Here is a 72,089-nt window from a genome sequence, read left to right on the forward strand (position 1 = left end):
AACTTATACTTATTAATGCAATGGTTGTTTGTACTTTGATTACTATATTGCATGTGTTGTGATACTTACCTGAAGTCCTCCGCCTCCGAACGTTTCCGTCGTTCTGGTTTGGGGGTGTGTAACTTCTAAATTAAACAGCAAGTTGTGCTTTCCAAAGGAACTACCGAACTCTGATCCGATCAGACATTGGTTATAAGATAAGTGATCAAATATTCATTCGTTCTGCAAGATATCGTATGGACGTGAGACATGGATCATAATCAATCTCTTAGTCCAAGATTCTGTTTCCTGATTTCCGATTTATGACGACTAGATTCAGACTACTAATGGAACACATCAATTCAGTCTGGGCAAGGCCTTGCACATGAATGTCAACATCAAATCATCGAGGGGCCCAAAGATATCGCTTTTCCCATTAGGAAAAAAGGAACGAATAAATTTCGACTCATATGCTTGTATCTTTTACTCACCAAACCATGCATGATAGTACGTTTTATAACATCACGTTACTGATGCGTTTACGTAACACCAATGCACAACCGACTATTAAATTACAACTCATATATCTTCATTTCAAGAATATAAGATATTATCGTCTCAGAATTACTCGTGATAGAATCCATGAAGTAATTCCTCGAGCGTGGGTTTATCCAATACTCTAAATCCCCATTTACTAAGTATTCATGAACATTGTAGAAATCTTATTACAATGTCTAATCTCCATAGACAATCTACAATTCAATTCATAATAGTATTAATCAAATTATTTAGGAAGTAAAACATGCAAAGTGAAACACAATAATAAACTAATTAACTATGGTCTCAAACCTATTGAATATAACTAATCTCTATTAATTAATCACCATAATAATTACGACTTTATTCATTATATAATTTTTCGAGCAATCAACTAACCACTTGAATTAAATAACATCAGTCATGCCATGTTAAGGACATGCATACCATGTCTCTCTATGGTCCTTCCTTTGTGAACAGATCGTCTGGACACTATTTCAATGATGCTCCTTTCACAATTCCAAATTATTGTCATTGTCTAAAATGTATTGAAATTCCAACCTTACATGCATTAACCTTCTATGATGTTGAGGCTTCAAAGTCACAGAGACTGAGCTAACTATATTACAAAAATGTTCCATTGAAACTTTTTTATTAGAAACAATTCCATGGTAATGAAGTTTCAAATTCAAGGTACACTCCTTGAACACTTCTCTTCCATTAAATTTTCCTGTTTACATGTAGACTTAGCAATCAGCTCTCATTATGGAAACATTTCCATATGACCATATGACCATCAACTTTGACTAAGAATCATATCAATCTAAGACATGTCACTATGGTCCTCCCAAACAATATCATACTTCCAACTGTCCACAAGCAACCAATCTTCAGTAAACCTTAGATTGTTCTTGCCAGTTGTTTAACAACTCCAGTCACACAAATTTTTTTAATCCTTTTTCCTTTCAATGTGGAAATATCAGAATAAGTAAATATTATAACATATGTAATCGATCCTATATCTGAAACATATGGGACTCGATTCATTAAATATGTTATATGTTCAATCTCTTGCTATAATATTTCCATATATGGAATTTCCTATGTTGAACCATTTCAAGATGATATTCACATATGTCTATGACTAAGTTCTATTAAACCATACGATCTAATCCTTTAGATTCGAAACAAAGTATGAGTGCCCTTTCTCTTAAGTCCATCATAGCGAAACAATCCCAAACTTTAAAGTTTGCAAATTGAGAACTTTGTTCCCTACGAACAGTATTGTCAACATGCAATACTAGCATAACAGTTATACGCCCACTAGCTCTGAAATATACTCAAAAGTCAACTGGAGTTCTAGAAATCAGTACTCTTGACTTTCTTACCGAAGTACAAATTTATGTTATGCGATGCTTCGATAAGTCTCCAACTAGACTTCTTAAGCTTATACACTTTCGTTGGATAGCATATGTTTGTGTTTAAACCCTTTCATAACTTATAACTATAAGTCTTTGAAAGTTTAACCAATTCCTTGCCATTTATCACAATTCGAAATATGAAGAAGGATGTTGTAATCATAATGTGAATTTGAGAATGCAATTAATACAAGCAATATCCACACTGATATTTATTAGATCTTTAAAATCTACTAGCGAAAGTGTTTCCTCATAATCATTCTCATGAATTAGAGCGAAAAATTTTGCTACCTAGATTTTATGGTGCATACGTTCCCATCCATGGGAATCTATCATTCCCAACCTACAACTATAAGACAAGGTTTAGGACGAAACCAAATCTAAATTTAGCTTTCCTTTCATGGACTGAACATCGTTTATTCTAAATTTCTTGCCCTCTAGTAGCACAAGGGCCTACCAGTGCTTCTGTGTTGTTAAACAGCTTACCAATATTGATCAATGTACTTGCACTAACCAACGTGCTTTGCTTTTGTAGTTAAATGAAAAACATAGAACTCATAAGCATTTCCAACTCAACTAGAGGGTGCACAGAAATAAGAATGTGTCAATCAGACACAACTGGTTATCAACCCCAGGTCGCGTGCTAGTTATAACTAAAAGGTTTATTGTCGGTTGACTCTTGAAACTCTCAAGATCAATATGACCCCCATTGACTTCTTAACGTATGAGTTTTCTCTCAAATAACATTCCTTTGATGAGCTAAAATAAATATTCAAAAGTTCATGTGGATTCCCGACAAGAAAACACTTCATAGAATTGGACTCATTTTGTTTTGACGAAAACATCACAATTCCAAATCTAAATGTGCTAAAGTAAGAAAACATTATTGCTCCATATTTCACAAGGTGTTATAAACCTTCTTAGTTTGAAATGAGTTTCTAGATACGATTTGTAGTGACTAGAGTATGGCTCTAAAACTTGATTGGAAACGAAGTATGACTCATATCTTAATTGAACCATTTCAACAACACCCAATTCCTCTTCTTAGTTATACAATTGTACTAAGATATTCTTCGAGGATCAACTGCGATATAGTTACACAATCATAAAGATGATCATAAAACATGATGCTAAAGTACTCTCCTTTCCTTTCACAGATTAGAGAAACTTTTATCTTTCTACATAATAGATTCTTCTATTCTCTGAAAACATTTTCAAAAGTAGTAGAATTCTGTTCAATCTTATGAACAAATACATATTTACTGAAACATCATAAAATCATGACAAATAGAGTTATCGTCCTTTGTGGTAGATCTGGAGAATCCATATCAATATGTACTAGATCCATTAGTCCTTTACTTGACTCACATAAATATGTGATCAATGAATTAGTCAAAATTTTCCAATGAACAAGATTCTCATACACTATACAATCTGAATTGTACAACACCAAGTATCTGTCCAGATGGCGATGAGATTTCTTTTCACTTGGTTAATTATGAAAATACCACAAACGATATTATAAGAATCAAGTCCATAATTAATATTGCTAATATTAGAAACATAACCCACACTTTCATAAATGCCATTGCAAGGAAATAATAATAAGGCAACCAGATAAACCAAAATTTCACTTTTATTGAAAATAAACGAAAAATTGGAACTTTTCCTTATAATGCATAAAATGAAAAAACCATGTTTCTAGACATCTCCTAAGAGTAATAGCAATCTATTAAATTATCCTAACTCCTAAGTAGTAGCTCCAAATTCTGATCATCGAACCATGTGACTAAAGTCCATCTCTCACGATCAGATTTAGCTCAGTTTACTTAAACTTCCTTCTTTCTCTTAGATCCTGAAATAACATCAAAATGGGGTGAATTACGCGAATGGTCCCTATGGTTTAGGGTAACTTGTGCGTTTGGTCCCTAACTTATTTTTCTAACTCGAAAGGTCCCTACTGTTTGTTTTTATTACACGTTTGGTCCCTGTCCTACATAAAAATTCTATTTTCCCTTGATTTTTTAATTTATTTAAATAAACACACCCCCAACCCCACCCCCTCACCTTACCTTACCTATAATACCCTTTTTTCCCTATTTAAATAATTGTCTTTTTACGTAAGATAGGGACCAAACGCATAACAAAAACAAACAATAGGAACCAAGCGTGTAGCAATAACAAACAGTAGGGACCTTCGGAGTTAAAAAAATAAGTTAGGGACCAAGCGTGCAAATTACCCCAAACCATGGGGACCATTCGTGTAATTTACTCATCAAAATGTGATCATCACATTATGTATTAAGAGTCTATGAATAGGAACTTATTAAAACAATGGAGTTAGATAATGGATGTACCTAAAGCAGAGTCACACAATTTGATTTCACTATCTCTGAGATCTCTCAGGTGTTTTGGGCAGCTTCGCAACCAATGTCCCTTCAATTGGAAATAGAAACAAATGGAATCTTTGGGGTTAACACATGTAACTATCTCAGAACTAGCCTTTCTCTTTACCATACGATCAAACTGTTTGACCTTGGCCGACTCCTTTCCATTGGGAAAAGAAATATTTTCTGAACCACCATTGTCACTATTGTCAATGTCCATGGAAACTTTCGAATCAGGCCCTTTAAGCACCTTTGCTTCAGATGTACTCTTAAGCATTTCTGCTTCAGTACAATCAATATTTAGGTCAGATCAATTAGGGTCACGTCGATGTTCATCATACGAAAGTTCCCAATGAACTGTTCATATGACTTTGGAAGCGAAAGAAGAACCAAATTAATGCCTGCTCACTTTGGAAAATGACACCCATTCTATCCAACTTGTCAATGTACAATTTCATTTCCAGAACATGCGCACACACAAAATTTCCATCTTGGTGTCTACATGCCAATAGGGCTTGAGTAGTTTCGTATCTTTCAACTTGTGGAAAAAGCGATGTAGGGAGAGTCACTGGAGGAGGTGGTGGAAGAGTTGAAGAAGCAGGATGTCTAGTTCCAACATTTCTCGAAGAAGAGAATACATTTTCACCTTGATTAGAAAATGGAAGATTATCTTCAGAAGAAAAAGGAAAACTGCTTCCAAAGGAATGAGGAAGATCATTATTGTCTTGACTTGACATCTATAATGGGAGAAAAGAGAAATAAAGTTAGCTTATTTTAATCCACTCTTGTATTTTAATCCTTAATTATTAACCCATAAATTTTAAATTAAGGCTATGATCCATATTTTTGATTCGAACTTTGAAGAGGGATGTCGTAGTCATATTCAAATCTATTTTTGGTAGGTAAGGCTTTTACCAATTTCAATCTTATTAAACTCCTAGATCTTTTGAGATTCATTGATTCTTATCAATGGCATGCTTAATATCGGATTATGCTCTCACTTTTGTGACTGGGATGATGAGGATCACAAACAAGATGTGAATAACCATGCAAACCCGCTTGACAACCTTGATGTCTTTTACCATCTCACATTGATGTGCATGTTAACCACACACGCTCCATCAACAATGATAATTATCAAGATGTCCATCATAACTCTTTATAGTCCCTATTAGTGTGCCGCTTAACCACACACGCTCCACTAACGACATATAAAGCATAATGTGTGATTTCATGGATTAGCATACATTTCACGTTTTCCTAAAGTAGCTAGATTGGGATTTTAAAAATAGTTTAGTTACTTTATATCATTATACTTATTAATGAGATTATCTTCTATTGAACCCGTTCTGCTATCGACCCTCCACCAAACAAGGGAGCGTTGGGTGAGAGTGGACACTCATTCAACGACCATTTTATAGGTTGTTTCCTTATACCCCCCTTATAATTTAGCTACGTGAATGAGACATACTAACGATTCGACTGGCTTGTCTTATACATATAGTAATTTATCTTATAACATATATATATATATATATATATATATATATATAAATGTGTATTTTAAAATATTTCGAAATACAAGGTTAAATCTTTCAATCATACAAACTAAACTTTTTAAATTAATTAAATTTAAACCAATTTATGGATTTCATATTTATCTTTTAATTAAACATTTAATTAAATCAATATTAAGATCCATAAGGATAATATTAATTAATCCTATAATTAATCATTATAAAGTCTAAGGATATCTCCTAACATTTAGGGTTTTAATTAATTATCTAATATATGCAAAAATCGGATTATGGCAGATATTGAAACAGATAATTACTAATTAACAACCACATAAATCATATTAGCCAAGAGAATCCGAAAAACTAGATCTGGCAGATATCACGTCGTGAGAAACGGATGCTCACGACGTGAGAAACGGTTTTTCTCAAAAAACGATTTTGATCAGTTCATTTAATGTACAAGCAATGTTAGACACACCAAGGTTCTGATACCACTGATGGGTTTTACAGATTACAATGACAATGTTCTTGTGGAATTTCACTTAATAATTTAAGGGCACATGCAACCTAAAGGATCTATGTCTTAACACTTTAAATGTAACATGCTATGAACAACAAAATAACTCGAACCCTAATGAATCCCTAGTGTAATCAAATAGAATAATTAGGGTTACATACCTTTGATTTGTTGTAGTAAACAAATCACTTCAATCTCCTTCTTCAAAAACTTGGAAAGCAAGCACTAGAAATCTTGTTCCTCTAATGGGTCACACCCCAAACCTAGAAACCCTAGAATGAAGAGGAGAGAGAGAAGAGAGGTATAATATTCGTTCCTAAGCCTTATGTGGAGTGCATGAATGAAATTGAGGCTAAAAGGTGTCCTATTATAGTTTAGGTAACTTAGGGACAAAACAAGATTTGAATAATTAAATAATAGATTGAATCCATATTCAAATCATTTCCTTATCTACATCCATGAGGCTTCTGGAAACCCTAAGGAGGCTCCCAAAACCGTCCACCCCTCGGATGATTCTAGAATTGCTTCTTTTGTTCAGCTATTGAACAATTACAATTAACCCCTTGCACCTTTAATCAATTCCAATTAATCTCAGATTATTTATGATTAATAGTTAATTAATTCTAATTGACTCGTATATATGGATCTCTCTATGTAGTGGTCGGCCTTCTAGAAGCTTCGCCAGAAGCGACTAGTCGCTTCCCGGATGCCCCTTTCCTTGCTTTCTTATTAATTTATTAATCATATAAATTAACAAATCAATTATATAACAATTTATCTCATGTTAATTTATTAATTACATAATAAATTAACATATCAATTATCTATTTCCAATTAATATATTAATCATATAATATATTAACAGATTATTTATCTCTCTTGCTCCTAATATCATTTCTAGCTATTTCTGGTTATGAGGGCAACCCAAAATGAACTTTGCTAATAATTCAATATTATACTAATTTAGTTATTGGCTTAGACACCCAATCCAACATAGATAACATCATATAATAATATTAAAAGTATCATTGCTAAGACGATAAAGAATAATAATACCTAATGCTCTGTAGGGATTATAAATACACTAGAATTAGGTTAGTGTCACCCAATAATAGATTTGGTATTAAGGTTAGTTACAAACACTGTAATCTAATCTATGGATAAACTTAGACTCATGGAAGATACCTAGCTCAATTAAGTTTGATATTAGGTAGTCTCATTAGGAGAATGTGTGTAGCCTAAAAACAGAGAGTAAAGTTCTGTTCTATGACACTATCAGGTGTTGATGTACGGTAGCTCTGTATGGGATGAACAGAAATGGTGGGTCTCGATCAGGAAACTGTTAGCGGTATGTCTGGTCACCCCCACAAAGTAGGTGACAACACTTGATCATTCTAAACGGTCTTGTGAATTACGTTGCTAGTGTGAGCTCATTACTCACAGACGTAGATGAAATGGAAAACCATATTCATCAAATACTCTGACGACCCATAAGCCTTTGTGACTTACAACGGCAAAGGAAGCCCTAGCTGTGTAGTTAATCTAAACGATTCATCAGGCGAGATAACTTCTCTCTGATAATCACTATTTAGGATATGTGAGGATCGATAGAAATGGGTAGTCTAGGATCTGTGAGGATCGATAAAAAGGGATAGTCTAGGATCTATGAGGACCGGTAGGAATATATATGTAGGAATGTAAGTCTATATGGTTATTGTATGGTAATGATTGGTTTGCAGGTCTGATAATTATGGAATATTATCATATCAATATTGTGGGATTGAAATCCCTATGCATTTCACCAGGTTTCTGCAACCTAACCCACTCAATTTAAAGGCATATCAGGTATCAAGACTTAAGCCACTGGAACTTGATTAGGATTCTGAGTGATTAAGAGATAGCCTGCAATAGTATTCAGGACCATCAAATTTTTATATTGTAACTTATGTATATGTATTAATTATGATATCTTTAAGGTTTTAACAATTTGGAAACAAACATTTGTAATCAAAATGATCTTTTGTACTGTGATTTTCCGCAAATATAAATAAATGATTTTAAAAGCGTAAAGAAAAGTTTTAATTTTTTCTGAAAAATAGGGGATGTCACAGTGTGTTGGGCGGGGCCCATCGCATGTTACGGACAGATCTGTACTGGGCGAGGCCCGATGGATGTCAGGTGAGACCCATTGTATGTATGTTATGTAGTATTTTAGGGAAACTCACTAAGCTTTATGCTTACGATTTAAGTTTATGTTTCAGGTACTTCCAGCTCAAAGGGGAAGGACCCGACTTGATCATAGCGCATCCACCAATGTTTAGCATATTTAAGATTTTAGGATTGTACTCTGATAACTATTTTCACATTGGCATACATTTTTATGGTTGATATGAATATTTGATGGATTTTGGTTGACTTAAAAATGAAAATTTTTATTCATGATTTTTGGGATGTTACAATCTATGTTGACGACGTCATAATCGTTGGAAACGACTTGAAAAATATTGAAGACACCAAGTCAAAACTTGATGATAGTTTCAACATTAAGGATCTTGGGAATTTGAAGTACTTCTTGGGAATCGAAGTAGCATGTACGAAGGAGGGATTGGTTCTAAGTTAGAGAAAATACACAATTGACATCTTGGAGGATGTTGGTTTACTTGGTTATTGACCCAGTCGGTTCCATATGGAACAAAACCTAAAGCTAGATAAAAGAAAAGAAGAAGAGCGAGTCGATGTTGCCATGTATAGACGTCTGGTTGGTAGACTTCTGTATCTTCAGGCAACCAGACCTGACATTACTTACGGTACTTATAGAGTGAATACTTCTACCCAAGAAATGAGGGAGTGATTTAATGGCCTATAGTGACTCAGATTGGTTGGGATGTTCATTCTCAAGAAGATCACTGACTGGATACTTGTTGATTTTAAGGGGTGCTCCAATTTCCTGGAAGTCCAAGAAGCAGTCAGTTTTTTCAAAATCCTCGGCAGAAGCTGAGTACCGGGTGATGGCTACCACGGTTAGTGAAGTACTCTGGACGACATGGTTGTTGACAAAGTTTGATATTAAAATGGACAAGACAACACCTCTTTTGTGTGACAATGAGTCGACTCGTCACATTGCTCATAATATTGTATTTCATGAGCGCACGAAGCACGTGGAAATGGACTATTACTTCGTAAGACAAAGGGTAGAGTCAAAGGAGATAGCTCCGATAAGAATCCATACAGAAGATTAGTTGGCCGACTTAATAAGTAAGTCACTGGGTTCAGAACGTATCAAGTTACTATCAAGCAAGTTGGGCATTCGTAATCTTCATGCTCCAACTTGAGGGGGGGGGGTAAAGGAACCGATATTATCATATTAGGATAATCATAAGAAGTTTTATCTGTCATTATCTTGCTGTTACATTTATCTATTGTCATATAGGATAATTGCTAATTTGAATTGTTGGTTCAAGTCCATATATAAAAGGCACCGTACGAATACTCTGTATTGAGTTTTTTTTTCAATTAATAAAAAAATGTTTTCTAGTTATCTAAATTCGTTAAAACTATATTATTGAATCACCAACATTTAAAAGAAATTTGAATCATGTTGTTGTTAAATAATGTAGTCTTTTTAATGATGAATTTTGACAATGACTATAATCAATGTGTTATGGTCTTCCTTAACAAATGATATTTAGTTTTCTTCGACATGATTTTGCTTAAGATTCTATAAAGATCGTGGTGCCATTTGTATATTGGAACCACTCTTATCTACCTCTCTAATAAATGAAACCTAAAAATGACACGTGTCAGTTTTTCAGAATGTCTCTTTGACACGTGACATTTTTCTATGATTTTTATTATTTCCTTTTTTTGGTAATAAATCTAATTCAATTCAAAATTTGAAAATACAAAATAATATCCTAATAACATTATTATGTTTATTTCGCTTAACAAATTAATTCATAATTACTTACAATCGACAATATCTTGGTTTTTTTACATTTATTATTTTTTTATCTATATAAAATTTTTAAATATACCGACCGTGGTTTCCACGGGTTATAACCTAGTTTATATATACAAGATTAAAATGATCATTAAACTCTAATAATATCATACTTATTAAACTCTAATAATATCATACTTATGACATCTAACTAAAACCTAATAAATATATATGCAGTCAGTGGCGAGTCTAGAACGTAAAACCATATGGTTCACTATTTAAATTAAACCAATATAAAATGAAAAAAATCAACAATACTAGTTGTGGATTCGGATTGGGTCGAGTCGTATAAACCAAAAAAAGATTTAAAGTTCTTACAATTGTACCCGATGATGAGTGTTGTGCCTAATGGTGATCGTCGATTATGAAGACAAAAGTTGGAATAGAGGAGTGAAGACGAAACGTTGTCCCCTAATGCCTCCTTCCGTTCACATGACTTTGGCTTCTTTTTTTTTTCTTTTCTTTTAAGCTGTATTGGGCTACGTTTGCCAAAAATATTAGGGTAGTTCACTCAAAATATTTAGGGTAGGTCACCAATTTTAATTCTATGTACATTATTATAAAAACTAAAAAAATAGGTGGGTCAAGTGACCCACCAAAGACATACTTACCCTCGCCACTGTATTATGCAGTGTCTTAAGTATATGCTTATTGCCTACATTAATGGTTAGTAATTTCTAATAAAAGACCTTTATAATTAAAACTTTTAATAATCTTCCACTTGGGGCTACATATGTTTGGAACTATTTTGCAAAATTAATTAGATGTATTATTATTCATTTTCATTTTATACTTTTAAAAGAATCATCCATCTTATATATAAATATAGAACCAACACAGTTTGAATATTATTTTTTTAAATGATAACTAAATCACCATGATATACATATACACTCATTAACATGGATCAAATATAGACGAAAATGACGTGCAATCCAACATTATGTATGTCAATTTCCAATCTGTCCAACTATAGTCTTTAGGATTTAATTTTGGTTGTTTATTCAACATATATATTGCAAGTTCTTGAATTCAAGGAAGAGAAATATGATCATGTTTATTTTAAAGAATATCGTAGCACAATAGAATACATATAGTACATAAGTATTCATATAACCAATATATTATCTAAAATAACACCATACAAGTAGCGTGCTGATCAAACACCTTATGTGTTAAACCTGTAGGTAGTGGATATACTCGCAGTAAATTAGTTCATATGTGTTATATATAATTTTTAATCATAAACTCTTTTATTGACAATCAGAAACTTGATGTTGATAAATTCCAAATTATTTTAGCTACTTTTGTTATGGGATAAAGTAGCTCAATTATTGTCACGAGAATTCTGTAATGGTTTGTCAACGCCATCTACTACTCTTAATTTAGTGACAAAAATTTACTGAAATACCTCAAAACAAGCTATGAACTCAACTAACATGTTTGACATGGTTATAAGTTTCTATTTAGCATATACTTCCATGATATAACTTTTGTATCCAACATATCATGATGTTGATGATGTTGAGTGTTTGTTGTCTTTGTATCCAATAAAGCTTAGATTTAGAAAAAAACAAGGACCTTCAAAAGTCTATAATTTATGATAAGTGAGCATATAGCAAGTATTTTGTTCTTCGCATCATATCTTTTTCCACCATCTAGTTTTTTATATATATGAATTATGCAAGTATCTACTGATAACTCTCATTATGAATGCAGTTTCAGGATGACTATATACTCGAGTATACATAAGGCTTCATGCTACTGATATACAAGGTATCTTTTGTGTCTAATTCATTTCACACCGGTGCTCGTTTTGCTCGGCTCTCCTTTACACCGTGGCAAAGGGGGCCCGCATAAATCAAGATTTCCGGCATAGCTGTCGGCTTTAATATTCGGACCAAAATTCGGGACCGGGCCCGACAAGAGATTATTTGAAACATTGAATTCCTTAATCCGACTGAGCCCGCCCAATTCATACGGGATCCGACCCGTGAACCGGTTGTTATCGAGTTTAAGAACATTAAGAAACGAAATATTTGAAATGCTGACCGGGATTTCTCCCGATAAATTGTTTGATGATAAATCGAGAGTTGTGAGAAAGTGAACGATATCTGTCATGTTCGTGGGGAGGGGCCCGTTTAGGCGGTTGTTGGAAAGATCTAATCCGGTCATTGAGGTACAGTTCTTGAGTCCAATCGGGAACCCACCAATCAACCCCATCTCAGAAAGGTAGATATTTAGGACTTTGCTTTCATCAGGATGCCAACATTCGATTCCTGCAAATCTGCAAATGAATCCTTCGGTGCTGTCATTGAAATCCCATGATGATAACAGGTTTTCGGGATCTCTGAGTGATGCTTTAACGGATTTTAGGCAATTGATGTCACTTTCAACCGCATTGCTGCAAGTGATGGATATAAGAATGTCGAGACACACACTGATTACTGTTATGCGATTCCATTCCGTTGTCATTGTACAAGAAACCTGTGGGTTTAGGAATCGGAAACCTCGGTTCCCAAGAAACATACCTAGAAAGAAAGATAGCAAAACAAACAATATATGTTCAGATGTTTTCTTTTTGACTTTCAGCACTAATATATGTGTATTTTCTTTAGATTGTGCAAAGTAAATAGTAACAAAATATTCTGCTTACAAATTTTGTCTAAAATCGTTCGTCCTTGATAACCCATATGAATTCTAAATTACAAGATGGATTACAAGAATAACCAATTTGGGACAAATCGTACAAATGTAAATGCCAACCTAAAAGTTCTGCTTCACGATTTCTTCTAAAGTCGTTCAGTCATGTAAAGTGATAATAAAGTCAACTACGAGTTTTTGAAAAGTCGATCACTCCAAAACAACAGATAGCAAAAAAGAACAAATATCATCGATCTTCATCGCCTAAACCTCAAATTCGTCAAAGGAGCAGTGCCCTTACTCGATACTTCAACGAATTACAATAATATACTCGCCCAATTGAGATATCATAAACCCTAATCATAGAACACATAAATCAAAACTACAAGATCACTATATTCCCACAAAATTAGCGACACAGCCGGAAAGCAAAACAATATCATCTACCAACAAAATGAAAACCCATATGAATTCCATCAAATTTAGCATAAATTTAATAACTAGAGCAACTAAAACGAAACGAAATGACAAAGATGAAAAGTTTACACAGTGGAATTCAAGATCTTGAGTAGGAGGAGCTTTCTCTAACATGTATTGATGATAAGAGCGGAATGATTCAATGGGTGTAGTATAAACTTGGAGCTAATCAGGTCAAAGAGGAATTGGGAGTAATTTGGACGGGGCCGGCAACTCTCCGTACGACCCGTGGACCCGCAACAACACCAAATAAATGGGTTTGGGTTGAGTTTTTCAACCCGCCAACATGTTTATGAAACGGGTCATATATTAGTTTCTTAAAAAATAAACGGGTTGACCTGTCAACCCGTTTATATTTTTAATAAAAAAATATTTTTAAATGTATTTATGTATCAAGTATTAATATTTAATAAGTAGTATATAATATATACCATTGATTCATAGACCATTTGACTGTTTTGACATTTTGACTCGTGGTGGATGGTCTAAGATCGTAAGTCGTAACCTGTAAGGCTAAGTCTGTAACCATTTTGTCAATTTGCCCTAAATAATAATCTCAAAATCAAATCGCGTATGAGCGTATCTCCCTCTTCCAGACTTCCAGTCTCCCACAGTCCCACTCTCCCCTCTGTTACTCTATGATCGAAATTAGGTATCAAAATGGTGTTGGAGAATTGACTTTGTTTTTTGGGAGAAAAAAAATAGGAATTATGACAATTACTTTAGCACTTGAATTATCTATGTTTGTATTAATGTTTAGTTTAAACATGTTTCTATGAATGTTTTTAATTTTCATTTGGATGTTTAAGACTTAAGTGTCTAAAATTCAGATATGTTTGCATCAACCATCAAGAATTTATTCATGTTTAATTGTCAAATTTATTTATGGAATTTGACCCACGAACCCAAATCTGACCCACGAACCCGCCAACCTGTGAACCCGTATAAATAAATGGGTTGGCGGGTCATATATGGGTTTATGTTCCAAACCCGCCAACCCGTGACCTGTATATTTAAATGGGTCGTGTTTGGGTTGACATATTTTGACCCGTCAACCCGCGACACGCCAACCCGAACACGACACGATTGTCAGGCCTAAATTTGGACCCAAATTTGCAATTGATGGTGTGGTTTAGGTTAATTTATGGCTAATGGCTAAAATATCTAAACGGAATATATTATAATCACTGGTTTCGATTTTTTTTTTGTTTTTTTTGGTAAAGAAAGAAACATTCAACGAAATCTTTAATTATCTCATGTTTTGCAACGCATTGAGTTTTTACACTCCTTACAAATTACAAATCCCATAATCTCATCTCTTGTATCACATTTGGCTTTAAAAAAAAGAACACTCATGTGAATCTAGTGAACTTGTCGACTATCACTAGTGTGTATTTTTTTTCCAGCTAAACTAACAACATGAACCGGCATAAACAAATCAATGCACCGAGTTGTGATTGAAAAATCTTTATTTGAAGTAAAAGATGTTTTATGTTGTTTCCCCGTTTAGCAAAATAAAAATCACAGATCAAAACCATATTATTGAATCACCAACATTTAAAAGAAATTCCAATCATGATATGTTGTTAAATAATGTCGTCTTTTGGATGATGAATTTTGACAACGACTATAATCAATGTGTTACTGTATTCCTTAACAAATGATATTTACATTTGTATATTGGGAACCACTTGCAATAAATATACTTATGAAATTTAAATAAAACCTAATATATATATATATATATATATATATATATATATATATATATATATATATATATAGAGAGAGAGAGAGAGAGAGGTTCATTTGTTTAAAGTAAGTATTGTGTTATTGTATGCATAAATATGAGCAAATCATTTCAAAAGGGTAAATATGTAATCTTACATTTAATTAATTATGGTAAATATATAAATCAATTAATATCTCTTTAATTTAGGAATATCAGTTTTAAAACCTAATATATATCCTCACGTCCGCCTCTTCTCTCTTCTCTTCTATTCATCGTCGCCCCCAACCTTTTCCCTCTCATCTCCCTCTTGTACACCATCAGTAACCATCGAGAAACCTTCATCAGATTTATCATCTTCTTCCTTTAAACACCACCGATTTCAGAATCGGGAAAAACTATTTACCCAATCGAGGTCTTTTAGATCCAGATTATTGCCCATCATAACTCTATGTTTTACCAAAAGAAACACCATTGTCATCTCCAGAACCAATCGCAACTCTTATTTCCCCAATTTTATGGCAGGTCTGTGATCATCAATTAAAAAATTTTATCTGCCTGAAACTTTTATGCAGGAAATTTAGGGTGGATTCATTCTGTTGCAGCTAAACAATCTGGATTACACAGGTGGATTGAAGAAGATGTTGACACAGTTGGGCGGAGGCACATGAGGGCTAGGGCAAGCCCAGGCCCACCCTCAAAATTAATTTTCAATTTTTTTACTAGCCCAGGTTCCAGACCTACCCTCTTTCATACTTCAAACCCGTTGAATTAGGAAGTCGGAAACCCAAAGTAGAAGTCAGCGTTGCGTATGTAAGAGAAGAAAAACAACAACGTCAAATCAGAAGGTAGATTCGGAAGTTTGATTTTTGCTTTTGTTTCTTCGTCGATCGTTCCAACGATGGAGTAATGCTCGCCGGAATGATGAGATTTCTTCCTGTGGTGAATCGGAAACGAGCAATTCAGCGCCAAATCAATGTTCCTGACTTGTAGAAGCATCTCCAGTCCCCTTCGTGTTAGGTTTGATTCTATATTTTTTTATCTCAACTTTTAAGAGGTTGTACTTTTTCGTGGTTGTTAGGTGTAGAGTATTGCTCTATATGGAACAAAAACAGTTTTTCTACTTGCAAACTATATGACGATCAACTCTCCTACACTATTGCTCTCTTGTTCTTGTAAGGTTTGTTAATCAAGAATCACTACTCTAGATACAAACTAATTGTATAAATCAATTGTTAAGTGTATTTGTTTATCAACAGGTGACAGGTCACGCGTGATGCTAATGGAACTACTTAAGGATCAGGCTTTATTGCATTTTCCACTTCTGAGAAAGCTTCTAGAACAGTAAGCAGATATTTGCATTTACTATTTTTATTATATTCGAATAGTATATGTAAAAAGTTAAAATTTTGTATCTAATTTTATAGTTGAATGAGATGAATGGAAAGATGGTTGCTAGCAAGCCTCTTTATGTTGCGTTTTCTCAACACAAAGAAATCAGAAGGGCAAGATTGCAGGTTTGACTGCTTTTTTTTTGTATACTGGATTTGTTGCATATATAGAAAAACTGAAAAAATATTTTAGCAGTTAAATTTGATTGCTTGCAAGCCTTTTTATGTTGCACTTTTAGTTATTTCTTGTTATGAATTCCAACAAGCTATAAAAACAAAAGTTTTTAATAGTTAAATCACATAGAAAAACTAAAAAAGTATTTGAGTGCTTAAATATGAACATTCATCCTGTTGCATTCTAATAGAACTTTTGGTGCTATTGGAACTAGTAAACTCAATTCATAGTTTTTGGGTATGCCAAAAGGACTTGGATTTTGCAGACCAACTTCAAGAATTGGACCTAGTAGTTACAGTTTAAGAACAACATTTATTTATTATTCTTTTAAGAAAAGTTAGTTTCCTTTATTAGGTTCAAAACATGAAAACATTTCTTTATTATTCTTTTAAGAAAAGTTAGTTTTCTTTATTAGGTTCAAAACATGAAAATGGAACTGTCCCATTTATTTTTGAAAAATTCAATGTCAAATTGAAACCTTTTTAAGTTGGATGTTTTTGTGTTATTTACTGTGTTTTTTTGTAATGATGACAGTAGAACTGTAAGTAAGGTTTTGAAAACCAACATTCTTAAAGAATATGAACTTGGTAAAGATTCTAATATGAACTATTATGCAATAATGTAACATTGTTATTTTTTATATCAGTATATTCTGTCAAAATTACTATAATTTGTTTTATTATTTGTCATATTAAATCATTCTCACAGATTTTTATTCTACATAATTCGATTTGCAGTTATTCTCATAGAATGTGTGAAGGGAATGTGATGATCAAAGGCTTCAAGAAGTTTTTTTAATCAAAATATGTATAATTGTATTAAAATATATAAGACTATTATTCTGTAAGAATATGTATGAATCAAATTTCTGTAAGAATATGTATGAATCAAATTTCTGATGTTGGTGAATATATAAGGATCTTGTTATTTTTCAACTATGGTTCAAGATTGTTGTCTTTTTTTAAGAAGTTTGTTTAATAAATATATGTATTATGTCAGAAATGTGTATCCTAGCGTTCTTATAAAATATTATTCTAACAAAATATCATTCTAACAGAATAAAATCGGATAGAATTAAAAAATACGTTAGAATTAAAATTGAATTAATTAAAAAATCTGGTAATTTGTAAAATCGGATTTTCAAAATTAATAGAATATATGATCCCTTAAAATATGCAAATTTCCTTTATTAAATCTATATTAATTGACTAAAATACACTTCTAGTTAAATTAGATGTTATTTTTCAATTATATTTAATTCAATAATATGTATTAATCACTTTCTTAAAATATGTAAAATGATTGGCCCATATTTATGCATACAATAACACAATAATTACTTTGAATAATATGTATTAATCAATTTTCTTAAAATATGTAAAATGATTGGCCCATATTTATGCATACAATAACACAATAATTACTTTGAATAACCTAAGCCTATATATATATATATATATATATATATATATATATATATATATATATATATATATATATATATATATATATATATATATAGACTAAACTACACAAATGGTCCCTGTAGTTTGCTTAAAGTTGTCACTTTGGTCCAAAAAGGTTTGGACTAGCACCAGAGGTCCAAAGTTTTCATTTTGTTGCTTGTTTGGTCCAATCTGTTTTGATTTTTTTTCAAAATGACGAATTTGACCCTGTTAATATGATTTTCTTTTTTTCTTATTTTTTTCTGATTTTTAGATTTAAAAAAATAAAGAATAAAAATAAAATCTCTCTCTCTCTCTTATTTATTTTTCTCTCTCTTATTTATTTTTCTGATCAGATTTAAAAAAAAAAATAAATAAATAAAAATAAATCTCTCTCTCTCTCTCTCTACACATACCACCATCATCTTCTTCAATCTCAGATCTTCAGGTCACACCCTTTCTTGCCCGCATCTTGATATTCTCTCTACAAACTTAATGAAACGAATTTCTCTCAGGATCTTCTCCTTTCTCTGTGTTTTGAGTTGGGTAAAAAAAACCAAATCGGGTTCATCCAGAAATCATAAGGAGAAAAATCCATATCTTCGATTTCCATGAAAAAGAGCTGGAAACAGACGAGCAAACCTATTTGCTAAATATGTTCACCTGATGCTCTGATGTGTGCCTCCACTCTCAAAGAGAAGTGATTTGAAGAGACGAAATCAACCTCGATTTGAAGAGCTAGAGAAGTGATTCCCAGAAGATTCCCACAGAAATACATAGAGAGAAGGAGATTGTACTCGTCGGTTTTACCTGATTAAGTTTGTTTTGGTGTTGTATCACATCTTTAATTTGGGGATTCCTGAGAAGCCAATGCTCTTCAGTTGGTTATTGGTGTTTGGGTACCAACAACAGGAGAGTGGAGGAGGGAATGGAGGCGATAGAGATGTGAATAGGTTGGGGGAAGGAGAAGAACGAAGCAACAAAGAGTCTTGTTGACTGCTACAGTTAAGGGACTGCTCCAGCGGCCTATTAACTGTTCCTGTTATGATCTGGAAGAAAACACAAACGCAAAGGGAAAGGGTAAGGCAGATCGGAGATAGAACAACAATAGGTTGGGGCATTTGGGTTGCTATGAAGTCGGCGATAAGCACAAGGAAAACGGGAGGAGGTTGTTGCCCTCTTGACAGCCGAAAAACCCCACCTACGGTGGAGGTTTTCTCGATTAAAACCGAAGAAGAAAAAGGGAGGCAGTAACAACAAGTATGGGGGTGTTTAGGTTGCTTGTCATCAAGAAAGAAGAAGAAAACATGGTTGGAACAGAGGGTAGCAGCCTCCTTTTTGTGCTTGGGTTTTCCAGAGAGAGAGAGAGAAAGAGAGAGAGAGAGAGAGAGATAGAGAGAGAAAGGGAGAGAGAGAGAGAGAAAGAGAGAGGGAGAGAGATTTATTTTTATTTTATTTTTTTTTTAAATCTGAAAATCAGAAAAATAAATAAGAGAGAGAGAGAAAGAAAGAGAGAGATTTTATTTTATTTTTATTTTTATTTTTTATTTTTTTAAATCTATAAATTAGAAAAAAATAAGAAAAAAAGAAAATAATATTAAAAGGGGGCAAATTCATCATTTTGAAAAAAAATCAAAACAGATTGGACCAAACAAGCAACAAAATGAAAACTTTGGACCTGTGATGCTAGTCCAAACCTTTTTGGACCAAAGTGGCAATTTTGAGCAAACCACAAGGATTATTTGTGCAGTTTAGTCACATATATATATATATATAAAGAGAGAGAGAGAGTTATGTTCAAATGCGAACATTTTTTACAATGAGAACAATTGAGAACAAATTTAAACCACTCTATTTTCTTGTCTGCACCTCCCTCCGACTCACTCGTCCCCTCATCGGAAACCACTTTCATAATCTCCAAACTTTCCATCCTCGTATTCTCGTTTCTCCTCTCATAACCACCATTTCTTCTTTGGAAGACGGTCCCCTCGCCAAACAAACAATTGATTTGATTTCTGAATTGTGTTGGTCAAGTGATTCTTCAATATACAACGAGTTTTTTGCTAGGGTTTCAGATCTCGATTATCTTTTGGTTCCTTATTTTGGAGCAGGCATCGAATATATTTGGTAATTGTCCTCTATTCCTTACACATATTTGTTCTTATGAGTTCTGAATGACGTCAAATACATACTTGCTGAATGATTAGTGATTCTTGTTCTTATTGTTGCTTCATTACTCTTTCATTTGAGGTAATTAACTTCTATCTTGTTTCATATAATCTCATAGACATTGTGACAGCTTACAGATTTTTTATGAACACCAAGTGTTCGATGAAATGCCTCAATGAAAAAACCTCCACAAATAAATCAAGAATAAGGTGGTGTATTTATTGTTGCAGTCTGTAGGTGCTTGTTGATGGTTTTTTTGCTGAAACAACATCATTTTGATGTCTCTGTTTAATTTGCCTTTGTTTTTTTTACTGGACTTCATTTCCCCAAAGTGACATTTTATTTGAAAATCCTTAACTTTGAACCCTCATTAAGCCAAACATTAAGGCCCTTAGGTTAAATTGAATTGTACATCTCTATAGCCTAATAAGTAACCAAAAATGATTCCTTAATAGAACACCAAAAATGATTTAGAAGATATTATGATCAATTTTTCCAAATCTGTCCTCCAACTTCTAAAATCCGTGCAAGTCAATACGAACATCTAAAAATGATGAGACTTAGTTTTCTGGAAATCTTAGTGTGTCTACTTTATTCTAACTTTGAATCACATTTCGAAATTCCAACTCCTTGAGGGGTAAAATTGGCAATCTTCTCAGGGTGGTCCATGTTGTCACATATTTCATGCACTGCCTTCAACAAATCATAATAAATTCATCAGAACTCCAAATGCCAAAATTCCAAAGCCTATAGTTAGATATGGATGTATAGTTTGCAACATATAAAGGGACTGATGTAATTCTTATTAGATTGATACAGTTTATTCCAAGAGTGTTGAGTGGTCCAGAAAGTGACAGCTAAAAGTTACCAACTTGTAAATTTAATATAAAATAAGCCAAAAATCATAATAATGAGATCTTTATATTTCTGAAAAGATAAAAGGGGGAAATTTACCAATATAATTTTATTAGAATTTAATAATGGGTTGTAAGGTAAGAAAAAATATCCCAAACAGAGGACTACAATCAAAGAGAAAATAAGAAAATATGTACATAAGTTTTATAAGATTAATATAACAAACACAAGCTAAATAATGTTATAATTTTTGTGTAGGTTCTCGGAAAGAAAAAGATCCATCTTGCTCATTCTAGCTAATTTTCAAGATCAAGGAGGTGAGTACTAACTCTCATATTATGTAGGCATTACGTGTTTTATGTTATTGTTCACAGATACCCTAATAACATGTGATTATGTGTATCTAATCACATATGATTTATGTGGCTAACATTCTTTTTCGCGTTCTCGATTCAATAATTGTTTTTTTCACTTTAATCATATGTGATTAAATACATTTAATCAGATGTGATTATATGTTTCTAATCACATATGATTTTATCTGGAAAAAAAATCTTGTCTATTTAAATCATATGTGATTAGATACATACAATCACATGTAATTATATACACGATAACAAATATTGAACCAAAAACGCGAAAACAAATCTTTATCCAAATTAATCATATATGATTAAATACATATAATCACATGTGATTATATGAATCTAATTACATATGATTTATGTGGACATAATTCATTTTTGCTTTGTCGATTCAATAGTTGTTCTCATGTATTTTATAACATGTGATTATATGTATAATCGTATGTGATTAAGTACATGAGCACAACTATTGAATCGAGAAGGAAAAAATAAATCTTGTCCACCTCAAATCATATGTGATTATATACATATAATCACATGTGATTAATTACACAAAAGCAATTATTCAGTCGAAACCGCAAAAATAAATATTGTGTACATAAATCATATCTGATTAAATACATAAAATCACATGTGATTATATGTATGCAATCATATATGATTTATGTGGATGAGATTCATTGTCACATTCTCGATTCAATAATTATTCTTTGTCCACTGTAATCATATGTGATTAAATACATATAATCATATGTGATTATATGTATATAGTCACATATGATTCATACGGACAAAAAATAATGATGTCTATATAAATCATATGTGATTAGATACATATAATCATATATGATTATATACACAAGAACAACTATTGAATTGAGAACACAAAGATAAATATTTTCCACACATATCATATGTGTGACATCCCCAAAATCACGGCCAGAAAAAGACAGGTTTCATTTATGCTTTTAAAATAATTTCAGAGTAAATCCATTGATTTAAAAGAGTTGCGGAATTTGTCCCCAAAAACATTACATGATAAATAAGGTTTATCAAAGCATTTCTTAAAGAAATGTATTTTCATTATATATCAAAACTCGGGATGTCATGTTCCGATACAGACACAAAAGCATAAACAATAAAACATAGACCTTACACAGTTATATATAACTACTGATCTATAAACAAAAACATCTTCACAAGTTCTCCAACTTATGCTCTCACACCACTACCTGTAATACAAAGAAACTGAGTGGGTCAGACTTGGGAGCCTGGTGAGCATATTCGGTTTTCAACCCACAATAAATAATTATATTTAATTTCACCAACCAACAATAACCCGATTACCCATTCCCGTTATCCTCACTTTACGTCCCTAAAACAACAACTATCACAAGGGACCTAATCTAGGATTTTCATCGGGACGGACAACACTGCAAAGGGGTTTCCTCAGCAATGAATGTCCTAGGGCAACCATGAGGGGGATAGAATACAACAAATGAACAACCAAGTTCACCAACACCTACAGGTTATAAGCCTGTCAGCGTTCCACAGGACAGTCTAGAAAGAGTCTGTGGTCGTCATCCATATTCTGCTGAATGACTAGATCACAATCACATCGAGGCCTCTCATCAGTTTATCACACATCAACTATCTACCCAAGTTCTACCCAACATTTTTGTAGATAACAACATACATATGCATTCATATGCAACTTAAAAACTGATAAGATACTCATTCAATACTTTAAACAGATAACATATATATACACGTATATTTATGCACACATAACACATATTCTAAAGTAGATACTTCATATCTATGTGTTAGAAGAAAGGGAATATACACTCACATAGAACGTATACTTAATACATTCAACAGTACTTGTATTAAATCGTGTTTATGAAAGAGACTATGCACTCACTTGATCAGAAGATGATCGGACAGCACTACGGCTCTAAAAGTAGAAGCTTTTCGGTGAAACTAGAAGGTCTTCACACACCGGGCTACTCGCAAGCAAAGCTTCGGCTCAGAAACTCTTTTATTCTCGGGATCTTCGGTGCTTTGGGACTTGATTCGGGTCTCGGGATGATACCGGGGCTTCGGGGACTTAAAATAGGGCTTAGAGAGGGTATCGGGAGTGAAAGAGTAAGGGAGGAGCAACCAAAATCGGCTGACCCTTGATTTCTATTTATAGGGCGAATTTTCTGGGTTCACGTCGTGAGTTTCAACTGCTCACGTCGTGGGGCTTGATCGTCACTGCATGCGTCATCACAAGTGGGGTCTGACAGAGTCTAGGTGACGTTTTTCTGAGTTCACGTCGTGAACACAGTGTTCACGTCGTGAGTTCTGACACAGGATCGGATTTCGTGCCCCGAACTTCAGAAATTCATATCTTTCGCATACGAGCTCCGTTTTTGACGTTCTTTATATGAACGCGTAGGTGAGATTATGCTCTACAACTCTCGTTTAGACTTCGTCGGGTAGTTTTGAATTTATTTTTATTATATTATTTTTACTAGGTCGGGACAGGAAAACTCCGTTAGAAATCCATAACTTCTTCGTCTGACATCCGTTTTCGTCTGTCTTTTTACCGTTGGACTACTATCGATGAGATCTTCAATTCTCATTTAGAAAGTTTCTTCTAGAAACCACTCGATCTCAAATTCGAGTATTCGGGCTGCATACTGCTAAGCTGAAACTTCGAAAAATCATAACTTCCTCATACGAAGTCAGATTTAGACGTTCTTTTTATGCACGCTCTCGGTTTAACGAACTCTACGACTTTCGTTTAGATTACTAAGGCTAGATATCGCTCTATCTTAAATTCATATTTTACGTCATTCAGCGTCGTGCCGGTTCTATCGCGAAACTTCGACAGGTCATAACTTCTTCGTTATAACTCAGATTTCGGCGTTCTTTATATGTACGAAATCCTTGTAACATATACTACAACTTAGTTAAGATTAATCCTTCTAAATAATCTTCCATCAAAAAGTCATTTTTGATGCTTATCGTCTCTAAATTGACTAGCCCGGATCTACGGGCGTTACAATATGTGATTAAATGCATATAATCACATGTGATTATATGTATCTAATCACATAGAATTTATGTGAAAAATATTTATTTTCGCGTTCTCGATTAAGTTGTTGTTCTTGTGTGCTTAATTACATGAGATTATATGTATCTAATTAGATATGATTTATATGGACAATATTCATTTTCACATTCTTGTTCAATTGTTGTTCTTGTACATTTAGTCACATATGATTTCTGTACACAAGATTCATTTTTGCGTTTTTGATTAAATAATTTTTTCTTTTTCCACATTAATCATATGAGATTAATACATACAATCACATATGATTAAATACATAAGAAAAAATATTGAATCATGAATATTATCAATATTTAATCATATGTGATTAAATACATATAATCATATGTGATTATATGTATATAGTCACATATGATTTATACGGACAAAAAATAATGATGTCTATATAGATCATATGTGATTAGATACATATAATCACGTATGATTATATACACAAGAACAACTATTGAATCGAGAACACAAAGATAAATATTTTCCACATATATCATATGTGATTAAATGCATATAATCATATGTGATTATATGTATCTAATCACATAGAATTTATGTGGAAAATATTTATTTTCGCGTTCTCGATTCAGTTGTTGTTCTTGTGTGCTTAATTACATGAGATTATATGTATCTAATTAGATATGATTTATATGGACAATATTCATTTTCACATTCTTGTTCAATAGTTGTTCTTGTACATTTAGTCACATATGATTTTTGTACACAAGATTCATTTTTGTGTTTTTGATTAAATAATTTTTCTTTTTCCACATTAATCATATGAGATTAATACATACAATCACATATGATTAAATACATAAGAAAAAATATTGAATCATGAATATTATCAATATAAATCATATGCGATTTGATACATATAATCACATGTGATTAAGTACATGAGTACAACTATTGAATTGAGAAAGAAATAATGAATCTTGTCCACATCAATCACATGTGATTAAATACATATAATCACATGTGATTAAATATATTAGAACAATTATTGAATCGACGCAGGAATAAATATTTTACATACGAATCATATGTGATTAAATAAATATAATCACATGTAATTAAATACACAAGAACAACTATTGAATCAACACGTGAAAATAAATATTGTCCATGTAAATCATATGTGATTAAATACATATAATCACATGTGATTAAATAAAAATAATCACATGTGATTTAATACACAATGCCAATTATCAAATCGAAAACACGAAAATAAATACGGCCTACGTAAAATAATATTTTATTAAATACATATAATCACGTGTAATTATATGTATCTAATCACATATGATTTACGTTGACAATATTCATTTTTGCATTCTCGATTCACTAGTTTTTCACGTGTGTTTAATCACATGTGATTATATGTATTTAATAACATATAAATCATATATGATTCGATACATATAATCACATGTGACTCGATACATATAATCACATGTGATTATATACATAAGAAAAACTAATGAATCAAAAACACAATAACAAATATTTGTAGGTGGGGGTGGTGGCCGCGGGTGGTGGAGGCAGGGTGTTGGTGATGGGTGGTGGTGGTGTGTGGTGATGGGTGGTGGTGGATGGGTGGGTGGTTGCAAGTGATAGTGATAGTGATGGGTGGTGGTTTTGGTGGGTGGTGGGTGGGTGTGGGCGGTGGGTGGTGGTGGCGGGTGGTGCTGGTTGGGTGGTGATGATGGTGGGTTGTGATGGTACTGGCGGGTGGTGGTTGGTGGTGGTGGTGGGTGGGTGTTGGGTGGTGGTGATGGCGGTGATGGGTGGTGGTGGGTGGTGGTGGGTGGTGGGTGGCGGGTGGTGGTTGGTGGTTGTGGTGGGTGGGTGGGTGGGTGGTGGGTGGGGGCGGGTAATGATGGGTGATGGGTGGTGGTGGGTAGTGATGTGTGGTAGTGGCGGGTGGTGTGGTGATGGGTGGTAGGTAGTGGTTGTTGGTGGTGGTGACGGGCAGCGGTGATGGTGGTGGAGGTGGGTGATGGTGGCGGGTGGTGGTGGTTGGGTGGTGATAGTGGTGGGTGGTGGGTGGTAGTGGTGGTGGCGGGTGGTGGTGGTGGGTGGTGGGTAGTGATGGGTGGTGGGTGGTGGTTGGTGGTGGTGGTTAGTGATGGGTGGTGGTGGCGGGTGGTGGTGGTGGGTGGTGGTTGGTGGTGGTGGGTAGTGATGGGTGGTGGTGACGGATGGTAGGTAGTGGTTGTGGGTGGTGGTGGGAGGCGGTGGTGATGGGTGGTGGTGGTAGGTGGTAGTGGTTGGATGGTGATGGTGGTTGTTGTTGGTGGTGGGTGGTGGGTGGTGGGTGGTGGTTGGTGGTGGTGGTTAGTGATGGGTGGTGGTGGTGGGTGGTGTTGGTTCGGTGGTAAGTGGTGTTAGTTAGTGGGTTTTTTAATAAGGTTTGGAAAAAAAATCAATAAGAGAAGAAAAAAAGTTACACAGGGGATTTTCTAGAAGGTTCTCATATGTGATTTACATGTGAATCACATGTAATTCATATGTGATTTACATGTGAATCATATGTTAATAACATGTGATTTACATGTGACTAACATGTGATTTACATGTAATTCATATGTGAACTACATGTGAATCACATGTAATTTACTTAATAAGGTTTGAAAAAAAATCAAGAAGAGAAGAAGAAAAGTTACACAAGGGATTTTCTAGAAGGTTCTCATTGTGGGTTCCAACATCAATCATGATAGGAAGAACATGTTACAATAAAAAAAAGGAAAAAGATATATGTTTGCATGTGAGAAATTTTAGAAATATGTATATATTGAGATGGATAATGTGCAAACATTACTCTCTGAGGATTTATTCCAGCTGCAGCAACATATAAATCCAACTTCCCAATTGCAATTCCAATACCCTGAACTCCTAGATCACCACGACCCATTATTCTACTTCCATCAGTAACAATAATCATATCAACCTACAAAATTTGCAAAAAGGTTTTGAAATTTGAACACAAGCACCAATGTATCTATATCTAATAATTTAAAAAAAGAATCATATCATTTATTTAAAAGTAGAGTACCTGTTCAGCTGGCCAATTATAAACTATTGACACCATTTTCCCACGATCAAGAGCACTGAAATACATCCCTCTTGGTCTTCTAAACAATCCACTGTATTTCTGACAAACAATTCCTACTGTTGGAGTGTATACTATTGGGACATACTCCTTGATATTCGCCATTAGAAGCTGTTATAACATTAGATACATTGTTATTGGTTAACACCAAATGTGTTAACACCACTGTATTTCTGACAACAATCAAAACTCTTAAGCCTGTAAAGTGACAACTAATAGAAGATTAACTATATAAAAGTATTCAAATAAACTAAATGACAAGATATGCAATTTCACAGACAATAAAGCTCTTATTAGAGATCAATTACAGGAAAAAAAAATGAAAATCAAAGCCTGTAAAAATATCAGTAATATGTTTTCCAGAAGAAGGTAATACCAGATCAAAAAATTGAAAGCCACCGCCATTATCAACAATCATATTTGGACCGCTATTCCCTGAAATCTAGATCGATGTGTAAGAGAGTGATGAAGTCACGATGATAGGAGGAAGAAGAGACAGATCCATAAGAGGAGCCTAGAGTGATCAATATCAAAAAAGTATTGTAAACTAAAACATAATTCCAAATCTGAAAGATATACAAAAAACAAATAAGAGATGAGGTGTAGTACCAAATCGGTCACCGGAGATGAGACGAAGATGTGATTTGATTGCAGAAGATGAGGCGGATATGAGACTCGATCGTGACATGGCATTTAACTGAGTGAAGACATTTAACTCCTTCTCAAACTTCATTGATAACCAAATACAAACGCAATAAGATCTATTCCGGGAGGTGATTACAGTGTAGGTTTCAATGGAGGCGGTGATGGTGTAGGTTTAGGAGGAGACGATGGTGGTGATGTTGTTTTTAGGGAAGATCGGCGGACTCGATTCTTGTTGATGTTATCCTGATCAAATGAATTATCGTATCGAAGGCGTAAAGACGTGTGTGTGTGTGTGTGTGTTTGTGACTGTGAGGGAGAAAGAGAGGGGGGATACGATGAGGAAGCCAATCAATTGATGGGGGTGATGATTACCAGAGGCGGCCATGGATTTCAAACGGTAGTTTCATCCAACAATCAACGATGAAGTTAACGTGACGAAAGTGTAGAGAGAGAGAGAGATAGGGGTAGAGTTACGTTATTAAATATGATAAAGGGGAACCAGTTACACTATCCCTAAAATACCCCTGATTCTTTTCAATTAGATGCCCCCGTCCATTTTTATTTTCACGTATTTACAAAAATGCCACAAAACATCCTAACCCTCTATTATTTTAATCTAACGGTCATTGTTTAGTTCTCGGGTTCTCGGGAAACTTTGAGTTCTCAAATGATCCTTCCTCATATATATAATATAGGGAATAGGCAATATATACTTGAGACGTTGCATATATATATATATATATATATATATATGCAACGTCTCAAGTATATATTGCCTATTCCCTATATATATATATATATATATATATATATATATATATATATATATATATATATATATATATATATATATATATATATATATATATATCGTCTCAAGTATATATTGCCTATTCCCTACATTAATGGTTAGTAATTTCTAATAAATCACCTTTATTATTAAAACTTTAACAATCTTCCACTTAGGGGCTACATATATTTGGAACTATATTACAAAATTAACTAGATGTGCTATTATTCATTTCCATTTTATTCCCTTAAAAGAATCTCATCCATCTCATACATAAATATAGAACCAACATAGTTTGAATATTATTTTTTAAAGGATAACTAAACCACCATCATATACAAATACACTCATTAACATGGATCAAATATAGATAAAAATGTCGGGCAATTCAACATTATGGATGTCAATTTCCAATTTGTCTAAATATAGTCTTTAAGGTTAATTTTGGTTCTTTATACAACATATATATTGCAATGTTTTGAATTCAGTGCAAGGATGAGAAATAACATCATGTTTATTTTGCAGAATATCATAACATAATAAAACACATAGTACATACATATTCCTACTAAATCAATATATTATCTATAATAACGACATACAAGTAGTGTGCTCATGAAACATCTTATGTGTTTAACCTTTAGTTAGTGACTAGAAGTGAATTAGTTCATATATATATATATATATATATATATATATATATATATATATATATATATATATATATATATATATATATATATATATAGAGAGAGAGAGAGAGAGAGAGAGAGCTAGGTTATAATGTGGACAACAAGTATTGTGTGGACGTAGGAGCGATTCTGGACCAATGGATGAAAATAATGAAACGATGTGATTTAAGGTGCATGATATTACAATAGGAATGCATGTATAATATTATTACATTAAATATCCATGTAAGGGTATTTTAGTCTATTTAACTTGATTAAAAAAAGTCCAAGATTCTAGGAGATAATAGTTCTTTTAATTTTTAAAATATATATTTTTTGAAAAATAACAAAGATTATCTGAAAGAATAATATATTCTGACGGAATACATATTATGACGAAATACATATTCTAACAAAATGCACATTTTTAATAATATAAACATTCTTAACCATCAATTAAAGAATTACAATCTTTTTATGTGCTCATACATTTGCACTTATATACAAATTTGTAAATATTCTTAAAATATAATAGACTTATACATATTCTAACAGGATGATTAGGTAAATATTCTAAAACATCCGTCAACTATAATCAACATTTTAAATTACAATCCAAATTTTATGATAATCCTTAAAACCAAAATCAAACATTACAACCCAAATTTTCCAAAACATAATGCATACCATATTGTATTTCTATAAGATTCTAATTGAATGATTTGATGTATATATTCTAAAAGAATTATTAGGTAAATATCTAAACATTCTACAAGAATACATTCTATTATGCCAAAATATAATCTTTTATGCCGAAATATATTCTCTTTCTCCATGTTTTTTTCCCACATCAATGGCAACTTCTTCATAACCTGAACCCACAAAGAAACATGTTAAGTTTTCCAATTTAAGATGCTTCAATCAACAATACAATCCAATGATATCTTCACCATAATAATCGAAATTCTAAAAAAATCAAGCACACGAATACCCTTTTAAAAACCAACAACTACAAAATCTGGATGGAAAAAAAACAAAATAACATATGGATTTGCATAGTTGAAAAAAATAATTAAATATCCAAAATATTTGATAATTGAAATTACAAGATACCATTATGTGGTGTGTTTGATAATTCATTGTTTAAGTTGATTTGGAATTCGAGATTCCATTATCATTGAATTGGAATTTGAGATTCCATTCCGGTAGAATTGTTGTCAGAAATACATTCCCGGACTTCATCTTTTTCTAACGAAAATAGAGTATAGATATCACATATAATATAAAGATAAAAAACAAAGTAAAAAACTACAATATAAATTCATTTCGTAAATTCATTCACCTGCTTGTTTATTTACTGTGAGGGACTTTTAATTATAAAACTTTGAAAATGGGATGACCTAAGTAGGATTAAACACATCATGTTGGGCTATGGAACAATAATACAACCATTATTAGCTCATATTTACAATAATCATAAAATTTCCAACTTTCATCAACAACAATAAAACAATTCAAATTTCATAAGTCATTATAAAAATTATTTGAATTTATAATCTAATCGAGTATCCTATTTGCATTCAGTATTCTAAATTATATTGGTAATATCAAATGCAATGAGGGTTTTTTAATCATTAATTACCACGTAAATGGATTTATAATAACTAATCAAATTGATGAAAACTATTCACGTATTCATCGAGAATATCATTAACAAATATAAAAAAAATAAATCATTCATGAAGAAATATTCAAACTAAGTATGTATGTGTCGCGTCTTCAAGTGTAAAATAAATCCAATTCATTTTAATGTTATAAGAATCCCTTCACAAATAACAAAAATTGAACATTTAAACTTTGTATCCTATTGCTAACCGTATATTAAGTAAGTACATAAGAAATTAAATTCTTATAGCCTCCATATAAAAGAAGTAGACTTACCGTTGTTGTGGGGAAAAGATTCAGCGGCTCCGTTTGATGTGGGGAAGGAGGGCGGCGCCGATGAAGGAAGATGGTTGACAACAGATGGTGGTGCAAGTGGTCGGCATCCAATTGAGGTAGTAGGGTTGGAGATTTGGTTGTTAGTTGTTGTCGACGAGTTCAAAGAAAGATGTGGAAAAGTTAAATAGGGTTATAGAGAAAGTTAAGGAAACATTCCATAATTATAGGTTTTCTTATTTTATTTATTTAATTATATTTAATAATTAAAACCTAAGATTACAAATATACCCTTACTTATAATTAATTAATATTTTTAAAATGATTGTTCCATATTAATCCATACATCCACACACTAGTTATGAATCCACATTTGAAACTACCTTTCTCTCTCTCTCTCTCTCTCTCTCTCTCTCTATATATATATATATATATATATATATATATATATATATATATATATATATATATATATATATATAACCATAAACTCTCTCATTGACAACTAGAAACTTGATGTTGGTAATTTCCGACTTCTTTTAGCTACTTTTGTTTTTGGATAAAGTAGTTAGGTTGTTGTCACAAGAATTCTTCAATGGCTTGTCAACGTCATCTATTACTCTTAATTTAACGATAAAAAATTAAAATTGTATTTTGTAATTAGATACCTTAAAACAAGTTATGAACTCAACTAACATGTTTGAAAAAGTTATAAGTTTATATTTAACATACTTCCATGATATAACTTTTGTATCCAACATACATGATGTTGATGATGTTGAGTGTTTGTTGTCTTTGTTTCCAATAAAGCTTGATTTAGAGAAACCAATGAGCTTTCAAAAGTCTATGATTTATGATAAGTGATCATATAGTATTTTGGTTTTCACATCATATGTTTTGCCACCATCTAGTTTGTATATATGGATTATGTAAGTATCTACCGAGAACTCTCATTATGAATGCAATGTCTGGATGACTATATACTTGAGTATACATAAGGCTCCATGCCAACGATATACATGGGATCTTTTGTGTCTAAACCATTTAAATATCAGTTTAGGCATTATTTTAGATTGAATTTGTCTTATTCAGCAATACATGTATCTCCTGGTTTATTATCTTTCATACAAAATTTGCATAAAAGTTTCTCGATACAGCTCTTTTGTGACAATCTGAAGATACATCGAGAACAATCTCGTTATATTATGATTCCGAATACAAAATAGGTGTAACTAAGATCTTCAATTTTGAATTTATTATTAAAAAATTTCTTGGTTTCGTGTAATAAAACTATATTGTTACCAACTAGAAGAATATAATCGACATATAATACCACACATACATATTTACTCCCATTTAACTTGTGATATACACCAATATCTATAACATTTTCCTTAAGAAAAAAACCATATCAGGTAATGACCCGATGAAAATTATGATACCATTAATGGAAAGTATGTTTCAAACCTTATATGGATGTGTTTAACTTGCAAACCATATAGTTTAGATCTCCTGACACAAAATTTTACGTTTGAACCATATAAAATGGTTTGTCAATGTCTCCATTTATAAATTCATTATTTACATCAATATAATGGGCGTGTGTATGTGTGTGTGTGTGTGTATATATATATATATATATATATATATATATATAAGGTCTAACAAATACCAATCATTCCAAAAGAGTGCTTTGAGTATATCAAAGAGAAAGTATATTTATAATATATGTCTTTCCTTTCACACAAAGTATTTGCAACTAGTCGAGCCTTATATCTTTCTCGATGTTATCACTCGAATCCCTTTTGGTTTTAAATACCCATTTGCAAGTAATAGATTTCTTTTCTTTAAGAAACTCGAAAATATCCCAAATATCATCGTGTTTCATTGACTTTATTTTATCATTCATAGTATTAATCTATTATAATTCATCACTTGATGAAAGTTGATTATGTCATCTTCCATTAAGTCAATGTAATCATCAAGTTCTAATAGAAAAATGACATCATAATTTGAAATTACATTTCTCATCTACCTAATGGATCTATTTAGCATCACTTCTTGAGGTTCTTGATGTTTCTCTATAGTTAGTGTTTGGGTAAAATCTCAATGTTGTCTTGGTTTGGGACAATTTTATGAATATTGTCCTCCAAAATTATGTGTTGAACACATATGTGTATAAAATCTTGGTCACCGACAATAACATATTCTTATTAAAAGACAACTTCCTAATGTTTTTTTATCATCAATCGATCTCGAATTTCATGTTTCCATAAAATGACCTATTTGGGATTATAAAGCCTGAAGCCTCGAGAATGATCAAGAAGTTGGGGAATTATTAACTCTAAAAGAATTTAACAAATCAACACACATAAGAAAATATAATTTAAATTTTTTAATACCTAAAACAGAATCCAATTAAAACTTACATGAGTAACAAGAACATAATTACCTCAAGTGCAGGGATCCTTTGTTTTTGGCAAACAATAATCAATATTAATTACCTATGTCGATATTCATACAGAGTTTAGTGAATGTTTCTAGACAACCAATAATTAAAAGTTGATATTATTGTTCTTTCCTCTGCTGATCATCGACCACGAAGGGTTTAAGAAGATAGGCTTCGATTTATAGGTGGGGAGAGGAAGAAGATTAGGATTTTTCAATATTAACTTATTTCCTTTGATGGCCAAACCTCTTCCTTTTATACTTAAACTATTCAGATTTTTAGGCCCACTTTTTTCAAGTGAACCAATTTAATAACTCAAATCATTAATTAACTAAATGAGTTTACTAAACAAATTATTTCATTTAATTTAATAACACGACATGACCATGTTTATCATTTTTCCAAACACGAATTGTTAACTTTAAGGGCTATTTTCGGAAAAGGAGAACCACAGAAAAATCCTATGTATTACACCCCAATACTTAAAAAAAAACCCTTATATTTTTTTTTTACAAACTAACCATTATTTTTTCTAACCTTTATTATTTCCATGCTTTGTAACTGATTAGCCCTAAGCATCCGGTAAAATAGCTTATATGGCTTTAAAAAAGCTATGTCCCATTCTTCTTATTCAATGCAATCTCGTTTTCTACTTCTGCTTCGTGAACTTTGTGTTGCAATCTCAAATGGATGATTCATCATATGGATCTTCTTCTTCTTCAACTTCAACCTATAAAATCGAAAAGTGTAAATGTGGTGAACAACCAAAGATATGGACTTCAACGAAGAAGAAGAACCCAGGCCGACATTTCATTTGGTGCCCTAGTTCTCTAGTATGTGAAATTCATTTAAAATTTATGTTGTTTCTATAATGTTTACACAGATACTTCAATTTTTTGTAGGATCCTTCAAAGATTGTGAACATTTTTTTATGGATGGATGTTGAATTACTAACTGGTGTAAGTATAAAATCAATGAGTTAAAAAAGGAGAATATATATTTGTACAAGGATAATATGATCATGTACAGGAAGACTATGGAATTGGAGAATAAGATCAGGGGATGCAAAAGAAAGCAATGAAGCTTGATATGATTAACAAAATGAATGGGACTGATAAATTGATGTTGTTTTCTATTGTTTTGGTTGGAATCTTCATTTGGTTTCTAAATATGTAACATGGAATGTTAAGTTGCTATTGTTCTGGTTGCAACTTGTTTATGTAAAACTAGAAGTTAGGATGCTCTTTTGTAATGTTGCCCTTGTTATGTAACTTTGGTATTGTTTATGTAAACTTGTAGTTTGTGATTTGGTGGTTGTATATTTTTCTCTTTGTTTGTTGAGCATGGACTAATTTGTATGCAACTTTGTTTAACCATCATGACAGATTAATAGGGAAAACCACACACAAAAAAATAAAAGAAACCACAGTTAAAGAGGGTAGGTTTTGTTCATGTTTAAATATTGAACATATAAGAAATTGCAGAAAAACCATATGTTTTCTTAGTTTTATTTCCTTACCATTTACCCATTTTTTAAGGTTAAATATGTAAGAAAAAATGCAGCTACACAGGAACAACATTTATTGACTATTTTGCCTTTGTTACTCCATTAATGTTTTGCATCAGAACCAAAACCATGAACTTGCATTATAAAGGGGTTGTTTGGAAGCTCATATCAATGCATATAAAGGGGTTGTTACTTGATGTGTATTTTTAATGCACTAGTTTTTTATTTATAATTTCTAATTTATCGCATCTAAACTACACCTTACAGGCAGTGACCTGATCGAGTATAGTATAGTTTTGATAAGCAAGGGTGTCGAACTCAAAGGGAACGATAGTGAATTAACATTAGAATATTTGATTATAGGTTATACTAAATTGAAGAAAGCAATAAAAATGGGGGGTTTTATTATTAAATTGCAAAAATCAATAACTAACGAACTAGATAAACTAATTGGAAACGAATCACCTTAGGTACTTTGGTTGGATTACATTTCAAAATCATGGTTAATTACTCAAGTGCAATGGATATTCATTCATTATTCACCGATTCCTAATATTACTAGCATCATGATTAGACTACTAATCCTAATGAATCCAAATACTCTAAATTTCATCATAATGCGATTAATTATCCATAAATTCATTGTTGACTTCGTATTAAGCAAGATTTGATCATTATTAATCCTAATGATCATAGAAATTAAATCATGCATAGAATTACCATCTACTCATGTACACATATTAAAACTCATAGCTTTATTAACCTAACCCTAGGTTTTTATCCAACACTAGTCACAATCATTTATTGTAATAAAACAACTATGATTCAAGAATATATAACTAGATTGTTCTTCTAATCACATAAACTCAACAATAGGTAATAAAGCAACGATCTTTAACACATATGGATCTTCAACCAAACTTGACACAATAAATTAAATAAGAATAACCAAACCAAATATGCAATTTTAATCTAAAATCTCATGATTCGTCTAATCTTTAACACAAAGCAAAAGGTTTTAACACCTAAATTCGGAAAGTAAAACACATATAGAAATAATTGGAATGCTATTCATGGCCAGAAAAGCAAACCGAATAATTTCTGATATGAATCCGCTCTCAAATCCTTCAGATATTCGCTCTATATCAGCTTAACGACTCTCTAGCCACCATCTAGACCCACAAAATGGTACTTATGGGGTTTATTTTCGTAGGAAACGAATTAGGGTTGAAGATATATCATTAAGGATAATTTTTGGCTCTATTTATGGGTTACAGCATCACCACGGCGTGGAGAAAGGCTTGGTACGTTGTGGGAGATGGAATCTTCCCGTGCACGAAACTTTTCGATTTGCCACGCCGTGGAAATGATTTTCCACGGCATGGGAACTGGGAATCAGAATTTTCTCAAAACGCGAAAGTTGTCTGAAATTCTGTCTATTTTCCGGAAAATTTTGAATCTCGTCAATCGGATTTACGAGTGATGAGATATGGTCAAAACACTGACGTGGGGTCAATCGGGCAACAACATCTTTTTTTGCGTATTTTCAGCTCCGTTCTCCTCCTTTTGCATCCTAGCATTTTAACTATAATTGAACATTTCAAAACATATTAAATATCATATATGTTAAAATGGAACATTTGTACTTAAATATATTAAGATAATGGCCTAAAATACATAGTTAAATAAGACCATATCAAAATACCCCACACTATTCTTTTGTGTGTCCCCAAGAAAAACTACATTCATTATGATTTCATTTCAATACCACCACATCAAAGCCTTTCTCACCAACATCACATAGAATAACCCAAATTGAATTCGCCAATTATGTTTCACCTCAATGCATATATTTGTGTCTAAAGCCTAATTACTTCCCAAACTCTAAATACTCACAATCCTCATAAATGTTCCCCATTTCTTTTAACAAACATTCATTTTTGTATCCCTCCGAATACATTCTCATAAAACTTTTCTTAACCTCAATGTATTTTTGTTAAATTTCCAAGCATACATATGGTACAATAACCTAGAAAGAAAAATCACAATAAACAATCCCTTGCCAATTTTTCTTATTCTTCACTTTCTTCAAGATCTTCATACTTTGATAGTTTTTACTCACTCAACAACTTTTGACAACTTTTTTTCTTTTCAAATTTTTCTGTTTTTTTCTTTTTTTTTTCATAACTTTTTTCTTTCAACTAAAAAACTAAAAGAAAAACATATGCTTAAGCTTGAAAACTTAACCTCAACCCCTATTGGTTAAAGGCATTAGTCTAAAGTGCAATGACTATATAAATTTTTCGTGGATACATTTCAAGTACAAGATGCAAAACATATTATGTCCCTCAAACTACACAAGTTCACGTTTTTGTCACATGATTTCTCTAGAACTGGGAAGCCACAAATATATTATAACATATTAGCTCAACTAAATCTTCGATTTCTCATCAAATTATCCCATATAACATTAGAAAACTTAGTTCCAACGCAATAATATCAAAACATTTTTTTTTAGAATTAACTAGATTTTTCTAATTTAGACCATTTTTCAAGTCTTTATTATTTCAATTTTTTTTAATCTAGCATATATATATATATATATATATATATATATATATATATATATATATATATATATATATATATTATATAGCATGGTTGTTGTCCTTTTTCCAAACCCCATACCCCACACTTAAATTATACAATACCCTCATTGTATATAATAACAATTAAATCATATAAAATAAAAGAGGAAGAAAATGAACGAACTAGCCTTGGGTATATAGTCGCGAGAACGAAATCGATTGTAGTGGGTTGCTTCAAAATGAGTGTTGGAATGATGATGCTTTGGATTTTGCTGGAAACTGAAAACTAGATATGTTTTACTTTTCTGCTCATGTCGGGACTTGGTGCGCGAAACGATCGGCGAAAACAACGTATAACAGATCAATGTGTAAAATCTGGGAATCGTTTCTCGGGAATTTTCTTTGTGCAAAAACATGACGCCACGTCGTGGTTGATAATGTATCACGTCGTGGAAACTGAACAGTGGCAAAAATTTGTGAATAAAAAATCCACGCGAGTCGTGTTGGCCAAACACTCGTATCGTCTTTCGTATATGCTCTTCCCTCTGGTAACGGTCTTTAATAAAGTCTTGATCCCTCTCTCGTGTGGGTAAGTGGCCCCACACTTATGTGACGCGACGGTTCTCGTGAAGTGTCTCTCGTGACGAAGTTGCACACGATCCAAATTTGTGAAGTTACTGAAAGCATCTGAAAGGTAATATAATTCTGCAAAGATCTAAAATATCAAAAGCATCAACATGGAAAACAAAATAAAACAAAATAAAAATAAAAATAAATAAATACACACTAAAATAACTAAAAAGGATATCATGATCACTTGTCTTCGTTTGAATCATGCTATAATTATTGATTAAATCCCTTGCATGGAAGAAGTGGTTTGTGAAATCAAAAACGTTCAGGACTCGTTAGAATATTCATTTGTTTTATTTGCACCATTAACTAATAAGTAGAACAAGAACTGACCCAACTAGTTAAGAGTAGCAAGAGTTCAGTCTTTCACTTAACCACCACGATACGTCTTGCTATACTACGCCTCACGGATTGAGTTGAACAAATCACCAAAGTAGTAGACTAAAGAAGTCAAAAATTCCCTAATTGCTTGCAATCTCGAAACTCAAGCAAAAAGAAAAACCAAGCAATGCATATGATCACGAATTCCTGCACAAAACAACAAAAACCTTCCCGACATGTGACATGTATCAAATAAAATAAAGTAAATAAAACTAAAAATGCAAAAACAAATAACGAATAATCAAATAAACAAAATTAATTGAAAACCGTTCCCCGGCAACGGCATCAAAAACTTAATGTGTATTTTTAATGCACTATTTTTTTATAATTCCTAGACTATCGCATCTAAACCACACCTTACAGGCAATGAACCTGATCAATTATAGTATAGTTTTTATAAGCAAGAGTTTAGAATGCAAGGAGAACGGTAGTTTTTATAAGCAAGGGTTTCGAACGCAACCGGATATACCCGAGTGGAAGTGGGAGCGGATAACCATGGGCTTCATAACAAAGTTGCCCAAGACAACGGGAGGACTTGACACCATCTGGGTAATCGTTGACAGGTTAACCAAATCCGCACACTTCCTACCAATAAAGGAGACTGACAAGATGGAGAAGCTAACAAAGACATACATTAAAGAAATTGTAAGACTACATGGGGTGCCAATATCCATCATCTCTGAAAGAGATAGCGGATTCACCTCACGGTTCTGGCAGTCACTACAAAAGTCCTTGGGAACCAAACTCGACATGAGTACATCTTATCACCCTCAAAATGACGGGCAAAGCGAGAGAACCATACAGACGCTGGAAGACATGTTGAGAGCATGTGTGATACACTTTGGTAAAGCCTGGGATACCCATTTACCACTCATCGAATTCTCATACAATAACAACCATCACACTAGCATTAAAGTCGCGCCATTCGAAGCCCTCTATGGGCACAAGTGCAGATCACCTCTGTGTTGGGCTGAGGTGGGTGACATGCAGCTAGCAAGGGGACAAGTGCGTAATAGCACACTCACCGGCCCGAAGATCATACGGGAAACCACGGAGAAGATCTTTCACATCCGTGAATGATTAAAGGCATCTCGGGATCGGCAAAAGAGCTATGCAGATAAACGACACAAACCCTTGGAATTCCAGGTTGGGGGGGGGATACAAGAAAAGCTAACTTTTAACATAAATGTTTGCATGTTCTATCTCTATGTTGAATATAAGACATTATTGCATGAAATATGAGTATTAATAGTTTTTGAAACATCTATTTGTGGTATGATAGTTTTAATGATATAAAACTAAGAAAAACAATCATAAACTATGGATTATGTTCTTTAGTAAAAGGTTAAAACCACAAAGCTACAAGGATTTTTGAGACTTTTTACCAAGATATGATTTTTCTAACAAAAATGGTTACATTCTAGTTATTTCACCATTTTTGTGGGGTACAACCCAAAGATATGATGTTTTGACCATACATTTTGAAACTTGACAAAAACATCGTTACAAAACGGGGCAAAAGTTCGAAATGGACCTTTTTCATACAAATTTCTCATACTTGTGTTAGATGTAAGTTTTTATGACTTAACCTTTTAAAACATCTAGACAAGATAACTACTATGTATTTATATAAATAGTCTTAACAAACAAACATAATAAACTATAATTGGTATAGTTTGGGAGTCACAAACACTACATTATTATTATGGAGAAAACATATAATTATTCAAGGGTATAATTATTTTTACACTATGTAATCACTATGGAAGAGTAATGCATTCATTTACAAGAAAAAGGGGTTTCCGGTACACGTAAACCGGTTCATGCAATTTTGTGAGACATTTGGATTCACCGTACCTACTAGAGTACACACTAAGTCCTGCATTATAACGAGAGTCTCTTGTAGGGAGAGCGTGACACTTGTGTATAGATCTATACGGGATTGACAACCCCGCACCTAAGTTGTTAGCTACAGTTAGACCGGCCAGTCTAGGGTGACAAATGTCTAACAGTTGCGACGCCTGAAGAACGTCGTAGCAAGCCAACTAGTCATTAGCATGGTTATGATAACTCACATGGGGTATTAACAAAACATTTGGTTTACGGGGTTAAGATACATTCAAGTAGTTTTATATAAAGATAAAACTTCATAACACTATTTTCCAGTACAACATTACTTACAATTTCAGTCTTGGGCTAAGACTTACAGTTCATTTTTAAAGAAAATATTTGATTTTCTGAAAGCACACTCTATCATTTTACAAGGAAAAACTACCGATTTCTCTCATACAAAATGCTTATGAACTCACCAACTTAATTGTTGACACTTTTCAAAATCATTTGTATTCTCAGGAAATCAGTAAACAGGTACTCAAAAGAGTTTTTGAGGATGGGGCGTCGCCGCGTCACGTCATTTATTTTTTCCATATGTATTGATATCAAGTAAAAAAATATTCCGAGTATAATGTAAACTCTTTAATTATCAATATAATGGTTGTAATGTTTTGATCACTACTATTCATTTGTTATGATATTGTGAATGAAGTCATCCACCCCCAGACGTTTCCGCCGTTCTGGTTTGGGGGTGTGACAGATTGGTATCAGAGCCAGGTTTATAGTGAACTAAGTATATCAAACCATGTAAGATATACAACTATAAATACAATGGGGCTAAAACACTCTGACTAAAAGTATACTTTTAAAATATAATAGTATTTTTATAAAAGTATACATACATGCATACATACTAAAACAGTGTCATAATAAGAACCATATAAAAGTATTAAGATAAGTTGGACGCTACGATTAGGCCTAGATAGTTATGTAATCATATCTGGGATAAATATAGCCTGATCAACTATATTTATGCGAGATATGACTAACATGTGTTTGGGAATGGTCGTAGTGAACAACGAGTCTAAAACTTACCAACTCTATATACCAAGAAACTCCAAGATCAAACATAAAGTTAAAATACTATAGGAGTATTTTAGAATACTACAGAGTCATATACTTAAACCCTTATAATATTTCTCATATCTCTATTCTTGCACAAACGTCATGGCAGGATTCCATATGCCCGGAGACCCCTATTTCCCTAACCAGGGAAATGGCGGATGGATCGAAGAGGATCTCGAAGAGGATCTCGAAGAGGATCTTGAGGAGATAATGGAGGAAGACCCCGAAGAGGATCGAGAGGAGGAAGAAGACAAGGAGGAGATATAAGAGGACTCGGACGCAGAGTCCGAAGTCATTAATCCCCCCTATGTCAACTGGGTTCCCGCACATCGACTGGGCTACCAGGGACCCATGCCCCGTTGGGCGGAGGACCTGGAGAGATGGAGCAGGCAACAACACCAGCGTTCTCCATACTACATGGAGCAAGGTTTATATAACCTCAGTCATGGAGGATCGGAAGACAGGGCCCTCCCTGTCATGGTTCAGCGAATCACGCACCTCAGGGATCAGACCAGGGCATCGACAAATCGGATCTTGGACCTGGGGGCTGCTGCGGAAGTCACTGGCGCACGATCTCGACGACTGGAGAGGGACTACCCCCGGACATGTCATATCATTGACCGCCTCCATGAGGACCTCACCACCGCTCGAGCGGAAACAAGGGATTACCAGGAGAGGCACTCGGTCCTCGAGGAGAGGGTGATTGTAGTTGATAGTCGGATAGCGGAGATGCAGGCCTCCATGACTTCATCCCATGGCTCACAGGAGACCACCCGCCGCGAGTAGAGCTTATACTACTCACGTTCTGTGATCGATTATATTTACGACTAAGTGTTGGTGCTACTCTTTATTATAGACCTTCTTAAAGGTCAATTTTCACAAACTATGTACTAATATTATATTATCAATGAAATGAGCATGTATTTTATTTCATTGGGTGTTGCTATCTGTTATGCAATTGTTTACTTGTTATAGTAAATTTCATTTATGAATTGCTTGCAAATTACAATAACAACGAGACCTAATCCATATATAATCGAGACATTCCATTATGGTAATGCCTGAATCATGACCATTATCAAAGTCTTATCGTTATCCCACCTCTAAACTCTATGGCAGAAAGATGCCACCACGAAGAGTTAGAAGACGTGTCATCAACACCTCAGAAACTCCACCACCACCACCTCCACCGATGGACTTTGCTATTTTCCAGGCTACTGTAACAGCCGTTGTGGCTGCCGCCATGGCCCAAATCAGCAGTAACGACATGAATGGGAACGGAAATGGAAACGACAACAGAAGCGGGAACGGGACTGGCAGTTCTAATCAGGATGACAACCAAGGGCATCCACAGATGTGCTCCTACAAAGAATTCATGAACTGCAAGCCCATGACCTATCATGGGGACGGCGGGGTCGTTACCTTGACAAGTTGGTTGGAAAAGACCGAGTCCATATTCGAAATCTGCGCATGCCCGGACGAATTCAAAGTCAAATATGCAGCATGTACATTTGCAGACTCGGCCTTGTCGTGGTGGAATGGCCACGTTAAAACTCTGACCCTAGCTGTGGAAAACGCCATGAGTTGGGAGGACCTGAACGTTATGATGCTCAAGGAATACTGTCCAAGGAGCAAGATGCAGAAACTAGAACAAGAACTGTGGTAACACTCCATGAAGGGCTCCGATATTGCCACCTACACTGCTCGATTTAACGAACTGGCAACTTTGTGCCCTGGAATGGTCACCCCAGAGGCCAAGAAAGTGGAGCGTTACATTTGGGGACTATCCCCTCAGATCCAGGGAATGGTCATATCCGCCAACCCGAGCACCCTCGATAGTGCCAAGCGTTTGACACAAACTCTTGTCGACCAGGGAGTTCGTCAAGGCATTATAACCCCCACGCCCGAACAACCAAAGAGGGGAGACAACAAGAGGAAGTTCGGGAATAAGAAAAGGGCCAACCCACTCAAGACCTGATCAAGAAACAACAAACGGTGACCGTACATGCCATCACCTCCCATACCGCCCCTCCGCCAGCCAAGCAATATGTTGGGACTCTTCCGAAATGCGACAAGTGAAACTACCATCACCATGGAGCCTGTCGAGAAATGCAATGTAACAATTGAAACAAGAAGGGGCATACCGCCCGTTTCTGCAAAGCGCCGAAACAACAAACCACCCAAGCCGCTAAGGTTGGGGTAACTCGCGCATGCTACGGATGTGGTGGGATAAGAATTTTCAAGAAGGAGTGCCCGAAGGTACAAAACAGAAATAACGGAGGTGTTGGAAGTGTTCTAGCAATGGGGATGAGGAGTCCATGAGGGATCCCACCGTGGTTACTGGTACGTTCCCCCTAAATAACTCATACGCATGCATACTTTTCGATAGTGGTGCGGAGAAAAGCTTCGTGAGCCACAAGTTTAAACACTTACTCAAACAAAAACCCCAACCGCTAAATGAAACATTCACCGTAGAAATGGCAAATGGTAAAACAGAAAGCACTAAAGATATATACATAGGATGCACTCTAACTCTAAACAACCATTCCTTCCAAATTGACCTAATGTCGGTCACAATAAGAAGTTTCGACGTTATCATTGGCATGGATTGGTTAAGTCCTTACCATGTTGATATCCTGTGTTACGAAAAGGCCGTTCGCCTTAACCTGCCAAGTAGCGAAACCCTCGTCATTTACGGCGAAAAATCCAGCTCAAATCTACAAATCATCTCTTGCATCAGGGCTCAAAAGTATCTACGCAAGGAATACCACGCTTTCTTAGCCCACGTAGTAGATGAGAAACAAGAAGTGAAAGACATCAAGGATATTCCGAAGTCTGTAACTTTCCTGATGTATTTCCAGAAGACCTTCCGGGAATACCCCCCCCCCCCCCCCGGTACACCAATTCGAGTTTAGAATCGACTTAATTCCTGGAGCCACCCCCATAGCCAAATCCCCATACCGTTTAGCATCGACTGAAATACAGGATCTGTCCAGTCAACTGAACGAACTGCTGAGCAAAGGATTTATCAAACTGAGCTTCTCACCTTAGGGAGCACCGGTCCTGTTCGTGGAAAAGAAGGACGGGTCATTTCGCATGTGCATAGACTATCGAGAACTGAACAAACTCACTATCAAGAACCGTTACCCCTACCACGAATCGACGATCTCTTTGATCAACTGCAAGGATCGAGCTGCTTCTCAAAGATTGATCTAAATTCGGGGTACCATCAGCTGTGAATTAAGAAGGAAGATATTCCTAAGACGACATTTAGAACTCGTTACGGCCACTACGAGTTTGTGGTGATGCCCTTCGGTTTGACTAATGCGCTAGCGGTGTTCATAGACCTAATGAACCGTGTGTGCCGACCTTACCTAGATAAATTCGTGATAGTATTCATCGATGACATACTAATCTATTCACGAAGTAAGGAGGAACATGGTCAGCACCTACGACAGGTCTTGGAGACGTTAAGGGCAGAAAAGCTATACGCGAGGTTCTCGAAATGTGAATTCTGGATTCGAAGGGTAGACTTCTTGGGACACGTAGTCAGCAAGGAAGGGATACACATGGACCCTTCCAAGGTCAAAGCAGTTGAAAGCTGTGCAACACCAAGAACACCGACGGAGATAAGCCAATTTTTGGGCCTTACTGGCTACTACCGAAGATTCATACAAAACTTCTCTAAGATCGCAAATCCGTTCACTACCTTGACACAGAAGGGAGTGATTTTCAGCTGGGAGAATAAACAAGAAACTGCCTTCCAAACGCTAAAGCAATCCCTATGCAGTGCTCCAATCTTGTCCCTCCCGGAAGGAACCGAGGACTTTGTGGTCTATTGCAATGCGTCCAAACAGGGCATAGGATGTGTGCTCATGCAACGAGGAGAGGTCATTTCCTATGTCTCAAGACAACTCAAGACTCATGAGGTCAATTACACCACGCATGACCTCGAACTAGGAGCAGTGGTGTTTGCCCTGAAGATCTGGAGACACTACCTTTACGGCACCAAATGCACCATCTTCACAGATCATAAGAGCCTTCAATACATTCTCAATCAAAATGATCTCAACATGAGACAACGACGTTGGATGGAACTGCTAAATGACTACGAATGTGAAATTCGTTATCATCCGGGTAGGGCCAACGTAGTAGCAGACGCCCCAAGTTGGAAAGAATACTCAGGCCGCCGAGTAAAATCATTGACCATGACCATCCATTCACACCTGTCCACACAGATCAAGGAGGCGCAGCTAAAAGCCTTGAAACCCGAGAACGTCACAGGTGAGGCCTTGCGGGGAATGGATAAAAACCTTGAAGTCAAGGATGACGGAGCTCGTTACTTCATGGATCGAATCTGGACACCGATATTCGATGGGTACAAAGACGTAGTCATGAATGAGGCTCACAAGACCAAATACTCCGTTCATCCCGGTTCAAACAAGATGTATTGGACCTCAAGAAACTTTATTGGTGGCCAAACATGAAGGCAGAGATCGCTACCTATGTGGGCAAGTGCCTGACTTGTTCCAAGGTCAAGGTAGAATACCAAAAGCCCTCGGGTTTGCTCCAGCAACCGGATATACCCGAGTGGAAGTGGGAACGGATAACCATGGACTTCATAACGAAGTTTCCCAAGACAACGGGCGGACTTGACACCATCTGGGTGATCGTTGACAGGTTAACCGAATCCGCACACTTCCTACCAATAAAGGAGACCGACAAGATGGAGAAGCTAACAAGGACATACATTAAAGAAATTGTACGACTACATGGGGTGTCAATATCCATCATCTCTGACAGAGATAGTAGATTCACCTCACGGTTCTGGCAGTCACTACAAAAGTCCTTGGGAACCAAACTTGACATGAGTACAGCTTATGACCCTCAAACTGACAGGAAAATAGAGAGAACCATGCAGACGCTGGAAGACATGTTGATAACATGTGTGATAGAATTTGGTAAAGCCTGGGATACCCATTTACCACTCATCAAATTCTCATACAATAACAGCTATCACACTAGCATCACAGTCGCGCCATTCGAAGCCCTCTATGGGCGCAAGTGCAGATCACCTCTATGTTGGGCTGAGGTGGGTGACACGCAGCTAGCAAGGCGACAAGTACCTAATAGCACAATCACCGGCTCGAAGATCATACGGGAAACCACGGAGAAGATCGTTCACATCCGTGAATGATTAAAGGCATCTCGGGATCGGTAAAAGAGTTATGCAGATAAACGACGCAAACCCTTGGAATTCCAAGTTGGTGACCGCGTTCTGTTGAAGGTCTCACCCTGGAAGGGAATGATACGTTTTGGAAAACGTGGGAAACTAAATCCAAGGTATATCGGGCCATTCGAGATCCATGCTAGAATCGGCCCAGTTGCTTACAAACTTCGATTACCACAAGAACTCAGTAATGTACACCCCACTTTCCACGTGTCCAACCTGAAGAAGTGCCTGTCCGACGAGACTCTTGTAGAGGAACCTGTGGAAATCATGGAAAAGGGGGTTAAAAGAATGAAATAAAGCCGCATACCCATAGTGAAGGTCCGTTGGAACGCTAAGTGAGGACGTGAATTCTCCAGGGAATGAGAAAATCAAATGAAACAGAAGTACCCACATCTTTTCCCTAGCCCATGAGTGCCCATTCAAGAACAAATTTCGGGACAAAATTCCCTCTAATGGGGGGATGATGTGACAACTGCCCATTTAGGATCCAACAGAAGTCAAACGAGCCAACAAAAGTCAAGTAAAGTCAAGAAGTCAACAGCCTAGGACCCAAACCATGTGATTTCTGTCGGTACCTAGACCGAAATCACCATGTGATCTCAGTTGGTACATGGACCGAAATCACTAGGTGATCTTGGTGGTACTAGACCAAAATCACATGTGATTTCGATGGAATTATGATGGATTTCGGTGGGAAAGAAGAAGAAAAGAGGGTTGACTATGTGACATGAGGTTTCATCTTTTCCAATACAAAAATATTACCCAGCATGTATCAATGCATTTATCCAACAAATAACAATGCAAATGTCACCTCACCATTTCCCTCTTTAATCACGACCGAGATCATCCCCAAACCCCCACCATCTCCATATTTCTTTCTGTTTACTCCATATTCTCTCAAGGACAAGATCGTTCCCATTAAGCTAAATTATTCCAAGTGATTCTTGGCATTTTGGTAAGTGTTTTCTCCAAAATCTAATGTTTCTACCCACTTTTACACTAGTTTCATCTTATTTAGACACATTATCATGTGTTAAAACTCTTAGGGTAATATCATCTTCAAAGATTTCATCAACCACTTTAAAGTGATCTAGGCTTGAAGATCTTCACCATCACCTCTTTATCCAACCACAAACACATTCAAGGTGAGTTCATACCCTCACATTCTCGGGTTTTTCATGTTTTACGCGGGGGGGGGGGGGATACAAGAAAAGCTAACTTTTAACACAAATGTTTGCATGTTCTATCTCAATGTTGAATATAAGACATATTGCATGAAATATGAGTATTAATAGTTTTTGAAACATCTATTTGTGGTATGATAGTTTTAATGATATAAAACTAAGAAAAACAATCATAAACTATGGATTATGTTATTTAGTAAAAGGTTAAAACCACAAAGCTACAAGGATTTTTGAGACTTTTTACCAAGATATGATTTTTCTAACAAAAATGGTTACATTCTAGTTATTTCACCATTTTTGTGGGGTACAACCCAAAGATATGATGTTTTGACCATACATTTTGAAACTTGACAAAAACATCGTTACAAAACGGGGCAAAAGTTCGAAATGGACCTTTTTCATACAAATTTCTCATACTTGAGTTAGATGTAAGTTTTTATGACTTAACCTTTTAATACATCTAGACAAGATAACTACTATGTATTTATATAAATGATTATATAAATAGTCTTAACAAACAAACATAATAAACTATAATTGGTATAGTTTGGGAGTCACAAACACTACATTATTATTATGGAGAAAACATATAATCATTCAAGGGTATAATTATTTTTACACTATGTAATCACTATGGAAGAGTAATGCATTCATTTACAAGAAAAAGGGGTTTCCGGTACACGTAAACCGGTTCATGCAATTTTGTGAGACATTTGGATTCACCGTACCTACCAGAGTACACACTAAGTCCTGCATTATAACCAGAGTCTCTTGTCGGGAGAGCGTGACACTTGTGTATAGATCTATACGAGATTGACAACCCCGCACCTAAGCTGTTAGCCATAGTTAGAATGACCAGTCTAGGGTGACAAATGTCTAACAGTTCCGACGCCTGAAGAACGTCATAGCAGGCCAACTAGTCATTAGCATGGTTATGATAACTCACATGGGGTATTAACAAAACATTTGGTTTACGGGGTTAAGATACAATCAAGTAGTTTTATATAAAGATAAAACTTCATAACACTATTTTCCAGTACAACCTTACTTACATTTTTAGTCTTGGGCTAAGACTTACAGTTCTGAAAGCACATTCTATCATTTTACAAGTAAAAACTACCGATTTCTCTCATACAAAACGCTTATGAACTCACCGACTTAATTGTTGACACTTTTCAAAATCACTTGTATTCTCAGGAAATCAGTAAACAGGTACTCAAAATAGTTTTGAGGATGGGGCGTCACCGCGTCACGTCATTTATTTTTTCCATATGTATTGATATCAAGTAAACAATGTTTCGAGTATAATGTAAACTCTTTAATTATCAATATAATGGTTGTAAAGCTTTGATCACTACTATTCATTTTTTATGATACTGTACATGAAGTCATCCACCCCCAGATGTTTTCGCCTTTCTGGTTTGGGGGTGTGACAGAAGATATATCAATAGGGCTAATTTTTTGCTCTATTTATGGGTTACAGCTTCACCACGACGTGGAGAAAGGCTTGGTATGCCGTGAGAGATGGAATCTTCGTGTGCACGAAATTTTCTGATTTTCCATGTCGTGGAAATACTTTTCCACAGTGTGGGAACTGGGAATCAGAATTTTCTCAAAACGCGAAAGTTGTCCAAAAATTTGTCTAGTATCATATATATTAAAATATAACATTTTGAATCTCGTCATGAGATATGGTCAAAATACTGACGAGGGGTCAAGCTAGCAGCAACATCCTTTTTGCGTCTTTTCAGCTCCGTTCTCCTCCTTTTGCATCCTAGCTTCCATTTTAACTGTAATTGAACATTTCAAAACATATTAAGTATCATATATATTAAAATATAACATTTTTACCCAAATATATTAAGATAATGACCTAAAATACATAGTTAAGTAACGTCATATCATTACTCCATGTAAAATTTACCATTTCCGAAATATATAATGGAGGGTAAAATGGAAAATTTACCCTTCAAGAGAATTACCTGAACATTTTTGAAGTTAAATCCACATAAACTTACCATTTTACCTTCCATTACAAAGTGAATGTAAGCTCATTTCAATGCATATAAAGGGGATGTTTTTTAGCTTAATAGACAGAAAAGGTAACATAATTGAGTCCCACCATCTGCAATGTTGGAATCATAGAAGGAATTGATCAGTCCATTCGATTGACCTTTTTTTAATTGAAATCAAAGATTGCAGATGAAGTTGTGCCACCACTTGCTGCAACTTTGAAAAGAAGAACAAATTATGAAGTAATATCATATCACAACCCCTTCATATTTGAATAACATATTCCAGATGCATATTTGAATAACCGTGGGAAATTGAAATTGAAAACTAATTCAGTTAACATTCCAGTACATTGGAAATACTGTAACATCCCGAGATTTTGCAAGTATTTTCGAATCCCCTCTTCTATAATTATTGTCATCTGTAGTCCTTGAGGTTGGAAGTGTAGAGCCAAGACAAGTCTAAGGGCCAAGGTTGCAACCTTGGATCAGGAAGGAGTACGCTGAGCGTACATAAGGGTACGTTGGGCGTACTAAGGTGCGCCTTAGTACGCTGGGCGTACTTATGTCAGGAGGAAACCCTAATATTTAGGGTTTGAGTGCTATATAAACAACCTTATGAGCTCATAACCCTCCCTTACCTCAGCCTCCACTGTTTAGATCCGTTTTCTCCAAACCCTAATCATTTCCTTGAGTGTGTGAGCTTATAGAGTGTATGTTGAGTAGTTGGAGAAGAAGGTGTTGCATCAAGGAGTTGGAGAAGGAGAACAAGCTTGTAGATCTGAAGTTGTTTGGTGCCCTAGAAGCTCCAGAAGGTAAAAAGCTTCAAACTTTATGCTTGTATGATATAGATCTTTCCATTCTAGCCTTAAGGAACCATTTCTTGTCCCAAAGTCCCCAAATTGGTGCATGATATGATTTGGACGAAATAAGCTGTCCTTTCAGACCTTAGAAAGGGTCCTAAGTGATAAAAATAAGGTCCCAATGGCTTAAGATGTCCTATTCATGTAGTAGAAAGATCTTAATGGATTAAGACCATGTATTAAGAGCTTTCTGGACGTCCAAATTCTTAAAGTTCAAGACTTTATGGTTCTAAGGCACTTTTGGTCGATGGATCTGGAGTTTGGACTTAAGTGATTAAGCCATTAATCACTTATTAGGTTTTTGGCAAAACCCCGCGTACGTCCCGCGTAAATTCTGTACGCCCAACATACTGGGTCAACCACCCTAATGATGGTCAACGTCAGGCAGAGTACGCCCAGCGTACCAGAGGAGTATGCCCCGCGTACGTCCTCTGATTGGGCTTTTGACAATTTGGGCTTCGGGATTGGGTCGCTTTTGGACTAATTGGACTTGGGCCTTGTTGGGCCCTCTGAATAATTGAGGTTGGGCCAGTTTTGATAAGGGATCCTATAATGAGGCCCAATTAGGTAGTTAGGCCCAAATTGGGAAATTTGGGCCATTAATGGGCTTTTAAGATCATGGATTTGGCAATTGGGCCTTGGCCCAATAAAAAGAAAGGACAAAATAGATTATGTGGACCCTTAGTCAAGATTGATATTCCATGTATTCACATAGTGTTTATTATTTGGATCGTTTGGTATTTTCGGTGAGACAGCGATCAGAGACATTTAATTCATTTCAGCACTACTTGCGAGGTGAGTTATCCTCACTATATCAACAGGGTCTAAGGCACCAATGCCAGCCCTTATCGGATTTGTATCCGGGTTTATTGCATGATATGCTTATTGATTTACATCCTGGTAGTTAGGATGGTGAGATGCTTAGTGACCTGGTTAGGTCGGTATCCTGGTATATAGGATGATGTTATGTTAGTGACCGGTTAGGTCTGTATCCTGGTTATAGGATGTTGCTATGATTGATGATCTGTTAGATTGGTTTGACGGTTATATATGCTAGCATATGATATTATGTGCACATGTTTGTTTGATTGGGGTTTGAGTTGAGGTGGACCTACTTTGTGCTGAAGGCCAACATACCCAGGGCGGTCCGGATAGACTACGGGCCAAGGAGGGCATGTCAGTCAGACCAAAGGCCCATCGAGCGGTCCGGATAGGCTGTAGGCCCTGTGAGGCGGTACAGACGTGCCGAAGGCTCGGAGAGTGGTCCAGATAGACTGAAGGCCTGCGAGGCGGTCCAGTCAGACTGATGGCTCATTATGCATGTTGTTTATGTGATATGATTATATCTGTATTGAATTGGTATTTTGGGGGTAACTCACTAAGCCTTCGAGCTTACATTTATCGATTATTGTTTCAGGTACTTCGGATGATCGCGGGAAGGCGAAGGCATGACCGTACACTTCCTCGTTTTATGATTATGATTTCTGGGAACTCTGATATGATACTATTTTGAAAATGAATTGTAATAACTTAATGATTTTAAATGTTTTAAAAAATTTCAAATTTGGCATGATAGTTATGGATGTTACAAATACATTGGAGATAGGAATAAGGGAAATTAAACAAACACAGCACACATAAACTCTTGAAAGCAAAAGCAAAAAACAAAAATCCTTTTAAAATGCTCTCTTCACTTTATTATTCTGTAAATATAAAATATGTGTGGAGAACAACTCCTCAAAACCTCAGCTTGACTACCCCATATGATTTCCTCCTTCGCTTACTCATCAACATCCAAAGGAACATATTTCGCATATAAAAACACCAACACAAATCATTTCCATCTATACTAGCTAATCAAATATACATTTATTATTATTTAATTCATTTTCATGAAAACAAAACACTTACCCTTCAAGAGAATTACCTAAAAAATTTCAAGTTAAATCCATGTAAACAAAACAAAACACAATCTTTTAGACCAATAACACAAAACTACCACCAAATTCGCAACTTCATGTTGCTATTTTTTCTTAAATCATGGACAGAAAAGGAAAAACATAAACAGGTTCACAACATAATTTCATTGATACCAGTACATAAAATCAACAATTTCATTAATACCATCTCAATTTCAGTAACAAAATACTATGAATACTAAATTCCAAGTATCAAAAATCATCACAAAAGACTAGAGTTTTGTCCCATTCTAGTTCCTAAATCTAGTATTCTAAAGTAACAGGGTTGTGTTGCGTAGATCCACCTACATTCCTTTCATATGGCCTTCTTGGATTGAGCTTTGCATGGATAATGGGCACATCAATTTCTATCCCACCAATCACATGAGATTTATCTTCCAAATTAGCAGAAAAAGTTATGAAACTATTACATTTAAGAAGCATAAAAATTGGTACCCAATTTCCTAATCTTTATGCTATCCTTTTTCAAATTCTTCATCTGAAAGGGTCCATTCAACATCATCTTATGATATTTCAGGCAATTCCATTTCTCCATGTACCAAGTCATTCAAAAAGGATTCCATATTGTCTTGTCGATAGAAGAAGCAACATATTCTTCTTCATCAGGCTCATCACATGTTCCATTCAAACCCTCCATATAAACTTCAACTAATACATATAAGCTTGAAGACATAGCTGGGGGTTCAAGCTTCCTTAAAGAATCAATGCAAACAACAAAATAAGAAATAGGAGTAAAAGAGGGTCGATGTAGTGATTAAGCAGAGAAGAATGATCTAACACCCACGTAATTAAGCATGTACTGATGGTTAAAGCCTTGTGATTTAGCACCGATTTTCAGCCTCTATCCTCTTCCACAAAGCTTTCCTTACATGAACCTTTTCCTTTCTTTCTTGTACAGAACGGTCAATAAAGAACGAGTACTGAAAGAAGGTATTCCACGTACACTGAGAAGAACGGGTAGACAATACTACTTAGGGGATTCCCTTAGTAATATATGTTAATAAGACAACCATGGGGGGATAGAGTACATTAAATGAACAAATAGTTCATTAACACCTACGGGTTGCGAGTATATAAGCGTTACACTGGACTGTCTAGAATAGCCCTTGGTCATCATCTATACTCTGCTAGATGAATGGTTCATCAATATTCAAGGCCTTTCATCATCATCTCATCATTTCATCTTTTATCACCCATCACTACCCAATATTTTATATAAATATATGAAAATACATATATGATTAAATCAAGTAAAAATCATATAAGTCATCTAACACAGATGTAAAGTAATACAGATAATAAGCACACGTAACATTTAATCATCTAGATACTTTATATTTATCTGTAAGCTGAAAGTAACTATGCACTCACTTGATAAAGTGGATGACTGGAAAGTCGTGCAACGCTTTGCTTCAACACTTAGATTTTCCTTAAATGTGACCTAGTTTCATTTATCACTAATTCTTAGTTTAATATTTCTTATGACTAATTTAATAGTCTAGATTCCTCAACAATCTCAACGTCTACATCAAGATCTATCAAGTAAGGAACAACCAAATAAGATCATATCATAGGTAGGGTCTGTTTGGTATACAGAGTATACTGTTTGGAAATCCCACTTTAAACACCTTACTAAATATAACATAGATATCACCCCCATAAGTAGATCAATCAGTATAATGACTTGAAATTACTGATAAATCTTATTTATAGATTCATAACAACGACTACGAATATATATACATATATATATATATATATATATATATATATATATATATATATATATAATTATACTAAAATAATGTTGAGTGTAATTTAACTTACAAAGATTTCCATGAAAAAAGTATAGAAATTGCACTGGTAGACTCCGGCTCGATAGCTCCTAATTTCCGGCTCTCTGGGACCTCAGGGCTTCATCAGGATTTTAAAAACTAAGGGAAAATATGACTAAGGTTGAGAAAAACTCAAGAGAATGAGCTGTAGCGGTGAGGAAATCGGATGAGAGGCTACTGGATTTTATCGGGCACATTTTTGGTTGGTGCGCCGCACCCAAGCTTGGTCGGCAAGGGTTCCTCTCAGAACGTTACACGTGGCGATCAGGCGGTGGGGCGACTTGGCAAAGCAGGTAGGTAAGGCTGCATCTTTAAAATTTCATATCTCGACCATACGAACTCTGTTTTAGACGTACTTTATATCCACATGTAGGTATTTTCGAGGACTATAACTTTCATTTAGACTCCGTCAGATAATTCTCATCCGATCTTAAAGTTAACAGTCTATAAAGATTACATTGCTAACGATCGTGTAAAATTTATAACTTTTATATACGGACTCCATTTTCGACTGTCTTTATATTGTTAGGCTCCTATTAACGAGATCTTCAACTCTCATTTAGATTGTTTCAGCTAACAACCGACCGATCTGAAATTCGATTTCTGTGCTAACACAGCTGCATTGAAACTTCGAAAAATCATAACTTCCTCGTATGATGTCAGATTTTGGCGTTCTCTACATGCACGCTCTCGGTTTTATGATTACTACAACTTTTATTTAGATCGCTTAGGCTAATAAGCGATCCATCTCTGATTCACTATTTGCAACGCCGATGCCGTATTGGGTTGAACTCGAAACGTCAAACGATCATAACTTCTTCATACGAAGTCAGATTTTAGCGTTCCCTATATCCCCAAAATCCTTATTACGACCACATCATCTCTCATCAAGGTTATATATCCTAATTAATATTTTATTTTAATACATCATCTCTCAAAGTCAATTACACATCTTAGTAATGCCTAGCAAGAAACACGGGCGTTACAATTATCTCCCCTTTAGGATGATTCCGTCCCGGAATCATGCATCAACAAAAAATATGGATATCGACTCCTCATTTCGCTTTTTGTCTCCTAGGTGACGTTCGGCCCCGTCGTATGTTTCCACCGCACAAGCACCAATTCGACCATCTTACGTCATAATTTATTCATCTTACGGTCAACAATCACTTCGAGTTCTTCAATCAACCTCTTTTTCTCATCGATCCTCATCTCCGAAAGTGGAGTTACATTGGGAAATTCTCCCGTGAACTTCCTCAAATAACACACATGAAAGGTGTTATGGATACATTCCAGTTATTTTGGAAACTCTAGCTTGTAAGCTTGGTTTCCAATTATTTGAAGAACTTTAAATGGTCCAATGAACCTTGGACTCAACTTCCCTCGCTTTCCGAATATGATAACTCCCTTCCATGAAGAGACTTTAAGAAACAATTGGTCTCTAACCTCGAAAGTAATCGGTTGTCTCTTCTTATCTACATGGCTCTTCTGACGGTTTTGAGCTGCCAACATCCTTTCTCTAATTACTTTCAACTTCTCAACAATATGATGGACAATCTCAGGACCCATAAACTGCTTCTCTCCAACTTCAAGCCAACAAGATGGTGTATGAAACTTATATCCGTACATCGTATGATAAGGTGACATCTTAATGCTTGAGTGGTAACTATTGTTGTAGGAAAATTCCACCAATAGTAGATGGTCATCCCAGTTACCATAAACTCCAAGGTATAAGCTCTCAGCATATCTTCCAGTGTTTGAATCATTCTCTCATTTTGACCATAAGTCTGTGGATGGTAAGAAGTACCCAAACACAGTTTTGTACCCATTTCTTCATGTAGACTCCTCCAAAATTGAGAAGTAAAATGATTGTCACGGTCTGACACAATTGTCAAGGGAACACTGCGAGCTTTCAAAATCTCCTTCACATAAACTTTTGCGATTTTTTCCATAGACCACTTCTCATTGGCTATTCTGAAATGCGCACTCTTTGTGAAACGATCCACAATCACCCAAATAATGTCGTGTTTATTTTTCGTCCTAGGTAGCTTCGCCACAAAAACCATGGTGATGTCTTCCCACTTACCCATGGGTACTGGTAAAGGTTCCAAATTCCTATACGACTTCTGATGTTGCGCCTTAACCCTTACGTAGGTCACACACTCCGCTACATACTTAGCAACATCGAGCTTCATCATCGGCCACCATTAATATGGTTTCAAGTCCATATACATCTTGGTGCTGCCAGGATGAATAGAGTACATGGTTTTGTGAGACTCTTCCATGAGAAGATCCCTTATTCCTCTCATCTTGGGCACCCAAATTCTATTTTGGAATACCTTAAACCCTTGGTTGTTTGTACTGAACACTAACGTTTTGCCCAAACGTTCTTATTTTTGGTTTTCTTCTTTCAAAGCTTCCTCTTGAGCTTTCTTGATACTTTCTACAATTATCGAGACAATTTTAATCCTTAACGCTCTTGGCCTTTTCCTTTCCAAGTTTATTTTTCTACTCAAAGCATATGCTACGACATTCTCTTTACTAGGGTGGTAAAGTATCTCGCAGTCATAGTCCTTGAGTAACTCTAGCCAGCGTCTTTATCTCATGTTCAATTCCTTCTTATTAAAGAGATACTGAATACTCTTATGATTGGTGAAAATCTTACACTTCGTGCCATAAAGATAATGTCTCCATATCTTTAGCGCAAAAACTATTGCTGCCAACTCCAAATCATGAGTGGGGTAGTTCTATTTGTGTGCTTTCAGTTGTCTGTATGTATATGCTATCACTTTATTTGTCTGGTTCAGAACACAACCTAACCCAACTCCATATGCATCACTATAAACTACGAAGTCTTCAACTCCGTCGGGTAAAGTAAGGATTGATGCTTCACACAATGACTTCTTCAACTTCTTAAAAGATACTTCATGCTTCTCATTCCATGTATAAGTAGCTCCTTTATGGCTCAGTGTTGTCAATGGACCAACTATTGAATAAAAGCCTTGGATAAACCTCCGGTAATATCCAGCTAATCCCAGAAAACTACGAATCTCAATGGGACTTTTTGGTTATTCCCACTTCATCACAACTTCAATCTTGGATGGACCAACCATTATGCCCTCTTGGTTAACCACATGACCCTAGAAATTGCACCTCTCGGATCCATTAATAACATTTGGAGAACTTTGCATACAACTTATATTTCTTCAGAACTTCCAATACTTCTCACAAGGGCTTGCCATGCTCCTACTGGCTCTTCGAGTAAATCAGAATATCATCGATGAACACTATCACAGATCTATCGAGGAAAGGTTTGCAAACCCTATTCATCAGATCCATAAATGCTACTGGAGCATTGGTTAGTCCGAACGACGTAACCAAAAACTCGTAGTACCATATCTACTTCTGAAAGTTGTCTTCTCGACATCCTGCTCTCTCACCTTCAGTTTATGATACCCTTACATGAGATCAATCTTTGAAAAGTAGCTTGCGCCTTGAAATTGATCGAACATGTCATCAATCCTAGGCAATGGGTATTTATTCTGCACTGTCTCTTTATTTAGCTCTCTATAATCTATGCACATCCTCATGCTTCCATCCTTCTTCTTCACGAATAACATAGGAGCTCCCCAGGGTGAAGAACTAGGTCTTATAAAACCTTTGTCTAACAACTACTGAAGTTGCATCATAAACTCATTCATCTCTGTCGGTGCTAATCGGCATGGTGCTTTTGCTATTGGTGTGGTTCCTGGTAACAAGTCTATTCAAAACTCTACTTGTCTATCATGGGGCAATCCAGGAAGATCTTTGAGAAATACTTCCGGAAAGTCACACACCACTGGTATCCTCTGCATCTTGTTCTTCTCCTTCTTTGCATCGATCACGAATGCGAGATATGATGTACATCCTTTAGCCAAACATTTTATGGCTTTTATCATGGAGATAATTCCATAATTCACTCGACGTTTCCCTGTACAACACAAATGATTCTCTTCCAGGAGGGTTTAATCTCACCATTTTCTTTCTACATAGTATCTCAACGTCGTTAGAACTAAGCAATGCATTCCTAATACTATGTCGAAACCGTTTAATTCAATGGGTAATAACTCCTCGTGGAACTTATTCCCATTCAATTCAATGACGATGTTCTTCATCCATTCACTAACAGGTACAAATTTTCCACTAGCTACCTCGACTATTAAGGCATTATCTACTCTATCTACAGATAATGCTAGTATTCTACCAAATTTACGAGAGATAAAAGAGTAGTTTGCTCCAAAATCAAACAAAATATTGGAAGGAAAATAATTTACTAGGAAGGTACCTGAAGCGACATCTGCTTCTTCCTTTGTTGCTTCCAGATTCATCTGGAATGCTTTCGCCGTTGGCTTCGGCAGCACATTTGGCTTTACAGCCTCCTCCTTCTTCGGGCAATCCTTCTTAATTTTCCAATCCTTTTCACAACTGTAACACACTCTCTTGTTGAATGTGCACTCATTGGAGTAGTGATCGGTCCTCCAGCATTTGTAATAGGTCACTTCATCAATACACCTCCCAAAGTGCTTCTTCTTGCACTTCTCGCACAACTTTGCCTCCTTGTTCCCCCAAACTTCCTAACATTGGGGCCAACCTTCGAAAATAGGATCTCCTTGTTGGATTTTGAAGATTCCTCAAACCTCCTCTTCTTTCCTGACTTAGCTCTCTACAAACCCTTCTCTCTTATTTGGGTCTCAACATTCATAGCTGCCGAGATAGCGACTTTCAAAGTGGTTGCCAGCTTCACCGTTGGACCGAAATCCATCGGTAGTCCACTAGCAAACTTGTTGATCTTGGAGATTTCAGTGGGAACCAAGTAAGGAACCAACTTCATATTCCCAGTAAAACTTGCAGCATATTCGATGATGCTCATCTTGCCCTTCCTCAGGTTAGGGAATTCGGTGTTAATCTCCAGAAGATCCTACTTAGAGCAGTACTACATTTTCAATTGCACAAGAATGTCTTCCCAAGACATCTTACTAGCTTCTCCCTTGGGCATTGTATCAGCCAACAACTTCCACCAGCTTAAAACTCCAATCGTCAACCGTCTGACCACGAGAACGGTCTTTTGCTTGTTGCTACAGTCGCAACTCTCAAACACCATCTTCATCTCGTAGATCCAATCTATGACTTCCAATGCTGTTGGGATTCTAGAAAGACTCGGTGGCTTGGATGCCATGAAGTCCTTATACTTGCATCCATTTCCATCGTTTCCTCCGTCTATATGGTTTCTTCTCACCATTCTTGGCTCAGCTTGGCTAACAGTCCGATTGTAGTTTCCCTCCTCAGACTGTTCTTCGTTCAACTCATGCTCCACAATAGGTGCAGTGGGTTCATCCTTATTATCACGTAGCATTTGTCTCATCTCCTCCCTCTGTTCGACCATCATAGACTGAATCATTGTTTGGACTCCTGTCATCATGACAGGTTTAGTTACTAGCACAACTCCAGGTGCACGTTCAATTACACGGGGCTCGGGTTGTTGGTTTATGTTACCATTTCCTAATCCACTTCGAGTTCTAACCATGTTGATGTACACCAAAACATATGTTTAGTGTACCGAGACGTGAGTTTATTATAGGAAGGTCTTATTTATTCATCAAATGATTACAATTGCTGACCAAAGTCAATTACACATCTTATTAATGCCTAGCGAGAAACGCGAACGTTACAGTGCAAGTAGCCACCCACTTTCTCCAACCTCCCGCCTACAAGGTTCAACGTCCTTATAATATCATTATGTTGGGTCTAAACTTTTTTCCTTTTTAATGGAAAATTATTTTTTTGGAAAATAAAATAAAATAAAATTAATCAAATTGAATTCAAATAAATAAACTAAGATGCAAAAATAAATAAATAAGAGGTTTATAACTATTAAATAAATAATTATTGGATAAATAAAGAGGATTAATGAATTTGAGAGTTTATATATAATTTTACTAACATTGACCTAGTCAAAAAGTTTTGTAATGGAATGTCACTTAAGTCTAAAGTTTTGCTTAAAAAATAGACAAAATTACAAAAATGGTTTCTATGGTTTGTTAAAGGTCACAAAGTCAGTTATTACTAATTTTTTTGATAAACATGATCATTGTGGTTTTCAAAACTTGCATGAATGACCCTTTTTGTTGACGTGTTACTGTTCATCCGTTATTGTAAAGGTATTTTGTTTTTTCAATGTAGCAAGGATTGAGTTTGTGACTATGGGTAAACCATAGAGATCATTTATGTAATTTTTTCTATATTTTATGTTTATGAGTTTAAGGCTTTTCCACCCCTTTATATTTTAAAACATCACTTTGACCCCTTCACTTTGAACTTTGAAAATTATTACTTTCACCCCTCTATTTTCTAAATTTTCGTGTTTAACCCCGTATTGTATATATAATTTGATTTTTATTAATAACTTTCATTCTTTAACCTAAAAAAAACTATTTTTACGTGCTTATTTTCATATATTTGTCGATATAATTTAAAGTGGTCAACGTTTCGACTTTAATTTAGAACTTTCCTTCGTTAATTTTTTTTAAAAAGGTTACATGGTTTTTTTATAAACTTTTCGGTTTAAATTCAAGTTTGTCTACGTTTCAACATAATTTTTTTTAAACTTTATGTACGTTTCGTACGTATGAGACATGTCACATATAATAACTTTCTTTTGTTAATTTTAAAAAACGTATTATATTCGAGTTTGTTTATGTTTCGATTTATTTGTTATACATTTTTTTGTTTAATTTTATATACATTCCTACGTATCATTCGGGTCACGTATAATAACTTTCATTAGTTAGCTTAAAAAAATGTATTATATTCGAGTTTGTCTACGTTTCGACCTAACTTTTTTCACGTTTTTTATGTATCAGTATAGATTCGAGTTCGTCTACATTTCGACGTAATTTTTTTTTATGTTTCGTGCTTATTTTTATGTACGTATCTTTTTCGTTCGTGTTTTTTACGCCGAAAAGCAACTTTTATCAATGCAATCGTCAAAATTCAATGCTTATAAGTACGCTTTTATCTATTATATGTGAACAAACTTATACATAGGAACATACATAAAATAAGCACCAAAACGTACAAAAAAAATTAAATCGAAACATAAAAAATAAAGAAAAAAAACTCAAATTTATATCGACACTTGCATAAAAATAAGTAACTAAGAATTTTTTTTAAGTTAACGAATGAAAGCTTAAACAATAAAAAATGTATAATATGTGACCCGAGTCATACGCATGAAGCGTGCATAAAATTAAGCACCAAGCGTTAAAAAATATGTTTCGCGAAACGTAGACAAACTCGATGATAATATATTTTTTTACGTTAACGAACGAAAATTATTATATGTGGTCTGAATGATTTGTAGGAATGTACATAAAACTAAATACAAAAATGTAAAAAAAAAATAATAAATAAATAAATTTCTTCGGAACGTAGACAAACTCGAATATAATACATTTTTTAAAATTGACGAACGGAAGTAATTATATGTGACTCGTCTCATACATAAAAAACGTACATAAAGTAAACACAAAAATGTTTTAAAAAAAACTACGTCGAAACATAGACAATCTCGAATTTAAACCGACAATTTTATAAAAAAAAGCATGCAACTTTTTAAAAAAATAACGAAATAAATTTCTAAATTAAAGTCGAAACGTTGATCACATTGATATATATCGACAAATATATAAAAATAAACAAGTAAAAATAGCTTTTTTCGGTTAACGAACGAAAGTTATTAATAAAAATCAAATTATATATAATACGGGGTTAAACACGAAAATTTAGAAAATAGAGAGGTGAAAGTAACATTTTTCAAAGTTCAAAGTGAAGGGTTCAAAGTGATATTTTAAAAAGTAAAGGGGTGGAAAAGGCACAAACTCATAAACATAAAATATAGAAAAAATTACATAAATGGTCCCTATGGTTTACCCATAATCACAAACTCAATTCTTGCTACTTGAAAAGACCAAAATACCTTTACACTAACGGATGAACAGTAACGACGTCAGCAAAAAAGGGTCATTCATGCAAGTTTTGGAAACCATTAGGACCATGTTTGTCAAAAAAATTAACAGATACTGACTTTGAGATTTTTGGCAAACCACAAGGACCATTTTTGTAATTTTGTCTAAAAAATAAGATATATGGTGAGGGAACTTAGAAATAAGAAACTAGAAGGGTTATATTTGCCAACTAAGCACAAATATAAAAGCAAGAAACTAGTCTCTTCCCTATTTAGACATAGATCGAGGTTTTGAGAAACGGAGCTTCTCCCCTAACGATTTAAGAGAGACAGGAAAGAGAATCAGTATGAGTTTTGAAGGGAACTTGAAGATATTAGCTCAAATCCATTCATTAGATACTTTATCGAGTATAAACCCAATTGTTATCTTCATCTTCTTCATATTAAGCTTTTGGTTATCGGTTTAAATCACTAATAGAAAATAGTAGTCTTTGAGTGTTGATTCAAGCTTAGATTATGATCCATCAAAATTTTAATCTAAAAGCTTGAATAATCACACGATTGAGTTTTAGGTTTCCAAACCCTAGATGACGAGAGGAACCTAAATTCCATGAACCATTCTATGTGCTGTGTATGTTTAAGTGCTAGAAACTTGTACTGAATCACTAATGTACTACCATTTCACCATCGAAGTGATTGATTCTTGCTTTAATAATGGAATTAAGGACTTGGAACCCTAGTTTGGCGAGAAGATTGTACACTAGCCATTACAACTTGTACACAAGCTTATATTTATGATTTTGAAACCAATTCGACAATCCTAGGGTTAAGGAGATGTTAATTATGGTGTTTATGATTTGGTTATTATTTGTTTCTAATGGATCTTATGGAATTGTGAGCTTAAATGACGATTCCATTGGAATCCACCACTTGTAATGAAATGCAATGATTTCTAAGTTAATTTATGTCTCGAATGTGCTTTTATACAATCAAATAATATTTATGGAAATGTAACAATAAAGTTTTTTTTTTTTTTTTTTTTTGAAAATGTACTAAACGGTTACTATAGCTCACAGTCATCATAATCTAGGCATCTCGATTCCGCTGTTGTGATTGAAATCATGTAAGAAATAATGAAATTATGCAGATAGAGTTGGAATTATAATATATTACATGTTTAAAAACATGTTAAGGAGATCATTGATGTTCATTAAGCTATAAGAAAGCAAACTAGAGATAATTATAAAGTCTCTCAAAAAATTACGTCTTAAATGAATGATTAATGTCTTTGCGAGTACACCCTTTACTTAATCTCATGAAAACATTTAAGTTATTTAGTGGTTAAGACATGTATGAATTTGTGATATAATTGTGCATAGAATAAGTTTTTTAGACTTGTTACAATCATTTAGGAGAGTTATGGGAGGTTTGGGTGGATTGGGACCAAATTAAGTACAATGCTTAAATAAGACCTCAAATATGTTTTTGACTCATTAGGTAACACACGGGCGTGTGTTTACCAAGGCAAAATCCACACGGATTGTATGGTATCCTGGTGAAATTTCTTAAACCGCTCGTAACTTTTGCATACAATATCCAAATCAGGTCATGTTTTCGCATATGTCCTATGAACTTAAGAAAGACTTTGAAATAAAAAAAAAACACTAATAGAATTAAAAACTGAATAAGCGACTAATGGACTGTTTATGGGTATTATAAGTAATGGTCTATACATATGTATAGGAAAAGTGTAAGGCGAAGGTGTAAACACATCTATTTATTTAAAATATAAATGTAAACACATCTATTCATGTAAAATAGTATAATATATACGAAAATGTAATATAAATATTTTCAAAAATTATTTATATCCTCGTACATGATTAATAAAGAATCAAATTCAATGAGTTTTTAAGTGGAATAATTTTATTCAAACTGTTTAACATATGTACAAATGAATTTGACAAACATTTAATTTTTAACGAAAAGTTTAGTTCAACTCATAAAACTATTTTTCCCGTAAAATAATGTCATAAATGTAAATTACATATGTAATCATTTACTAATTAGAAGAACGTTATTAGTTTCTTAAATTATGTCTATAAACAAACTAACTAGGTTGTTTCTTAAAAGTTTCTTAAGGTGTACCATATCTATATCTTAAATGTATACCATATCTAAGGTTAACTAAAAATTAAGTTATATCAATTTTTTAACAAGTTAACCATTTGCAAAGTTATAGAGGAATTGCAAAAACAAACAATGCATAACCAAAACCATTAATGGGATAACAATAACCGAAAAATATAAACATGAAATTGCACATACATTAGCAAGTTATGTCGACATTTTCATAAACTAACATCAAACAGACTTGTAATTTCCAAAATTAAACAATCTTACAATAAACGAATCTATCGGTAAAAAAATTATTTCAGTCTAACAGTTATTTATTAATTTATGCCACTTGCTAAGTAAACATAAAGAATAAAACTAATAAGTTCTAAATATGACTCCATTAATTAATATTTTTGATTGGAGGATTGACTTAGATAGGTTAGCTACTCGGACTAATCCGGATGTAGATGTATTGAATTTGATATTATGATATGTCCTATTTTTGTGAGTTATCAGTTGTAACTCCCAACATGTTTTTGCTGCTTGTGTAGTCGTGAAGGATTTGTGGCAAAAAGTGTTTAGTTGGTGAAGAGATTGATTTCAGTTCCTGTGGAGTTATCTTTTTGTTTGATTCAGTGGATTCCTCGAAGGCATCCAATAGAGTATACTTGATGTTGTCGTTTTTAATACTATTTGGATGATTTGGTTATATCGTAATAAGATTATCTTCAATGGGACATGATTAAAAAAAGGTTTCAATTTTTGAAGTGGCGGCCGTTATGCCCTATTCTTAGATCTTGAATATATGTAGAAAATTTGATGTTTCTTGGATAGACCGGTTAAAAAAATCCACATTTAATTCCTTGTAATATGTAAGTATGACTAGTGTGTTGATAGTATTGTTTAAATAAAATCCTTTGATTCACAATTTTAAAAAATATAATATGGATCTCTAAATTTCACGAACTTAAAAACAATCATTATTACATGATTAACCTCTTTATTGTTTGATTTGCATGGCTCTATAATATTTGGTTGTGAGTTCAAGCCTTTTAAAAGATCAACATATTAGTTTGTACTTTGTAGATAATTTCCAAAAAAAGTAGCTGGTTTTGCTTTAAGTGGTCCCTGATGACCCAATGATACAATGAATCTCTACAACTTTTTATCATATGGTATTTTCCTCAAAAGTTATTTTGAAACTCCATTAGAAAATAAGATTTGATGACAAATGGTAGTAGACACACCATTTCTTGTCTCGACAGCTCATATTTCTCACATAGTCACTTTAAGGGTGGGTGTTTTTGAGTCTGCTGGCATTAATTTTTTTTGAGATACCATTCATTTTATTTTCGTTTCGTATATATCAAATAATTGGGAGTCAAAACTCAAAAGCACCAGTGGTCTAGTGGTAGAATAGTACCCTGCCACGGTACAGACCCGGGTTCGATTCCCGGCTGGTGCAGTTCGTTTTTTAATTATAAATACCATCGATTTTATATTCTTTCTTACGTAAGAACGTAAGCTAAATTATACATACATTTTTTTTCTTCAAATTTCGATCCATGTATTTCAATAAATAAATAATTAATATATATGTATGATTTTTAATCTCATTTAGTCCAATAAACTTCACCGCCTATTAAATGTTAGATTTCATTTTATTTCGTACATACATTTTTTGAAACTTTTTTTTATCAATAGAAGCTCGTTGGGTTTTATTAATATATTTGATTACTTGTTGAGTAACGAATAAAGAATACTTGATCTATGTTGTAGCATATTTGTTTATTTATATAAAGGCTATAAACAAACACGAAAGAGGAATTGTTCTTTTATTGAACCTTAACCAAACAAACGAACAATAGCAAGTTCATAAATGAACGAATTTTCTTGTATGTGTTTGTTTGTTTACACACTTATTTTGTTTATGTTTGTTTGATAAGATGCTAAACGAACCTAAATTAGCATACACATTTACAAACACAATGAAAATCATTCAAGCAACAATAAGAGAGTTCGTAAGAGCCTTTGAGGCATTTCAACCTACATCTTTTATGATTGTTTTAACATTTAAGGCTTTTCGGCTTTTGTTGTGTTGGGTTAATATATATTTTATATAATTAGACATATATAAGCATAAACAATTATAAATGAACAAACGTATAGGAACATAAATGAATGAATACAAACAAACATAAAAGTATGTAAATAAACATAAACAATCATTAATAAACGAATATATGAACGTCGACGAACGCAAATAAACAAACAAGACCAACACTCTTATTCATTCTTTTAACCAAACGAACAAAACACTTATTTATGTTCGTTTGTTTGTTAACTAAACAAACTTCTCTTCAAACGATTCACAAACAATTCATCTAACTTTAGGTTTATTTACAACCCCATATATGTGTTGACGGGGTGATTGCTTCCTTATCTCATACAAATATTGTTTATTGTTTATTTACATCATATAAAGATTATTATAAGTCATTTTAATCGCATTTCTAGAAAAAAAAAATTGATTGTAACGATCATTTAACCAATATCTCCGGTTGAATTAAGAGAAAATTGAAATACTCTAATTGACTACGGGCGTGTTCGACAAAATTAGCTGGTAGCGGGTAGTTTGTATTTTGTAGCGTTTTGTTAAACGCTACATGAAGTAGCATTTGGATTTGGAACGTTGTGTTTAAATAAAACGTTAGAAGCTTGTAGTGCCGAACAAGACTTTTTATTCAAAACGGAACGTTTTGTCAAACGCTAGAAGCTAGAAACTCTCAAACGCTCGGTGCCGAATACGCCCTACACTATTTTTTCCTTTTTTAATAAGCTTTTTTTACATCTGTTAGGTTGTCATACCATAAATAAATAATGAGATATAACAAAGGAATTAAATCACTCATATTTATACTAAAAGATACTTTATATAAAGTAGAGGTCAAATTCACCTCAACATAAATCAACTATTTAAAGGGGAAGAGGGACTCTTAATTAAAAAATAAAGTATGTATGAAAGATTATGTTTTTGAAAATCAACTTTGGAAGCTCTTAGAATTGTCAAATTATTTAGTCAAAATAAGCTTTTTAATTATACATAACTTTACTAACTTATTCTAAAGAAGCTCTTAGAGTCGATTGAAAAGTTGCATTTAAGTTCTTTACAAGTATTCCAGTAAGTTCATTATTTCTCATAGGTTTGAAAATATAAAAACATGTGATTCAAGTTTACATTGAAATCAAACGACTAACCAATTCATTGCCACTAGTTTTAATTCATAAAACAATTACTTATATTTTAACGTGTATACCCATATACACTCGATGGCTTTCCTTCAATATTATACCCATATACACTCGATGGCTTTCCTTCAATATTACCATTTGCATTATATATATTAAGTTATACATCTACTTACACTTAATTGCTTTCTTTTCTTTATGTATGGTTTGGGAACATAAAGTAAATTGTATTTGAATTGAGGCACAAATAGGGTATGAGAAAGCGATAAGTTTAAAGCTAGATTAACGGTATGCCACGATGACATGACATGAAGAATGACGATATAACATATGAGAATGATCAATTGGAGGGTTAGAAGACGAATCTGTCATGATTTAATGGAAAATATCAAAAGAAAGAAAAGAGTGAGGATGAGTGGGATAAGAGAAACAATGCGGTTATCATGAAATTAGGCTGAAATATGAAATTGAGTGATGGATTTGAACTAATCTAAATCATTGATTTTTTTTAAGATCACACTCTAATACCATGTTATTCAACAAATATTGAGAAGTAAAGACAAATCAAAACCGAAAGGGAATGTAAGAGATCCATTGAAAAGAGAGAAAAAGAGTTAGGGATCTTTTTAGTTCTCTTATACCACTAATAATTTGTAATATCAATATATAGGCATGTTTATAACCTTTTAGGACTCTTAATGAAAGCTACTAACTATATTAATCAAGTATAGATAAAAGGGAAAACGACATAAAAGGGTGATATAGTTATTATTTTGTACACATTTACTCTTTATTGTTTTTTTCTTGTAAAATTAGTCCTTTAACTTGTTGTTTTGTACAAATTTAGTCCTTATGACCGTTTATTATATGTTAAGTCCTCAATTTGTACACGTTTAGTCCTTAATGTTTGTTTTTTGTTGCAAAACTAGTCGTTGTTGTTGTACGCATTTAGTTCTTATGAAAAGTATTCTTTAGGTTTTGCTCATGTGGCATATACATGGGACAATCATTAGCGAGGTTTTCTCATACGTGACTTGTCCCTCACTTATATCAATAATATAATTCACGAACCGGTTATATAATTTTGGTGTCCTGGTTTTCTCCAGGAAGAAGATGTCTTCGGCTTCAATTTCATCTATCTCAATAGCAGAAAATGAGATTCTTTGTGATTGTTTTCCCCCAACTCAAATGTCCTTCTTTTTTATTTGCTTAAATTTTATTTTTTGTTACTTAAGAAACCAGGTAAAAATGCAAATTCTGGCAATAGGTTGACGAAGAACATGTCAAATTGACCCTGAATTTTGATGATGAACTTGCACCTGTTAAAGAGGAGGTTTCATGTCTCAACCACCTTGAATCGTAGAATACTAAAACCCTAGAAGGATTATGCTTCTGTCACAAGGACTAAGAAGATGCGTCATAAACTTATATTAATTTATTAATTACTAATAAATTAACAAATTGGATCCCCAATAAACTCTCATGTCAATAATTGTTTAAATCGACTCTTGCGTGTAACCCAAACTGATTATGTTATTAATAGTAATATTACCAACTGTTGTGAATGTGAACACTATTTCCAACAACTGAAATCATATTGTCTAATGTATTCTCTTCGACTCATGTAATGTAGTTGGTGTTGCTATTGAATGAAGTTTGTATTGGTATGAAATATAGTTGGTATTGTTATTGAATGAAGTTTGTATTGGTATGAAGTTTATTTTATTTTATTTTTTCTTTTTGATTATTTACAGTTAAAATTAAAAGAAAAATATAATAAACCTACCCCTTTCTTTAACTTAACCATATTCTCCCCCCCCCTTCTCTCTCTCTCTCTCTCTCTATATATATATATATATATATATATATATATATATATATATATATATATATATATATATATATATCTTCCTCCTCTTTCTTTCTTAATCAGAGAAAGCATCTACCCAACACCCTCACCTTCACTCATCTTCCCTTTCTCCCTATGTAGTGGCCACCAATTACCACCCATGAACATCCACTCATTCCTTTGCTTTAACACCCCCATGAACATCCTTTTTCACTTTCACCCATAGACGACAAGGAAGAACTATCGCCTCCCTCAGTCAATTTCTCCAATCCCTTCATCTACATTTTTCTACCTGAACCACTAATCGCCGTTCCCCCTTCACCACCCACTTCTTATGCCCTTCTCTGAGACATAATGTGTCTCTGACACTGAATTAGATCTACTACCATTGTCCTTCTCCAATTTTAAATGAGCCACTTCCATCCCTAAATCCCTACGTGATGCCTTTAACAAAGGTTTCAAGATGAAGGTCTATTATGTATCAAATTGCTTGTTGAACTTGGGAAATAGTTTTTTGTTTCAAGCCATCACGAACATTTGATGATAGAGGTCTGTATCAAGATTTTTGTTGAACTTTTGCATGAAGAGAGAGAATCATTAATGAACAAATATGCTCATATCTATATAAAAATCAATTTGTTGATATCAATTTATATAAAAACTAGTTTATAACCCTTGAGAACCACGATTATAAAATCAATTAAACTTTCATAGTAAAAACCAAAAATTATTAATCAATTATTTTATATAAATTATTTTAAATAAATTATTAATTAAGAGATATTTTTTTAGTTATATAAAATTATAATCGTTGATTTAAATAAATAAGTGACTTTATAATATGTATTAACTTTATTTTAATTTTAATTATAATGTTATTGATTTAATGTAAATAGAGTGAAAAATTTAAAATTTGAAATTTGAAATTTGAAATAGAGAATAATAATAGGTTGACAAGTAGCATAACATTAATTAGGAAGCCTAATAGAGTGACACATGAAAAAAGGATAATCAATCTATTCTTTTATTAGAATAGGGATTAAAGTCCCCATCAGTTCATCCGTTCATGAAGACGCAAACAGATTACCGCCCTTTCGACAACACCGTTTCCTAGAGACGATGACAGCAAGGAGACAATCGACAAGGAAGGTCATTGGTGATGTTAGAAGAAGTGATGACAATGACAAAGGTCCCTATAGTGGTTCTTAGGGTTGATTCTGACAAATGGACGACATTAGGAAGATGAAATCGTCGAGCTGGGAGCCAGTGGAAAAAGGTGGGGTGGGGTGGGGGGTTTGGGTTAATAGAGTTTTCTTTTTTTCTTTTCTTTTTTTTTAAAAAAAAATTAAAATAGATTTCTTTAATCAATTTAAA

The 72,089-nt window shown here is 34.2% G+C and overlaps 1 protein-coding gene, 1 long non-coding RNA gene and 1 other non-coding gene across 3 annotated transcripts; 1 reads left to right on the forward strand and 2 right to left on the reverse strand.

Moving 5' to 3' along the window:
• Positions 1-11,917: 11,917 nt before the first annotated feature.
• On the reverse strand, positions 11,918-13,683 carry LOC145113829 (uncharacterized). The gene is made up of 2 exons (XR_013710871.1): positions 13,545-13,683; positions 11,918-12,886 (listed from the first exon to the last, which is right to left on the reverse strand). It is a non-coding gene; the product is annotated as an uncharacterized LOC145113829 (long non-coding RNA).
• Positions 13,684-16,834: 3,151 nt separating this feature from the next.
• LOC145114216 (NAD-dependent malic enzyme, mitochondrial-like) lies at positions 16,835-28,567 on the reverse strand. Its single transcript, XM_079050220.1, has 5 exons — positions 28,444-28,567; positions 28,332-28,348; positions 27,778-27,945; positions 27,544-27,672; positions 16,835-16,861 (listed from the first exon to the last, which is right to left on the reverse strand). Exons 1-5 carry the CDS (start codon positions 28,565-28,567, stop codon positions 16,835-16,837), a joined length of 465 nt encoding a protein of 154 aa, XP_078906346.1.
• A 38,444-nt stretch (positions 28,568-67,011) lies between these two features.
• TRNAG-GCC (transfer RNA glycine (anticodon GCC)) lies at positions 67,012-67,082 on the forward strand. The gene has a single exon. It is a non-coding gene; the product is annotated as a tRNA-Gly (tRNA).
• The last annotated feature ends 5,007 nt before the right edge of the window (positions 67,083-72,089 follow it).

The sequence above is a fragment of the Lactuca virosa genome, chromosome 5, assembly GCF_052849685.1.
Source record: "Lactuca virosa cultivar CGN04683 chromosome 5, Lactuca_virosa_CGN04683_v6, whole genome shotgun sequence".
NCBI lineage: Eukaryota > Viridiplantae > Streptophyta > Magnoliopsida > Asterales > Asteraceae > Lactuca > Lactuca virosa.

Bases quoted from the DNA above. Each gene is read 5' to 3' on its own strand.
- LOC145114216 (XM_079050220.1), bottom strand. From the start codon at position 28,567: ATGAAGTTTGAGAAGGAGTTAAATGTCTTCACTCAGTTAAATGCCATG. The intron at 27,673-27,777 runs GTACTCTACTTT...CAAATTTTGTAG, and splicing joins ATAATTGGCCAGCTGAACAG to GTTGATATGATTATTGTTAC. The intron at 16,862-27,543 runs GTAATGTTTGCA...TTGTTTTTATAG, and splicing joins CTGGAATAAATCCTCAGAGA to CTTGTTGGAATTCATAACAA.